This window comes from Lactuca saligna, chromosome 1 (assembly GCF_052625555.1).
Source record: "Lactuca saligna cultivar CGN05327 chromosome 1, ASM5262555v1, whole genome shotgun sequence".
Taxonomy (NCBI): domain Eukaryota; kingdom Viridiplantae; phylum Streptophyta; class Magnoliopsida; order Asterales; family Asteraceae; genus Lactuca; species Lactuca saligna.
The window spans coordinates 125540872-125612960 of record NC_136417.1 but is presented as its reverse complement, the minus strand read 5'-3'; the positions used below and the strand labels follow the sequence as shown (position 1 = coordinate 125612960).

General features: G+C 35.9%; 1 protein-coding gene, 1 long non-coding RNA gene and 1 pseudogene across 2 annotated transcripts; 2 read left to right on the top strand and 1 right to left on the bottom strand.

Moving 5' to 3' along the window:
* Window positions 1-18718: 18718 nt before the first annotated feature.
* Window positions 18719-21019, bottom strand: LOC145011147 (uncharacterized; annotated as a pseudogene).
* A 7030-nt stretch (window positions 21020-28049) lies between these two features.
* LOC145044159 (Tetratricopeptide repeat (TPR)-like superfamily protein) lies at window positions 28050-33339 on the top strand. The gene is made up of 5 exons (XM_078992997.1): window positions 28050-29695; window positions 30432-30616; window positions 31024-31194; window positions 31298-31753; window positions 32759-33339. The coding sequence occupies exons 1-5, from the start codon at window positions 28207-28209 to the stop codon at window positions 33215-33217; spliced, it is 2760 nt and encodes a 919-aa protein (XP_078849123.1). The 5' UTR covers window positions 28050-28206; the 3' UTR covers window positions 33218-33339.
* A 33837-nt stretch (window positions 33340-67176) lies between these two features.
* On the top strand, window positions 67177-69225 carry LOC145044153 (uncharacterized). Its single transcript, XR_013681233.1, has 2 exons — window positions 67177-67871; window positions 68930-69225. It is a non-coding gene; the product is annotated as an uncharacterized LOC145044153 (long non-coding RNA).
* The last annotated feature ends 2864 nt before the right edge of the window (window positions 69226-72089 follow it).

Below are 72089 nucleotides of genomic sequence, written 5' to 3'. Positions count from 1 at the left end.
TTCCCATAATTTTTGAGCCACCACAAGCCGCCGCCGGATTTTTCACACAAATCAAGTTGAAAATATCCCTTCAATGAACAAGTCTTGCATTTAGGCACCTACGAATAACCAAAGCTTGGGGTGCACGGTAGCGGATTCCGGGTTCAAGTTCAATTTTGGGATAATACGGGTATTCTCTTTCCTTGGTTTTTATTACATTGCATTGTTTCAATTCAGTAATTGCATCCAATTATGCTTTGGAAATTGGCTAAGATCGTTAGTTGTTGCCCGGTTTATTTGGAAACATTGATTTGAGAAAGGTTGAGATTGGTTAATTTGCTTGGAAATTTGTTCAAAAAATTGTTTAAACTTTGGTTGGGATTTTCTCATTTTGTCTCATATTGCTGCCGAATTTTTGTTGGGATTATCGAATTAACCGAGTGGTGTTGTTGAAACCATTTTACATTGTCAAAAGTTGGGTGTCATTATTTCTTGGATTTTTTTTGTGTTCGGTCTAAAGATAGTTGCATTGATTTGAGAGTAGTGAGGTGAGGGATTACGTTGGTGAAGTTGTTTTTGATATTGTAGGTTTCGAAAATGGGCAAAACCACGGCTCGGACACGCACCCATGGATCATCGATCGATCCTAACCCGCAAAAGGATACCGCCGGTCCATCACGCAAAGCAGCCGGTAAACGAAAAAAAAAGAGGAGAAGAGGGAAACGATCCTTCCCTTACAAATGCTGAGATCAAAACCTATCGCTCCAATCTTCGGGGTCGTGCAATCCGGCCGACAAAATTCTACCATAAAAAGTCCATGAAAAAGCTTGGGGTGCATGATGGTGTATACCATTTGTTCATAAAACTCGGTTGGCGTGGTTTTCTTCGATTTTGTGACAGAACTTACGAGGAACCCACAATGGAATTTCTTAGCACATATGCACGAGATGATGACACGGAAGTCCTCACATTCCAGTTGAAAGGGGAGCATCATAGACTCACATACGAAGAGCTTGATTTTATCATGGGTATAGACGATCCATTCCGCATCAGCCCCCAAAATCAAGAGTACCAAGATTTTCTGCGTTACCCTGATGCAAACTTTTGGATGCAAATTTCCGGTCTCCCAACCTTCAACCCAAGCCGACAGCGAGCCAAGCACATCGTTCACCCCTGTTGGCGAATTGCTCACCGAGTCCTTACGACAAGTATCTTCGGGCGTCTCGAGCCCGGTCAAATCAACAGATGTGAGCTATTTTTCCTCCGAAGCATGAGGCGTGCACTCCCCCTCAGTTTTTCAGGCTTCTTTTTAGACAAATGTGACTCCATACGCCAACGTTCCTCAGGGGAAATTTTCATCGGGGGACTTATCACGATCATAGGTCGAGCCGTCGGCCTAGACTTCCCGGATCCCGAGTACATACCTGTCGACACCCCACCGAACTTCCTGCTAGATTGTGACACTCTCATCCGGATGGAGATGTTGCTCGATCGGGGAACCCGCACGTACAGTTGGTTAGACTCTGACAAAGCCCCGGTTTACATCCTGCCAAGTTGGATCGATTCTTCATTCGATACAGGCGACCCCGACACTTGGCTTCCTCCAGATCAATTGACCCAAGCAGGTGTATTCCCAGAATTCGGTGATGATGAGGGTGACGACGCAGAGCAACAAGAGGAAGAAGATGATGAAGAGAACGACGAGATGCCCGAAGCTGAGGATCATTTTGACCAGCCCTCGATGCAGCAGCCGATGTTTCCGCATGATCAATTCCAGGCCCCTCCACATCATTTTGACCAGCCGCATCAGCAGGAGGGACACGAAGTCCCACCATATTTCCCCCCATGTTCTTTGACCAATTTGCCACAATGTTCTCCACGGTGCAACGCATCGACGCCCAAACGCAAGAGAATTCGAGAGCCATCCTAGATGTGGCAAGCCGTGTTGATCGATTGGAGCAGTCCTCCTCTCACACTTCCCGCCAGGTCCAGGATATGTGGGACTACCACTATCGCCACGGGCATTTCCCGCCGCCCGACCCCCCCGGTTTAGGTCCTTTCCGCCCTTTCCTCAAGCATTGAGGACAATGCTCGTTCTTAAGCTTGGGGTGGGGCATTTCATTTTCCTTTTATTTTTTTCATGCATTTTTAATTAGGTTGCATAACATTTTAGTTTTAAGCTAATTTTCATTCATTTTTTTAATTCCAAAAAGATTTTATTTTCTTCTTTTTCCACTTTTTATTTTTGCATAACATTTAGCTTAAGACATTAGCATTCATGCATTTTTGTTGTCTGTTTATTCTCACCTCTCTTGGATGCCATGGAACAGGTTCACAGTTATTGTATCATTATTGGTCCAGGATCTTGTTGCTATCTCACCCATCGAATCGGGACCACAAGCTGCAGTTTGGGATTTCATACCTGGGATCAAATGCTGGTAGCTTAAAGGGGTAAGTGATCATGGCCAGGTAGTTTCATGAAGAATTATGCATACAATACTAACAACTCTAGGATATACTATAGCAATGGGTGGTCTTAGCCTTGCGGTCACTACCGCGGAGAGGATCACACTTGATCATGTTTGAACTGTTAGGATGAAGCATTGGTGCTTGTCCCCGAGTAGAATCCATATCCGGTCTCTTTACATCACCATATCTTTTTGCGATTTTCTTAGAATTTAGAGAGTCTTTTAGTCCACATTTGGACATTTTCATTATCTTTGAAAAACCACAAGTTTGAAAAGAAGCTTACATTACATCTTTATGCTCCACACATGGTCATTTTCACACTTAGGCCATTCGGATTATATCATTACCCTTTCGGTTCCACCTACACACCTTTGGGAACCAAATTTTGAGTCAAAGGGTTTTCTCATCAAAAAAAAAACAAAAAAAAAACAAAAACAAAACAAAAACAAAAACAAAAAAAACAAAAAACAAAAAACAAAAAACAAAAACAAAAACAAAATGAAGCATGCAAATTTTCAGTTGGAACTATCTTAGATAGGTGGCCGGTTCAATTATTGAACAAATTTCCCAACATCTTGGTCACCCGGTGTTTGATATTCATTTATTTAGGTATGTTTTATTGTATATAGATCGAGTTGTGTTTCGCAAATTGGTGATGTTAGGGAGACTGTCGAGTCGGATACTACGGGAGGTTTGGGCCAACACCAAGTGAATCGATTCCTACAACGGTGCCCGAGCGATTAAACCTAGTTACACATGAGAGAAACCGGCAAATGTGAGATCAGAGTGTACACTTAAAAAAGAGCTCCACCCGAGCCCATCCAGTTGCTTTCTCCCTACTACAGATGTTCTTCATTGTATACATGTTCCATTGAGGCTGCGACTGCTCATCCCTCCTTACTCACCTAAAGGAGTTGTCCTGGCTGTGGTTTATGGTTCCATTGTCATCGGATGAAAAAGTTGTGAGATAGCAGCGAAATCAATTCTGACCATGTTGACTAACGTCGAACAGGTTCCATGGTTCTATCCATTCTTTTTATTTCTAGGGTAGTTCATCCCAAGTTCATTTAGTCTTGTCTTACTTGAGGACAAGTAAGGTTTAAGCTTGGGGTGATTTGATAGCTTCATTTTAATTACTTCTTTTTATAGTTTATTTTAGCATATTTCATTCATAATTTAGATAATTTCCATGCATATTTTCCTTTTTGTTATTTTATGACTATTTCGGGTACTCTCGAATCTTGTGAGCATAATTGCAGGTTTTCGGGTCTAGCGGAGCGGGAGTGTTCGGGACATATAGGAGGCGATGAGATTTGGTAGACAAAAATGATGTTGGGCTTGATGGGTAGTGGCGATGATGCATGGAGTGATCTTGATGATTATTTGAAGACTTGGAGAGAAATAAACTTTAAATTTGCAAGATGCGGGGGAATATTCAAGCGTACGTAAATTATTAATCGGGCGAATTCACGAGCTTTGGAGGATTTGGAGAGGTCAAATTGGGCTTAAAATGAAGAAAAACTTGAAGAAAATGGGCTAGGAGGTGATTGGATTCAATCTGGGCCAAATGGGCTAAGCTATGGAGGCCCAAAACCTAAAAGATGCTACATCCAGGGACCACCCGCGCAACCCACCCGCGCAAGAGCACGCGGGTCGCGCAACCTTCTGCAGGGGCAATTTCGGAAATTCTTCTTTTGAGCTATTTGAGGAAGGTTGGTGCCCATCTTTTGCATACTCTTGGACATCCGATTTTTGAAGATTCTCTCTGGAGTTTTGAAGACTTTTGAAGGCCAAGAACCCTTGAAGAACATCATATTTTTACCTCTTGATTCTTGCTTAATGTTTGGTACAAATTTCTCTAACTTTGTTTCTTTGGGTTTAGCCATGCTTGGCTAAGCTAATCTTGGTTGACTTTTGGTTAATCCTTTGAACTTTTGTTGAATGTTGAAGAATCCATGAACATGTTCTTGAATCTTTATGGAAATGTTTTGTGTTTTAACATCTTATCATTACTTGTATGTTTTAGTTCATGAGTTTAAATGTGTTTGTGGTGATTAGTTGGCTAATTTCTTGATTAAGTAAAGGATCCTCAAATTAGCAAACAACAAATGATTTTTGTGTTGTTTTTGCTTCACACAATCATAAAAACATTTCCTCCAACATGGTGGTGAAAGCATTTGACCCCTCTTGGATTTGGTGACTTTTTGGTTCTTAATGCTAGTTGACTTTCACTAATTACATGCTATTTGGAATTAGTGACTTTGACTAAGGAAATTGTTATGAGCTTCTCTAGCCATTTCAACAATTAAGAAAAGTCTAGGTAATCTCAAGCTCCTTGGATTACTATAGCCAAATTGAGGATTTAAAACAAGTATTGCACCATTGAATTCTAATGATATGTTCATCAAAAGTCAAAGTGAGAAAACTTTAAGTCAACCATCTTTCCCTTATTGATTTTACATCAAATTCTTATTTTTCTTGCAATTGTCTATTTAAATCATAGTTAATTCTAGTTTGTTTCAAGTATTTCAAAACATCAAAACCCCCATTTTTAATTTATTGTCATATTCCAAGTATTTTACAAAGAGATTTTTCATAGAGTTATCAAATTGAACCAGTCTCCGTGGATTCGATCCCTTTACCACTATACACTATTTTAGTGTGTAATAATTAGGGTTATTATATGTGTTGGTCTCGACAACCACCACTGATGCTAAGCCGAATTTGGAAAAATCTTAACTTCAATATACGAAGCCGGGTTTGGGCATTCTTTTTACGTACGATCCCGGTTTAATGATATAAAACATAGTAGGTAGTTAAATAGAAACTTTTTGGACATTTTATTATCAACGTTAATTTTTATTAACTCAAAAATGGTTACAATACTTGACCTATTAGGCCATTACAAAGAGTTGAAATATCGGGTTGTCACATCATCCCCCCGTTAGAGGGAATTTCGTCCCGAAATTCAAAGTAGTAAAGACACTAGTGAACATGAAAGAGATGACGGTATTTTTGTTTCATCTGATCTTCGTGTTCCCATGTGAATTCAGGTCCCCGTTTGGCATTCCAGCGAACCTTCACGATGGGTATGCAACTTTGTTTTGTTTGTTTGACCTCTCGGTCCATGATTTCTACTAGTTCTTCCACAAAGTTGAGGCTCTCGTTGATCTCAATTTCGTCGAGTGGAATAACAAGAGTCTCATCGGACAGACACTTTTTCAAGTTTGAGACGTGGATGGTTGGATGTATGTTACTAAGTTCACGCGGTAGGTTAAGCTTGTAAGCCACAGGGCCGGTTCTGGCAAGAATCTCGAAAGGCCCTACGTATCTTGGATTTAGTTTCCCACGCTTCCCAAAGTGTATTAAACCCTTCCACGGTGAGACCTTTAATAAAACGTGGTCTCCTACCTGGAATTCCAAAGGTTTCCTCCTTTGGTCAGCGTAGCTTTTCTGTCGGTCTCTAGAGGCTTTCAATTGTTCACGAATCTGAACGATCTTCCCTGTCGTTTCTCGTATGATTTCTGGACCGGTGAGAGTGCTTTCAGGAATTCTTCCTTTAGCTAACTGGGTATCGCCAACTTCAGTCCAGCACAGAGGGGATCTGCACTTTCCACCATAGAGGTCTTCGAACGGAGCAACCTTTATGCTTGTATGATAACTATTGTTGTATGAAAATTTGACAAGGGGTAAATGGATATCCCATGCCTTTCCAAAGTCAATTACGCAGGCTCTCAGCATATCTTCTAAAGTCTGTATCGTTCTCTCACTCTGCCCGTCTGTTTGTGGGTGGTAGGCTGTACTCATGTCTAGCTTAGTCCCCAGGGAACCTTGTAGTGATTGCCAGAATCTTGAAGTGAAGCTACTATCTCGGTCGGAGATAATGGATATTGGAACACCATGCAATCGCACTACTTCCCTTAAGTAAGTTCTTGTAAGCTTTTCCATTTTGTCAGTCTCCTTGATGGGTAGGAAATGCGCGGATTTGGTCAACCTGTCGACGATGACCCATATGGTATCGAGTCCACCCGTCGTCTTGGGCAACTTGGTTATGAAGTCCATAGTAATCCGTTCCCATTTCCATTCTGGTATCTCCGGTTGTTGTAGTAATCCTGAAGGTTTCTGATACTCGACCTTAACCTTAGCGCAAGTAAGGCATTTACTTACGAAGGTAGCAATTTCTGCTTTCATGTTAGGCCACCAGTACAAGTTCTTAAGATCCAGATACATCTTATCTGAACCCGGGTGAACGGAATACCTCGTGTTGTGTGCTTCGGTCATTACTACGTCTCTGAACCCACCATGTTTCAGCGTCCAGATTCGGTTCATAAGATAATATGCTCTGCCACCCTTGACTTCTAGATTCTTTTCCATTCCCCGCAGGGATTCACCCACCACATTTTCAGGTCGCAAAGCTTCCATTTGTGCCTCTTTAATTTGTGTGGATAAGTGGGAATGGATAGTCATAGTCAGAGATCTGACCCTCCGACCAGTGTATTCCTTTCGACTGAGGGCGTCAGCTACCACGTTGGCCTTGTCAGGATGATAACGAATTTCGCATTCGTAGTCATTTAGTAACTCACCCATCGTCGTTGTCGCATGTTGAGTTCCTTCTGATCGAAAATGTGTTGAAGGCTCTTGTGATCATTGAAAATAGTACTCTTTGTTCCGTATAAGTAGTGTCTCCAGATCTTCAGAGCAAATACCACTGCTCCTAACTCAAGATCGTGTGTCGTATAGTTCACTTCGTGTGTCTTAAGCTGTCGGGAGGCATAAGCAATAACTTTCCCTCTCTGCATAAGAACACAACCAAGTCCTTGATTTGATGCATCGCAATACACTACGAAGTCTTCTATCCCTTCGGGGAGGGATAGTATTGGTGCGGTGCACAAGGCCTGTTTCAGTGTTTGGAACGCCTTCTCTTGTTTTGCTTCCCAGTCGAAGGCCACACTTTTCCGGATTAATGTAGTAAGAGGTTTCACAATGCTAGAGAAGTTCTTTATAAATCTGCGATAGTAGCCAGCGAGACCTAGAAATTGACGAATTTCTGTAGGTGTCTTTGGTGCCGACCAGTTCTCGATGGCCTTGATTTTGGAGGGGTCCACGTGTATCCCTTTCTCACTAACCACGTGGCCCAAAAATTTGACTCTTCAAATCCAAAATTCACATTTAGAGAACTTCGCATAGAGTTTCTCCGATCGTAGTGTTTCTAAGACTTTTCATAGGTGTTGACTATGCTCTTCCTTACTTCGGGAGTAGATAAGTATATCATCGATAAAGACGATGACGAACTGATCTAAGTAGGGACGGCATACCCTATTCATTAGGTCCATAAATATTGCTAGTGCGTTGGTTAATCCAAATGGCATTACTACAAATTCGTAGTGCCCATAACGAGTTCGGAAAGCTGTCTTGGGAATATCCCCTTCAAGTACCCGTAGTTGGTGATATCCGGATCGTAGATCTATCTTCGAGAAGTAGTTTTCTCCTTGAAGTTGATCAAACAAATCGTCAATGCGGGGTAAAGGATAACGGTTCTTGACAGTAAGTTTGTTTAGCTCTCTGTAGTCAATGCACATACGGAACGATCCGTCCTTCTTCTTTACGAACAAGACCAGTGCTCCCCAAGGTGAGAAACTTGGTCTTATGAATCCTTTTTGCAGGAGTTCATTAAGTTGACTGGAAAGTTCTTGCATCTCTATTGGTGCTAGACGATAAGGCGATTTCGCTACTGGGGTCTGGGGTAGCCCCTGGAGCTAAGTCGATTCTGAATTCGACTTGGTGTTGTGGTGGTAATCCTGGTAGTTCTTCTGGAAAGATATCGGGAAAGTCGTGTACTTCTGGAATGTTCTTGATGTCCTTCAGTTCCTGGCTTGTATCGATGATGTGCGCTAGGAATGCTCGACAATCCTTCCGTAAACACTTTCGAGCTTGGATGCACGAAATGATACGAAGGTTCGTACTCGATTTGTCGCCGTAAATCACTAATGTCTCATTGTTAGGGAGATTAAGACGAACTGCTTTTTCAAAACACATGATGTCGGCGCGAAGAAGACTTAACCAATCCATGCCGACTATGACGTCGAAACTTTTAATAGGGACCGGCATGAGATTGATTGGGAAAGAATGACCGTCTAAAGTTAACGTACAGTCCTTGTATATGTAGTTAGTGTTTTCGGTTTTTCCGTTGGCCATCTCTACAGTGAATGATTTCTCTATCTTTCTAGGTTTAGGTTTAAGTAAGTGAATAAAGTTTTGACTCACGAAGCTTCTCTCCGCTCCACTATCGAATAATATGCATGCATATGAATTATCGAGGAGGAACGTACCAGCAACTACAGTTGGGTCAGCTATAGCTTCGTCGTGGCCTATAGTCAAAACTCGTCCCACACCGCCGGTGCCTGCTGCCTTAGGGCAGTTCCTCCTATAGTGGCCCACCTCGCCACAACCGTAGCAAGTCTGGCCTATACCTGCACTGGGAACTTGAGTGATCAGCCTTGCGGGCTCCTTGCAGAAACGGGTTGTGTGTCCCCTTCTGTTGCAGTTGGTGCACTGCATTTCCCGACAAGGTCCATGGTGGTGGTAAGTGCATTTGGTGCACTTTGGACGGTTACCTTCATAAGGTTTTGTTGGGTAGGTATTTGTAGGAGCTGTAGTAGGTACCGTGGCAACATTTACCGAAACCAGTTGTTTCTTTGCGGATTCTTGGGAAGACCCACCCTTCCCTTTATTCCATACTCTCTTCTTGTTGTTGTTGTTGTTATTGTTGTTGTTGTTGTTGTTTCCTCTCTGTGGTTCTGGTGCAGAAACGGTTGAGTTATGATGGCCTCCGTAGTCAATCAGAGATTGTGCCAGTTCCATAGCACTTTCAAAGGTGTCAGGTTTGGAGGCTAACACGCTTGACCGTATTTGGGTTGTCAGTCCCCATATGTACCTCTCTATTTTCTTGCTCTCAGGAGCAATCATATCTGGGCAAAGGATTGCCAGCTCGCAGAATCTGTTGGTATATGTTGCGATGTCGGTACCAACCATTCTGAGAGTCCAAAGTTCATGTTCGAGCCTTTGAATCTCTCCCCTTGGGCAGTATTCTCTCATCATCATGGCTTTGAGGCTCTCCCAGCTTATGGAGTTTGCCACTATTAGAGTAAGTATTTTAACGTGGCCGTTCCACCAAGTCAAAGCTCTATCAATGAGTGTGAAGGTTGCAAATTTGACCTTGTTGTGCTCGGGGCAGGAGCAGATTTCAAAGACTGATTCTGTCCTTTCAATCCACTGTCTCAGAACCATCACACCACCAGTTCCATAAAACATACGGGGTTTGGCATTGGTAAAGTCCTTATAAGTGCATTCTCAGGGTTGCCCATGACTCTCGCCATGGTTGGATAGGTGTGTGCCAGTTCTCGAGTCATTAGTACTCGAGTTATTGAGCTGTGACATGGCAGCTGCTACCGCTGCGGTGACTGCTGCTTGGAACATGACAGCATCAAATTGAGGAGGTGAAGGTGGTGGTGGTATCGGTGTTTCATTGATAGGGTTACGTCTGGTATTCCTGCGTGGCGGCATCTTTAACTATACGTTTAAAAGATGATGATATGGATAAGAATAAGTGACAAATGAATGTGTCTCATGAACCAAATTGCCATGGTTCAACAACAGATGATAGCATAGAAAAATGAATGTTGTTTGTAAGACTGAAAGTATGAAACAAGTATTTGGTTTCTCGATGACTTTTCAAGGTTTGAACGAAATACTCAACGTAGTAATAATAGTGTCACTTATATTAATATAAAAGTTGATACAAGGATCATGAAAATTTGACCCTTATTCCAATTACAAAGTTCGAGAAATTTAAAGACTTTTAGCCGAGGTCCTAAGTTATAACAAAATTTGAGGTTTTCACAAGTACTACTTGCGACGTGTGTTGTGCTTGGAGCTCGATTCTACATCTGATTGCTTCGCCTCCATAAGACGCCTATCAAGGGCGGCTTGTTGTTCCCTCAATTCTGCGAAGGCTGCATTCGCTTGTGCTTGGAATGCTTCGACGCAAACGTGGATGTCGTTCTGCAACATCTCTAGGCGGTTGATATCGGCCATGTGGATTTGTACTTCCACGTTAACCTCTCGGATTCGGTTTGTTTGAACCCCCGATTGGTAGGACTGGTTAGCGAGTTTTCCCACCATGACCGGGAGTGCCCGATCGGCTGAACCTCCACCTCGGACATCGTAGAAATCTTGGCACATGCCGTAAGGAGAGCGTATACTTTGTTGTTGGCTCCAGTAGACGAGGTGACTTCCCCAGATGGGAGTCGGTCCTTGAAAGTTCCTCCTAATGGGTGGAGGGTTGACTATTTCCGGTTCTGAGTCTGTCCCGGAGTCGTCCCCGCCATCCAACTCAATGGGCTCTTCGTCCTCCTTCGGATCCTCTTCAATCCATCCTCCGTTGCCTTGTTGTGGGTTGTAGGGGTCTCCATGCGGGTGGAATCCAGCCATTTGACTATACGAGAATAGGGTTATAAGATTTGAATAAAACTTGAGACATGTAATACTAATTAATCTAGCGTATGAACCAAATACTCCTATAGTATTTAAATTCTTGTGTTTGATCTTCGTGATGTTTTTGGTAAGTTTTGACTCGTTGCTCACTACGAGCGTTCCTCGATATACATTGGTCCGATTTTGGACAAATATAGTTGATCATGCTATATTTGTCCCAAATCTGATTACATATATCGAGTCTTAATCGTAGTGTCCAACTTGTCTAAATACTTGTTGTATAGTTAATAAACATGAAACTAATTTGTTATATGCATGTATTTGTACTTGAGTGAACTAACATTTTTAAGTTACACAAAACGCGGCTTAGGCGTAAATAAAAATCGTTTTGTCAGAGAGTATTAGTTCCTTAAGCATTTATAGTTTGTATATCTTATGTGGTTCGATATACTTAGTTCACTATAAACATTGCTCTGATACCAATCTGTCACACCCCCAAACCTGAACGACGGAAACGTTCGGGGGCGGATGACTTCATGTGGTAGCGTAACAAGTGAATACATAGTAAAGAAAGCAATACAACCATCATATATATAATTGAAAGTTTACATTTGTCAAAAGTTACATGTTCAAAACCAATTACAAATATGATGTCAAAATATGAGATTTAAACTGGTGTCGCAGCATCTCTTCATCAAAAGCATAATGATACATGTAGTTACTGAATCCCTGGGACATACAAGTAATTTTGAAAGAGTATATCAGCATTTAAGCTAGTGAGTTTCATAAGTATTTAATGACAATGTTTGTACGAAACGAAATATCTTGTCCTTGTTTGTTTGTGTTTAGAAAATCCTGTATTTTCTACTAGTATAAAAGTAGTCTTCCTTCCAGACCAAAGTTTGTTTCCAAAATGTATGTAAGTGTAAAAGTAACCTATATGTTTGAAAACCTCGTAAATCAATGTATTTTTAATACCTCCTGTGAGCTTTATAACCATACTATTGACTCGGAATGCCTATACACAACGTTCTTCAAGCGTTGGAATGTTATGACGTTTGTTACCCCAAACGGTGGACTGTAGCTAACAGTCAGGGCACGGGTTGTCAAGCCCGTATAGATCTATACACAAAAACCATGCTCCCCTTCCAAGGGATTCTGGTATATAATACAGGACTTGAAATGCGTACTCGAACGTACGTGAAGTAAATGTCTCACAGAACCGTAGTATAAAAACAGATTTACGTGTTGAAATGTTCATTTGTTATTGTACATGAAACTGATTTCTCGAAAATCGTGTTACTAATATGTAAAATTTAGCAATATCCTCATAAAACTATACCTATTATAGTTTTCTAAAAGTGTGACTCATTTGTTTTAGAATATCTAGAAAAGGAATCACTTGTTATGAAAGCATAGATTTTTGTAGCGTCTAAGATAGACACAACATACTTTAAATCTAAGAAAATGTTTAGTTTATACATGCATTACAACCATTTATAGTTTTAAAGATAGAATGCTATTGTAATATATTTTTGTATACGGGAGTTCCCTATAAAGTTTATAAATCACACATGATTCCACTTAATAAAAGTGTATAATAATCTTTATATATAACACCCGATAGTAGTCGTGTGTTTTACTTGTATTTCCCCCCCATAGAAAGCATATAAAAGCGTTTAGAATATTAAAAGGGTTAATTAAGGGGTATGAACTCACTTGAAAGTTTGAAGATAGCGAGATGGAAAACCGGGCAGAGCTTCGTCTTGGGAAACGGATTATTCTCAGGATTCTCGGGAATCTCGAGAGTAAAATCGACCTTCAGGACTTTGAGAAAAATGATCAGGGCTTCGGGGTAGTGCGGGCACGGAAAACGAGGCAAAACGCAAGAAAAGTGAGAGAGAATGAGCAAATTTTCCTGGAACCCTCGCATCCTATTTATAGGAGGCTGGAACCGCCTCGGTACGCGGGGCGTATGCGTATGTCACGCATGACCGAGTCCTCGACTGCCTCGGATTTCGGATGGGACAGGCTAGCTTCGCATAGACCGGGACGTGGACGATCCGAGGCCTTGGCCTTGAGTACGCGGGGCGTACGAGGGTACACGGCGCGTACTTCGGCCCTATCTGCTGACTCCTTCGGATAATACCAAGAGTTAATAATTAAATAAATATATAATTTATTTAATAAACTTCAAAAATTCATATCTTCTTCATACGAACTCCGTGTTCGACGTTCTTTATATCCCCGCGAAGGTGAGACTACGCTCTACAACTTTTGTTTAGACTCCGTCGGCAAATTCCGAATTTATTTTTATTATTTATTTATTAAAATGACGTGATTAAGGAATTTCTTTAAAAATTCATAACTTCTTTATCTGACGTCGGTTTTTGCCAGACTTTTTACCGCTGAAATACCATTGTCGAGACCTTCGATTCTCGTTTAGGTCATTCCGGCCAAAAGTCACTCGATCTCCGATTCGAGTTTTTAGTTGTTTGATGCTAAGCCGAATTTGGAAAAATCTTAACTTCAATATACGAAGCCGGGTTTTGGGCATTCTTTTTACGTACGATCCCGGTTTAATGATATAAAACATAGTAGGTAGTTAAATAGAAACTTTTTGGACATTTTATTATCAACGTTAATTTTTATTAACTAAAAAATGGTTACAATACTTGACCTATTAGGCCATTACAAAGAGTTGAAATATCGGGTTGTCACATCATCCCCCCGTTAGAGGGAATTTCGTCCCGAAATTCAAAGTAGTAAAGACACTAGTGAACATGAAAGAGATGAGGGTATTTTTGTTTCATCTGATCTTCGCGTTCCCATGTGAATTCAGGTCCCCGCTTGGCATTCCAGCGAACCTTCACGATGGGTATGCGACTTTGTTTTGTTTGTTTGACCTCTCGGTCCATGACTTGACCCGACCCGACATGGTCCATTTGGGTTGCATGGCATCATGCACTTGGATAGACTAAGTGAGAGAAATAAGACACTTATGGTTATTAATATATTATAAGTTCTAGTATATTAATAATAAGAATAATAATATTTAATTAGTATTGATCCAGAATTAATTATGTGATCAAAAGAAGACTAATTAAATATATGGGTTGATTGTGTAAATCATCCATACTTATATAGTGGGCTAATGCTCTATGGATTATCTAGTTGGGTTGAACCCATAGGATACTCCATGGATGCTCCATGGAGGTTACATAACCCATGGGTCATGGAAATGAAAGGTCATGACAATTAGGGCTTACATGGTGTAACCCTAATTGTAACACACTATATAAGCATCATATTATTCACCAAAATCGGCCACTAGTGTGAGGAAAAAGAAGGGCTAGCCGATTTCATAAGTTGTAGAATTCTCTCAAGTTATTCCAAGTGTATTTGGTGTTGTGTGAACCATTTGAGGTGTCACACTTGAGGCACTAGGCACTCAAGCTTCATGAAGACATTCTACATCAAAGAGGTATGTATTCTATCTTGTTATATTCATTATTTTGTATGCTAGATTAGAATAATACCTTGGATGTTCATAATTGCATGTATAATAGAGAAAACATAGATCCAAGGTATTTAGGGTTGCATTTACACTTAGGAGTATTAGAATGCTCAAAACCCAACAGTTAGACAGCGCTTGCAGACCGCTCAGAGTCGACAGAAGAGTTATGCCGACAAACGCCGGTCCAAGTTGGAATTTTAGGTGGGGGATATGGTACTCCTGAAGGTCTCACCCTGGAAGGGCGTGATCCGCTTCAGGAAGAGGGGAAAATTGGGTCTGCGATATATTAGGCCGTTCAGGATCATTGCCAAGGTTGGCAAGGTGGCTTACAGGCTAGAGCTACCGGAGGAGCTTAGTCGGATACACAACACTTTCCACATTTCACAGTTGCGAAAGTGTATCATGGATCAGGAGGCGGTGGTGTTGTTGGATGATATTCAGGTCGATGAGCGTCTGAATTATGTGGAGAGGCTCGTAGCCGTACTGGAGAGAAAGGTGAAGATACTAAGGAACAAGGAAATACCTTTGGTGAAGGTACAATGGGAGCACCGGAAGGGGTCCGAATGGATGTGGGAGGCGGAGGCAGAAATGCGAGAGCATTATCCGGGACTGTTCACCGCAGCAAACTTCGAGTACGAAGTCTAGTTCAAGTGAGGGAGAATTGTAGCGCCCCGATTCCAGGTATGAATTCAAATGAAGAATAATTGGCCTTATGACCTACTCGGCGAGTTGGTTGCTCTACTCGCCGAGTAGCAGCGGGAATAGAACGCTTGTTTAGTGACCTACTCGGCGAGTCCACTAAGGGACTCGGCGAGTAGGAGTTGGCAGATGAAACCCTAAATTCTGGGGGTTTTACACCCTATTTAAAGGATCATTGTCCTCCACCAGCATCCCCTTACTGCTTCTTGTCCCTCTCAAACCCTAAATCGTGTGTGTGTGTGTGTTCTTTGGTGTGTTCAAGCTTGGAGGAGTAACCTTGGAGAAGGAAACACTTGGGGTAGCAAGGAAAAGCAAGGCCAGGAACTCGTGGGAAGCTAAGGAATTCCTCAGTCATCACTCTTTGGAAGGTATTAGGTTGTTCCTTAAGCTCATTTCTCTTTTAACCTCTCTTGGATGGGTGTTCTGAAGGGCTCTCTATGTTTAAGCTAAGATTTGAAGTTGTAACTTTAGATTTGGACTTCCCTTGACCTCTAGATTCATAAAGTTCCCAGCTTGTTCATGGATGAGACTCTCCCAAGGTGTAAAACTCCATTAAGAGCTTAGGTTGATCATTTAGGGCCTTTAAAGCCTTGTATGTGCGTAAAGTTTGCAACTTTACGTGATAAACATGCCTTAGGAGCTTGGATCTGTAATCTGGGACCTTGCCATGGCTTAAAAAGCATCTGCATGGATTAAGAACTGCAAGGACTCGACGAGTTGAATGATAAACTCGGCGAATCCGATGAAGATGGCCATGAACTCGGCGAGTTCGTTGAAGATTGCCTTGAACTCGGTGAGTTGGCTAGGGTTTCTTCCAAATCTTGGCCACGTATGAGCTCGAAGAGTTAAAAAGGGAACCTCGAAGAGCCAATCAAGGATTTCATGACTTCTCGAATTCAGGAAGAACTCGACGAGTTAGTGATCTGCACTCGGCGAGTCGAGTCAACATAGACTGTTGACTCTGACTGTGGACTTTGACTTGGACCAAGGGTTGACCAGTTGGATCCTGTTGGTTTCTGGTAATTGGGAGATTTATGAAAAAGGTTGTATGGTACATATAGGTGGTGGAGTTCGTGTTGGACCCGGGAGTTGAGCTTTCTTATTTCCGACGACAGTTGCGAGGTGAGTTATCCTCACTATACTAAGGGGTCTAAGGCACCAAGGTCGGCCCATTGGATATGATATCCTAGTAGTTGTATTATGTTGAGTATGAGTTAGTTATGCATGCTAGTTGAAATGTTAGAGGGTAGGTCTGTAGGACTACCTGTGATACTGATTGATTGCCTGTATGTGCATTATCTGTTACATGTTGATATGTTATGTGGGATGGGTTGAGGTTGTACTGCTCCGTGTGGTAGCCAACAAACCCTAGAGTATTCCATATATGAGCTGAGGGCCCGGTAGGCATTCCAGACTCATACTGAGGACTTGGGAGCATTCCAGATACGAGATGAGTGCCCGGTCGGCTTTCCAGGCTCGTATTGAGGGCTCGGTGGCAATCCAGATGTGAGCTGAGGGCCCGGTAGGCATTCCAAACTCACACTGTGGGCCCAGGGGTATTCCAGTCTGTTAAGTTGTGGACCCGTTTTGTGTTGTTCTGCTCAGTTTGTTATGATATGTTATGGTGTGACATGGTTATGTGGACTGTATGTGTATCGGTATTTTGGGGGGTAACTCACTAAGCTCTCGGTGAAAAGAACACCAAAGCTGGTGTACTACTAACAATCATAAAGAAGAAAGCTATAAGTGAAAAGAAGAGAGAGTGAGAGAGTTGGATTTACCATACTCTGATTGATCGTTGCATCTCTTGGTGAAAAGAACGCAGGGTAACACTTATATCACCACGAAACCGTCTCGACTTTTCACCATTCTTAAGAACATTAGCGTGATGTTCCCAACTTTTTCCAAGAAAATCCAAAAACTTTAGAAGTGCCAAGGTGGCATGAAACCCTCTCGTGGTATGCATACCGAGATGCCTAAATTTAATGGTGGCCTCGTGAAGTATTGACTATTTTCAGACAATTAATAGTTTTACACTCCGTCCAGGGTCGGTCCGCTGATTTTGAGGGCCTGGTGCGCAAAATAATATTGGGCCTCTATGTATTTTATATATATATATATATATATATATATATATATATATATATATATATATATATATATATATATATATATATATATATATACAGGTTTAGGTTCATTTGAGACCATTCTAATTTTATGAGACCGTGAGACCAAATCTAAAAATAATTTTAAAATGCAAAATAAATGGAGAAATCCAAAAAAATCTTTTTTTTAATATTATTTTCGGAACTTGAATTAACTAAAAAAATAAAAATAAAATAAAATAAAATCCCGTTTTTTTTTTTTGAAAAATACGTGAAACATTCTAAATAGAATATTACACTGACATATTCTAAAAAATAATTTTAAAATGCAAAATAAATGGAAAAATCTAAAAATTCTTTTTTTAAATATTATTTTCGGAACCTGAATTAACTAAAATAAATAAATAAATCCTATTTTTTTGAAAAATACGTGAAATATTTTAAATAGAATATTACACTGTACATATTCTAAAAATAATTTTAAAATGCAAAATAAATGGAAAAATCAAAAAATTCTTTTTTAAAATATTATTTTCGGAACTTGAATTAACTAAAAACAATAAAAAAAAAATAAAAAAATACGTCTCACGGTCTCACAAAATTAGGCCGTCTCACATGAACCTATATATATATATATATATATATATATATATATATATATATATATATATATATATATATATATATATATTTAATATTAAATTGTCAAATATTATTATTAAAAAAAACGATGGTTCAATAGATTATCTTACATAGTTATACTAATATTCATAATGCGTGAATTGTTAATAGAAAGAAATAAATAATCGCTACAAATTTAATTAAACTAATAAACTCAAATCATTTAATTGCGAATTTTTTATGTAATAAAATACTTAGGTGATGTTGTCAATTAATTGTTGTGATAAGTTGGGGCCGACCTACTTGACTAATATGTTGATTCTAAATTTCTAATCTAAATACTAAGTAGGATGTCTTTTTTAAAATGTGTTTGGATTAACTTTTGAAGAGAAAAATCAAAAGTTAAAGTGTTTGGTTTAACTTTTATATGTAAAATGATAAAAAAAAGGACATGTTTACATACTTACATTGATTTACTACTTTACATATATTATTTTATACTTAATTTTTTTTTAAACACATATTATAATTTTATAAACATTTTATTAGAAAATATAAAATGTAAATTTCTTTTAAAATATTTCTAATTTTTTAGATTATACCATGAAAATATTAAAATTAGTACCTTCATACAAATTGTAATAATTCATAAAAGGACTTTTTGTATTAGAGCATGACAATATTAGAATTACGTTCATACAAATGTAAAATATAAATTACGTTCATACAAATTAAAATATTTCTAATTTTTTGGATTAGACCATGACAATATTAAAATTACGTTCATACAATTGTAAATAATTCATAAAAAATATCATAGATAATATCACATTCATCTACGTAATGTGATTATATCTTGTGCAATAATATCCCGTCTCGCTGCCATATATAGATCATCATTGCTCGTGCGACGTGTACTTGGACCTTCTTCATAAACATCACTGCCGGTATCACCTCGTACAGGATTGTAGGATTCTTGTTGTGCCTTATTAAACGCTTCATCAAACCTACCAACCTTTCTAATGTAGTTATGGATCGCCATCAATGCTATCACAATTTTCACTTGGTTCTTGTACTTGTAATTAACATGCATGTCTCTTAATAACACCCACCTAGCTTTCTACACTCCAAAAGTTCGTTCAATGATATTTCGCAATGATGAATGGAGATAGTTAAATTTCTCTTTCGGTCCACGAGGTTCACGAATAGCAGTCGTGTGTCCACGTCGAAAATTTGGTAAATGATAACGAATATTAGAGCCTTTGTATGGAGCAAGATACCCTCTCGTATTTGGATATCCAGCATCAACAACGTAATATTTATCTGTAAATAAAACAAACATTTATTATCTGTTTCAAACAAGTAGTAAAAACATAAAACTTGTATTCCAAAAAAAAGAAAAAATACTAACCACCCGTTGGATAGGGAAAATTAAGATCTGGTCTCTGTAAGGCTTCATTGAAAATTCTTGTATCGTGTGCAGTCCCCTCCCAACCGGCCCAAACAAATGTAAAGCACATGTTAAAATCACAAACATCCATTATATTTTGTGTTGCATATCCCTTTCGACCAATGTACTTCACTTCATCTTTTTGTGGAACCGATGCCCTAACGTGTGTCCCATCTATGGCACCAATGCAATCCTTCAAATTCAAAAATATATAATAAATAAATTATTTGTTAAAGTTTGACTACCAAGAAAATAAACATTGGATAATACCTTGAACATTGGATAATACCGAGGGTTATTTAATATATATTTGGGAACATGATCATTATAGTTTGCGTCTGGCTTGATGATGTCGTCACTCAGTTTTAGCATGGCTTCCAAAACTGTATGAAAATGCCTGTGAATCGTTTCCCCTGAATGATTAAAAAATTCTTGCACAAATCTATTGCTACACCCATGCGCCAAAGTCATCGAGAATATTCCTACAGACTCCTCTATAGATACTTTTCGGGTTTGTTATAACCCGTAATTTGTAGCAAGATCTAAGCATAACTGTCTAAAAACCGGTACGTTGAGTCTAAACATCTCATAACAACGTCTAGGATGGCCATTTAGTACTTCTGTAACAAACATGTGCCCTGTGTGATCTGAAGTGTGACATGGTGTACGTAAGTTACGAGCGAGTATTATCCCTTTCAAAGCTAATCCACATAACATTTCAAATTCTCTATCCTCTTCCATTACACATTCTTCATTATCATTCGATGAATTAGAATCATCACTATCCATCCTACATAATACAAATAAAATGATGTCAACCATTAACACATAACATAAAGTCAAACAATAACACATAATATAAAATGTCAAATACATAATGTCAAAGGACAACACATAATGTCAAAGCATATCACATATTGTCAAAGGATAACACATAAATGTCAAATCATAACACATATAGCTAAATCATTATTTCATAAGTAGCTTAAGAAACTCCATCTTGGCTTCGTCGGTTGTTGGGAACATAAAAGCTTCACGGTTTTGCTTTTTGGTGAAGACAAACAAGGCTTGTGAAAAATTGTTGGACCCTTTACGAAAATCGAGGAACTTGATGACAATGGCCATGCAATCTGCTATTGTTGGGGATGGATTATTTTGTGGATAAGTTTGTGTGCTTTTTGATGATATGGCATCCAATAAAGCATCAACTTTTTCTTCATAAATTGAATTTTTACTCTTGGTTGGACGGTTGTTGGAAACAGACTTAGCCTCTTCCTTTTACTTGAACTACTTTCATGGAGACTAGTAAAAAGAGGCTCATCATCATCCAAATTGATTTCATCATTATCTCCTTTGCCCTCCATATTTTCTTCGTTTTGATTGCTATTGTTTTGAAATTGTAATGGAGTCATAGTCTGATCTCCAACGGTAACAGAATCCTGAAACAAAATAGCATATTTCTCATCAAATATGCTCAAATCTCTGTTCCTAAATTTGGCATAATCTTTATTCTCCTACAAGACAAAAAGATATTGTAAATCAAATATGTTCAATCTATATGCAATCATAACTTAAAATAATTAAAAAAAAAAATAGTAATCATACCCTTATTTTCTCCTCCCACCACTCGGGGGACGCATCTACTAGGCTTCTCGTCCCACCGAGTCCGGTTTTAAGCCTCATTAAGCGGTCATAAAGCTTCCACTCTTTTTTTATGTTCTCCCATTTGTTTGTTAGTTGTTTTTTTCAAGGCTATAACCTGTTTTCTCCTTAATACGTCTTTGTATATTTTCCCACCCAATTTTATCAAAGGAGGAAGTGGGTTTACGACCTTTTTTTTTTCAATCAAGCACGAATCAACAAACACCATGAAGCTACGATTATCCCACCCAAATTTTGGTTTTTTCATTTTTAAAGATGTTTCACAATCAACAAGTGTAGTGTTGTTTTAATCCATTATCTGTGAATACATATAATATTAATATTTAAGCAACAAACCAATTTCATTAACCTTTCTAAATGATTTCATTATTTTATCAAAATTCTAATCAAAATAGAAAAAATAGATTATCACAACATATCAATTTCACAAAACAATCATCTGTTAACACAAATATAATCCATGAACAAAAAATTTCATCAGCTTCATATTTCATCAATTTCATTAATTGTTAATTCATTTTTCATCAAGTTCACAAAATAATCACTATTTCACAGCATATTTCAGAAATCAGGAAGAACAAATCACTATTTTAGATGCTATAGAGAAGAACAATTCAAGGAAAATTTGAAATCGGAAGGAGCAAATTTCACAGCAAATCAATTTCACAGCATATCAATTATTTCAGAGGCTAGAGAGAAGAACAAAAAAGCAATTTCACAGCAAATCAATTTCACAGCATATCAATTATTTTACAGCACATTATTTTCACAGCAAATCAATTACATAATATCAATTTCAGAAATCGGAAATCAAATGGAAATCAGAAATCAAATGGAAATCAGAAATTGGAAATCAAATGTAACATCATAGATCGGAAATCAAATGGAAATCGGAAATACATAGGAAGAGATTGCAAATCTGATATCGGAAATCACATCTGAGATCGGAAAATCAAAGTGAAAAGTAACAAACTTGATCGCTCGCAGGGTTGCAGTTTGCGCGGTGTTGCCGGTCGCCGGTGTTGCAGGTCGCCGGCGTCGCCGGTGTTTGTTGCAGGTCTCCAAGATGCGGTCGGCGAGAGGGAGTGCGTGAGCGGAGAGAACAAGAAGAAACTGTGATACGTGAATAAATGTGAATGACGTTAATTAGGGTAGGTAAGGGTATATTGGTAATTTCTAATTTTTAGCTGCTGAAAAGTTAGGAAAAGTCAGGTATACGTGACTTTTCAAAAAGTCTCAAAATTGTTGGGGTGCAAAGTTATTCATTCATGACTTTGTAAATGTTTGACTTTTGTAAAACCCACTTGCATGTGGTGCTTTAGCCTTTAGACCCATTTGTTAGTTAGAGTGAGAGAGAGACATGTAAACACCTCTATAAATAGTGGGTTCATACCACTTGTAGAGGTGTGCTTGAGAGATGTAAAAGTGAGTGTGTAAGTGTGTGTTATTTATGTAGTCTAGATCTAGATCCTTTTTGTGTAACACCATATACATTCCATATATCTCTTAAACACCCAAATCACCATGTTCAATTGTGCAAGCTTTAATTCCGCATGCCAAACAATGTTCTTATGTCACTACAATTGGTATCAAAGCTTGGTTTTCACGATTAACGTGACTTTTGAAGAACGATTCTCGGTTTGGTAATTTTTGTCACAATTTTGAGCAATTTTGGTGAGTCTCTCTCTATGATCTCTCGTAATATTTGAATCGTGCGTTATGTTTTTGATTTTTGATCATTTGACTCATTGGATCAAATTTTTCTTGAAAAACCCATTTGTTGTGATCCAATAATTTTTTTTTTGTTGATCAAAGCCATATCCAATTTTATATTCGTTTGTTCGATTCGAGTTTCAAATTGCATGTGTTCGTTTGAATCAATAACTAGTCCAAAATTCATTGTGATTCATTTCATATCTTGAGATCCCGATACTGTTCATCCGGTTTATCAATGAGCCCAAATCATGTCATTTACTGTTCATGAACTAAAATCAAAGCCCAGAAATTCCGATTGTCACTGTTCATAAATGATTTGAGCCCAAATTGCAATCCAATATGGTTTATAATCGGTTTATCTTATGCCGGCTTATATTTGTTTTGACTCGACATCATTTGTTCTCACTCTAAAAATCTGATGTTCATAAATTGACTTTTACGCATGCTTTATTCAGTTGTACTATGAGTTCCTTTAATCGATTACTCTTGAGTTCTTATTCTTGATTTCTCATTTCTTTTAATCGATTAGTGTTGGATGATAATTTGGAATTGTTAAATCGATTTCATATGAGATTTGTTGTATTACAAAATCGATTGTATTCATTTTCAAGTGTAGAAATCGTAAAATCGAGTTTTTGATTTTGATGAACTTGACCAAGAACACTTAAATATGGTGAAGAACAATGATAAAATCACTTTTTGATCTAAAAATCGCCACTAAAATTGTCGATTTTGTGTTTATGGTTTGTTGAATCTAAAAAGTCAAACTGTGAAAAAGTTGGAATTCAAGAGATGAATCAACGAATTGTTCGCTGAAATCAATAGTTACAAGTTATTTTGGAGTTGAAAGAATCAAAATCTAGCCTGATTTGAGTCTAATTTCGAAGTTGGTGTTGTCGATTGATGATTTGGAGTTGCGAATCGATAGTTAGGAACGAACTGGGAAAGATCGACTTGGTAAGAAATTATGTTTTGATGTGTCGATGTCTAAATTGGAGTTCGTTGTGGGATTTATTAGGGATGGCAAAAAAATCCGAACCCGACAAGAAAACCCGAACCCCGAAGATTTTGGGGCGGGTCGGGTCACTCTTATCGGGTTTCGGATCGGGTTTCGGGTCATTATCGGGTTTTTAGTTCGGGTTCGGGTCAGGGAGTGGGGTATGCATGCCCCGACCCGCCCCGACCCGAAAAATTATATATATATATATATATATATATATATATATATATATATATAAAATGAGATTTCATCCCTCTAACCCATTTCAGCCACCCGAAGACTCTAACCTTCAATCTCATCACGTATTCCCAATTTCTCACTATTGTGATGAATTTAGTTACGATATTAGACTTTAGTAATTTCTATTTGGTTCACTTATGTTAAGAACTTATTTGTATTTTAAGCATTTGTAAGGTTTTAATTTCTCAATTGTTTCATTGTAGTTTTCCTAATTTTTTCTGCCACCATTTTCGGGTCGGATTTCGGGTTTCAGGTCGGGTTCGGGGATATTTTTAGCCCCGACGGGGCGCCCCGATAAGAAACCCGTCGGGTTTCGGGTCGGGTTCGGGGACAAATATAAATATCGGGTTCGGGTATGGGATATGCCGCCCCGCCCCGAACCCACCCCGTTGCCATTCCTAGGATTTATGGAGTCGGCTTTCGCATCAATGGATGATAGTTCGCATTTATGATCTTGATGTGGAACGAAGATACAGAAAATGAAAGAAATGAACCGGTTTGAAAGTCAAGAAAAATGCAATTGTTTAATTTCCAAAGACGTGAATTGGATCTCAAAATGGTTCGCAGGTTGTGATATGGTTCGCAATTTGGAAGTTCGTTCGCAATCTGTGAAGATTTGAAGTTCTATTAAGTTCGCATTTGGGTCTCAATATTTTTCATTTGGTTAAAGAGCTAACTCTGGATTCGCATTTGGTGATTTAAAGATGCGAAACATTTGATGAAACATGCGAAGTATTAACAAGATGCGAAGTCTTTTACAGTAAAATGCGAATTGGGGAAGAAAGCTAAGAGTTTCACATTTGGCCCCTGCTCTTTTCAAGAAATAACACAAGTTGCCCAACTTCACAAGTTTGAAGAACATGCAGAAATTGTCAAAACGAGTACCTGTAGTTTCTCATTTTTGACAGTTTATACCCAACTTCGCAAATGGGGTCATAAAATGCTGAAATTGCAGAATTTTCAAATTTGGTCCTTGCAGTTTGTGCGAATTTACACATTTTACCCAGTTTCGCAAATGGGAGTGTGTTTCGCATATTTGACTGTTTTTGGCGCAACGAGTCACTGCAGAATTTTGAAATTGACAATATCTACCCATTTTTGAGAAATTTTGTCAAAGGCGATCCGTGAACGAAGCTAAAAATTCAATATTTTTTGGATTTTCCGGATTGAAGTACAAAGTTTATGCCACGTGTTAAGGGGGAGTTTTGACATGAAAAATTACGAATAGAGCACGTTCTTTTTCCATGGAGTTTTATAATCAAATTTCGATTATAAAAAGGGGGAGAAGTTTTATATGGAAATTCGAACTTGAATTTTTCATATTACGCGGATTTGAAGACCGAAGTGATCTTGAAGTTTTGAAGTCTACGAGATGATGCAATTGGAAGTTCGGAAGTGATGTATTCGAAATGGGTTTGGAATTATTGAAGATTTTTGGGGTGTGTTTTTATGCGCAACTTTGGGTGATTATTTGGAGTTTGGAATACTCTTGATCATTCGTTGCTGCTCGGATTGTATGATCTCACATCCTAGAGCCCAAATTGAAGAGTCATGGAAGAATTGAAGATTGAAGTTCGTTTCGACATGTGTCACCTTTGAGGCTCGAACCGCGTAGTGCTTGATTTTGGAAGATTTGAAGTGGGTCATTCATTCCTAACTTTGAGGGGGAGAATGTTGGGGTGCAAAGTTATTCATTCATGACTTTGTAAATGTTTGACTTTTGTAAAACCCACTTGCATGTGGTGCTTTAGCCTTTAGACCCATTTGTTAGTTAGAGTGAGAGAGAGACATGTAAACACCTCTATAAATAGTGGGTTCATACCACTTGTAGAGGTGTGCTTGAGAGATGTAAAAGTGAGTGTGTAAGTATGTGTTATTTATGTAGTCTAGATCTAGATCCTTTTTGTGTAACACCATATACATTCAGTATATCTCTTAAACACCCAAATCACCATGTTCAATTGTGCAAGCTTTAATTCCGCATGCCAAACCATGTTCTTATGTCACTACAAAAATACTCTATGGAAAAAGTCATTTATAAAAGTCATTTTTACCTTACCAAACATCTTTTTGGACTTTTTCCAAAAGATAAAGTAAAAGTCATTTTAAAAGGTAAGCCAAACACCCTCTTAAAGTAAGATATTGCTTCAAGAAATCAAAGACACTACTAACTTTAACAAATAGATTATAAAGGTGGAGCCTAGAATCGAACCCGAGTGGCTTTGATTGAAACAAGATACAACATTACTTCTTGCCAACTGAACCACAAGTTACTATTGTAGAATGTTGCGTAAATTAATATATATACACATATTAAGTATATAATTTAACCAAAAATCGGGCCCTATTTTTCCCGGGCCCTGTACTTAGGGCCGGCCCTGACTCCGTCCCGAGTTCACTAAAAGAAAAAAAAAGAAAAAAAAGAGAGAAAATAAGAAAATGAATTGATCTTCATTAGGGCCACCCTGAGTCCGTTCCGAGTTCACTAAAAGAAATAAAAGAAAAAAAAAAAAAGAGAAAAAAAGAAAATGAACATTTTCTTTCTCTTATGTTCGTTCCCATTTGAAAAGAGAGTTTGTATGAAAAATGGGGAAAATTTCATTTATATCCTTGCAAACTTTAAATATTACTTATATATCCTTATAAATTTTAAAATTACGTATATATCCTTCTCAAACTTTGGAATTCACATTTATATCCACGTTAATATTTAATTAGGTTCAAATCAATTTAATATTATAGAACATATTAAAAAAATCAATATTTCATACGATTGTACCGAAATACCCTTGCATTCTAAATTAAAGTTTATTTTAATTAGAATTATACCCAAATATGAAATACCCTTCGCTGATGAGTTCTCCCATCCCTTTCGTCTTCGTTAACCAGCAATGTCGGCAATTGTTGTGACCAAACCCAACCCTTTCCTCAGAAGGAACCAGATTCCAACCTGATTAAATCGAATCAACAACTAAATGGAACATCGGTCAAGAATAAGAAAAAAAAATATCGACCTCCACATTCATGTCGATACACTGACAGATGAGACTCAACATTTCTTCGATCTTTTTTTTCTTACTGAACTCATATAACACCTCCCGATTTCTACAAAACGGAGAATTAATCTCTAATACAACAAAAAAACTTATTATTTCTCAATTTTCCTCACCATTAAATTCAGATTTTACATCTATCAATTGTTCTTGGACGCGAAGAACCAGAGTTTCATCTCTGATACGAAATCCACAACTTGAAATCATTTTATGCGACATGGAAGTGAAAAAAAATCCAAGAATTACATGTCAAAATGAAGGGTGCAATATCAGGAATACAAAGAAAGAGGAAAAGCAAAAACAAGGGCTTGTGGGAGCTTGAATTGAAGTAGCTAAAAGGGTTGATGGATTTTGGTTATGTAATTTCTAAACCAGATAAAGTTTTAAGCTTGGTTTGGTTTTTATTATTATTAGGATTTATAGTTTAGGGAAACATGAAAAAGAAGAAGTTGATGTCTGCATTGTTGGTTTAAGGCCTTATCTCTTTTGAAGCATGTAACGGATTGAAGAACAAAAATGAAGAATTAATAATCATTGAAGCATGTAACAATTGAAGAACAAAAAGGAAGAATTAATAATCATTAGGAATGAATTAAAAACATATAAAACTCATTCAACTTGTTACTGAGATCGCATATCAAGTTCCACCACCATCATTGCCATCTGCAATATTTTAATCGAGTTTAAACCTTTAATAGAAGTTTTTCATCATGTAAATTACGATAACAGTTAAACTTAATTAAATATTAATCTTTATTTTGGAAAGGGTATTTTAGTATAATCATATGAAATTTTTAGTTTTTAATATTAAATTGATTTAAACCTAATTAAATTATGAGCTTGGATATAGATGTGAGTTTTATAATTTAAGGCGGACATATTCGTAATTTTAAAATTTATAAGGATATAGAGGTAATATTTAAAGTTTGTAAGGATATGTATGAAATTTTCCCATGATTTTTTTTTTTTTTTTAAACGAAACACGGAACAATAATTTTTATTTATTTATTAGGAAATTTCCTTTTATGTAAACGGATATATATATTTTTCTTTCGCTCGGGAGATCTCTCTCTTTAAGCTTCTAGGGTTTAGCAGTACGTATTTCTCTAATGGTAACAGTGTCGATCGATCTTTGAAGAGTCCATTGTATTTGAAATTTTAGATTTTGCTATTTTCACCAGATATACAAATTTTCATCAATGTCGATTCCAAGCGAATTGTATCCTAGCCAAGACGATCTTCTGTACGAGGAAGAGCTCCTCAGAAATCCCTTCAGTCTGAAGCTATGGTGGCGTTACTTGATTGCACGAACCGAATCCCCTTTCAAGAAAAGAGCAGTAATCTATGAACGAGCTCTCAAAGCCCTTCCCGGAAGCTACAAACTATGGCATGCTTACCTCCGCGAACGCCTCGAATTGGTACGCAATTTACCTATATCTCACGCCCAGTACCAAACTCTAAACAATACATTCGAACGAGCTTTAGTTACAATGCACAAAATGCCTCGAATTTGGATCATGTACTTGACTAGTTTAACTGAGCAGAAGCTGGTTACTCGAACTCGTAGGACCTTTGATAGAGCTCTCTGTGCATTGCCTGTGACACAACACGAAAGGATTTGGGAGCCATATTTGGTTTTCGTGAGCCAAAGGGGTGTTCCTATCGAGACGTCACTTAGGGTTTACAGAAGGTATCTGAAGTATGACCCTGGTCATATCGAGAATCTCATTGAGTTCTTGTTGAATTCAAAGCTATGGCAAGAAGCAGCTGAGAGATTAGCTGGCGTCTTAAACGACGATAGATTCTATTCGATTAAGGGGAAGACTAAACATAGGCTATGGTTAGAGCTATGTGATTTGCTTACCCAACATGCTACAGAGATCTCAGGTTTGAATGTGGATGCTATCATTAGAGGTGGTATCAGGAAGTTTACAGATGAAGTGGGTCGTCTATGGACTTCATTAGCAGATTATTATATCAGGAGGCAGTTGTTAGAGAAAGCCAGAGATATATTCGAAGAAGGGATGACTACTGTTGTGACAGTAAGAGATTTTAGTGTGATCTTTGATGCATACTCACAGTTTGAAGAAAGCGTGCTTGCTTTGAGGATGGAAACCATGACTGAGAGTGAAGATGAAGAGGAAGATGGTGAGACAGAGAACAGCATCGAAGATGAAGATGAAGAAGATGATAGGCTTGATGTGGGAAAGCTGGAGGAAAAACTTAAGAAATTTTGGGTCTCTGATTACAAGGATGTTAATTTGAGGATAGCAAGATTCGAGCATCTTATGGATAGAAGGCCAGAACTTGCTAACAGTGTTCTTCTTCGCCAAAACCCTCATAATGTGGAACAATGGCATAGAAGAGTGAAGATATTTGAAGGGAACCCCACAAAGCAGATATTGACATACACTGAGGCTGTAAGAACAATTGATCCAATGAAAGCTGTTGGGAAACCTCATACTTTATGGGTTGCATTTGCCAAATTGTATGAAAGTCACAAGGATATTGGTAATGCAAGGGTGATATTTGATAAGGCTGTGCAAGTGAACTATAAAGCTGTGGATAATTTGGCTAGTGTGTGGTGTGAATGGGCAGAAATGGAACTTAGACATAAAAATTTCAAGGGAGCTTTGGAATTAATGAGGAGGGCTACTGCTGAACCTTCTGTTGAGGTCAAACGCAGAGGTAAGATATGCTTTTTTGCTTTGCTTTTATTTTTTCATCATAAGAATCCATGTGAAAATATTTGCTACAGAATTATTAAGCTTCTGTTTCCTTTTCTTTTTATCCTCACTAAGGTGTTTTTGACTTTTTTCTTTGACTTGATGGTATTAATGGGAACATGACTTATCCTGGAGAGAGAATTATAGTAGTGCTTCTTTTTGACTTGATATAAACTAATGAGCTTAATGGTTTAAGTGACAGGAGGGTGTCTTTTTCCATTAAGAACTCATTATCTATGCTGCTATCCTTTAACCACTCTCCTTTTTTTTTTTCTTTTAAAACCTATTCAAACCTACTCATATTCTTCCCCCTAAAATTAGCCGATTCTCTCTCCTACCCTCCTCTTCTTCTCCTAGAACATGTAGGTATTGTTACATTTTATCAATTAGTTAGGTAGTTTCTTTTAAAAAAATTATTTTTTAACTTAGAATTACAACTTATACCGATTCTCAAATAAACAATCAATTATTAATCTGTATCCAGTGATCACTTCTACACAGAAGGGTAAAATGGACAATATTTCATAGTCAGTTGTTATATCTGTATTAAGTAGAGATTAAGTCCATTGAATTAAAAAGGAACAGCATGGTAGATATCTTGAAGCATACTATAAATTGTTTTTTTTTTTTTTACTGTACACTTTGAATTAAAAAGGAACAGCATGGTTTGGAGTCTTACATTTTTTTTTTTTAATCAGTGGCTGCTGATGGCAATGAACCAGTGCAAATAAAGTTGCACAAATCCTTGAGACTTTGGACTTTTTATGTGGATTTAGAGGAAAGTTTAGGCACTCTGGAATCCACTCGTGCTGTTTATGAGAGGATCTTGGATCTTCGTATTGCCACTCCACAAATTATTATAAACTATGCAATGCTATTAGAGGTATGAAACTTACTCTTCTTTTCTTTACAATGTACTTTCATTTATTTCTTTATTATAGGCTATATATTAAGGTATTGTACTTTCAAAATTTACCCAATTGTAGCATTTTGTATTTTTCTTTTTTTGCTATTACAACAGGTTACTTTGAAAATCTACATAACTAATTACACCAATAGATATTGCTTTGTATTTTGATGACATTGCTATAATTGGGTAGATTTCTCAAAGTACAAAATAGTAGAAAGTACATTGCTATATTTTATTATCTTGCATTTAACCTTTTTCCTTATAATCACAAGCAATGAAATTGAAAGTAGAATGCTATATATAACTCTGCATGTTACATTTGTACTTGTTAATGTGTGAAATCAAAAACTTATAATTTGACTGAGTTGCATGTTATCCAGGATAACAAGTACTTTGAAGATGCTTTTAAGGTGTATGAAAGAGGTGTGAAGATCTTCAAATACCCACATGTGAAGGATATTTGGGTTACTTATCTCTCTAAATTTGTCAAAAGATACGGAAAGTCCAAACTTGAAAGGGCTAGAGAACTATTTGAACATGCTGTTGAAATGGTAATCCAAAATTGAAGTCTAATTTCATCATTGAATGATGCTGAAAAATTATTTGAAAAAATCAAACTTATATAATATTATTGATGTGTGATTATTGGAACAGGCTCCTGCAGAAGTTGTAAAGCCATTATACATCCAATATGCAAAACTGGAAGAAGATTATGGTCTAGCTAAAAGAGCCATGAGGGTATATGATCAAGGCACAAAAGCTGTCCCATCAAATGAGAAGTTAAGTATGTATGAAATATACATCGCACGTGCAGCCGAAATATTTGGAGTTCCAAAAACTCGGGAGATTTATGAGCAGGCAATTGTGAGTGATGGACTTCCAGAAAAGGATGCAATGAAGATGTGTATAAAATATGCAGAGCTTGAAAAGAGTCTTGGAGAAATCGATAGGGCAAGAAAGATATATGTTTATGCATCATGGTTGGCTGATCCCAGATCTGATGGTGACTTTTGGAATAAATGGCATGAATTTGAAGTGCAACATGGGAATGAGGATACTTTTAGAGATATGCTCAGGATTAAGAGGAGTGTTTCTGCTAGACATAGCCAGGTATTTATCTCATCATGTCATGTGCTTACTTTTTTTTTTGGTTTGTGGGATTTGGCCGGAATCGGAATTCAATTCCAGTGTTTGGTTGGAAATCTGTTGGAACTAATGAATTCCCTTGACTGATGGATTTCAATAGTACATGGAGTTCAATTCCAAGAATTTTTCTTTTCTTAACAGAGTAATTTAAATATTTAGAGTGAATTGCAATTTTGGTCCCTGAGTTTAGCTGATGCTTGCATTTTTTGTCCCAAAAAAGTTTTCTCTTGCATTTTTGGTCCTCATTTAAGATTATTATTCCCTGTCCAAAAAATGACTATAATTTAGGACCAAAATCGCAAAAATCAGATATATTGAAGTACCAACTATAGTCATTTTACTTGGAACGGGACCAAAAATGTTACAAGAATTTCGGTTGAGGACCAAAATTGCAAGAAAAGACTTTTTGGGACCTAAAATGCAAAAATCTGCTATACTCAGACAAAAAAAAAACGTTACAAGAACCTCAGTTGAGCACCAAAATTGAAAAGGAAAATCTGCTATACCTGGGGATGAAAAATGTAGTATACTCTAATATTTATAATTAAAATTTCCTAAAAATATGTATATTAAACAAAATAAATAGCATTTTCATCCTAATATGTATAATAGCCAAAATGGTTTTTAAAAGATTGCATGAACAAGATATTGTTAGTAAAGGGTAATTTAAACTTTTTTTCAATTAGTTATAATTTATTTTCAAACATGTATCTATAGAAGCTACAAGAAATGAAGGGTGATTCTGTCATTTGTCATTATTTGTATTCTGCAGATTTAGAAAAGGAATTCCATTCCATTCCATTCCCTACCAATCAGATCTCAATTCGATTCTTATTCCTTCTCAAACTTACTATTTCATTTTTGGTTATCCACATGTTAAATATTAATGGCAGAGGGGTATAATCGTCATAAAAAATAGATGTACCATAATCATATTATTAACGCACTGATTCCCATTGTTTGTTACAGACACACGTGATGCTACCTGAGTACTTGATGCAAAAGCCTACAGTCGATGAAGCCATGGACGCATTAAAGAAAGCCGGTGTCCCTGAAGATGAAATGGCCGCCTTAGAAAGACAGCTGGCACCTGCCGTCCCCAAAACCACCACCACCACCACCATGGATTCCGGCAACCGGAAGCTTGGATTTGTGAGTGGCGGTGTACAGTCGTCGGAAACCGCCTCTGGAATCCAAAACCAGGAAGAGATTGAGCTTCCGGAGAGTGATGATGAAGAAGATGATGATGATGATGATGGGAAAGTTGAGATCTCACAGAAAGATGTTCCGGAAGCTGTTTTTGGAGGACTTGTGAGAAAAAGAGATGAAGAAGAAGAAGAACAAGTGAAAAAAGATAATGAAAATGGTGATGCTGGTAGTCGTCTTGGTGCACTTGAAAGAATTAAGCGAATGCGACAGGGAAACTAGTTATTTTTTCTTGAGTTTAAATTGTTTTGAATTTTTGAATGTTTTAGTTGGGAATCGTTTAAAAAACTGTATTGTAAAAAACTTGTTATTGTATTTCTACGAGTCTTTTTGGTGTTGGGATATCATTAGTTTTGAATTGTACCTAATCGATCCAAAGACCCACAATTTTGTTGCTTTACTTTTCAATTTGATTTTAGGGTAAGTGCAAAGTATAAAACTTATTTTCATATATTTATTTATTCGGCTAATGTAATATTTGTTTATAGGCATAGGTGTGAACACCGCTCCTTAGACCACTCACATCTGTCTTTCAAATGTATCAAATTTCATTTGCAATGCCAATTGAGACTTGAATTTCAAGTATAACAAGCATTTCAAAAAGAGCCATTACAAAAATAATTATCTTCTTTGTTTAGTATTCACCCGTTGTGTTATACAGATTGGATAAAATAAAAATATTAAATACGAAAGGTTAAATAAAAATTTATTTAGATTTGAAATTTAAAATTTAATAAAAAAAAACATATTAAATGTTATATGAGTAGTAATATCGTAATTTATTGGTTATTTTTAATTAAAACATTTATTAGTTGAAGTGTAAATATGATGTGTTAATTAAAAAAAGAAAAAAAATAAAAAAATAACAAATGAAAAAATATTTATTCAAAAATACCAAAAAAATGATATGTGTCCAAGTTAATGAGAAAGTGACATGTGATAAATTTATTTTCATTTATTCGGAAGGATTTTAATTTATTTAATTTTTACATTTACTTATTAAATTATTTTAGTTTTTTCATTAATATATATATATATATATATATATATATATATATATATATATATGGAAAAGTGAATATGTGGCTGTCATGTATCTAATATTAGGTATAAAACCATTACAATTGACTTCATTTTTATTAAAAAAACACAATTTTTTTATTGTTAGATTCTTCCTATTACTGTTGAGTTCATATTATTTCTGATTTCATAATTTAATCACAACATCTATATATTTCAAATGTGTTGTTTATATTAGACTGTTGGGTTTTAGCCATAAGAACTTTCCTATGTGCGCATGCAAAACCCTATTGCTTGGATCTAGGCTTTCTAATAAACATGCTTTTGAATCCAAGACTTCTAATGGCTAATTAGGTTAAACAACAACATTAAAACAGATCTAGAATCATACCTTTGAGTTCCTTGTTGATCTTCTTGTCTTGGAGCTTCTAGAGTCACAATTGTCACTCCTCTAATGGCTTACAAACACCAATAGCAAGCAAGATGATTTAGGAGAGAGGAGAGGGGATGGAATTCGGCCAGAGGTTCCTTGCTTTAGGTTCTGAAAGGTTGTACCCGAATTCCACACCCCAAGGGCCTATTTATACCTTTAGACTCCTTAAGGGTTTCACCCTAAACCCTAATTGGATAATCTTCACTTAAGGCTATCCAAATTCATTCATAGATATCCTTATGGACTATTTTGAGCTATCCTAAAGCTCTTAGAAACCGTCCAAAGTCCATCCTAATGGATTTATAGTCTAAAGTCTAACTATCAAACAATTGACAGTTTATACCCTCTTATTTAATTAATCTCTTTAAGTCACCAAATTAATACCAATTAATTTATGACTTATATTAATCAAATAGCTAAATATTATTCCTTATAATATTTACTCTCTCTTAACAAATCATCCTTCAAGTTGCTATGGTGAAGGCAACCCAAAAGGACCATGCACAACCGAATATAGTTATAGCCTTAGACACTATTCCAACAGTCTCCCACTTGGATAAGTCTAGTAACTATACAAGTATAATACGGTTTGCAATCGTAGCTCTCAAAGACGCTGTCAACTCTGATCTAATCAATCTTGTCCTTTAGATAAGGGATCGTACAGTCCTCTGTTAGATATCATGCTGACAATCCTATGGAATGGTTAGTCTAGCATTTAGATTTCTCGATCTTCGATTTATTTGACATAGAACTTAATCGAACACATCAATTCAGTTCTGACCGGGCCCGGCACATAAGTCAAATCAAATCATCGAGTGGCCAAGATATCTCTTCTACCCTCTTAGGATAAAATTTACAGATAAACTTCGACTTATATGCATTTACTTATTCATTAACCAACTATACACAACAATGCGTTTTATAACATCAAGTTACTGATGCGTTTTCGCATTATCAATGCACAATCAATTAACAAATAATAAACCATATATCTAGGTTTTAAGACCATATGATATTATCGTCTTGCGATCACCTTTTATATCGTATTCCATAAGGTGATTCCAGCAAGCGCGGGTTTATTCCAATGCTCAAAACCAGTTCGTAAGCACTCATGAACGTTGCAGCAACTCTTGCTATGTCTAACACCATTTAGACACTCTACACACCAATTCACGACAATCTTCATTCATATATACTCCCAACATATGAACGATTGTGGACCATTTGAATAATTTGATTATTCCTAATAAACTCAATTATTCTGGAAGTCAAAACATGCAAAGTGAAACAATAGTTAAACAACTAACATGTGATAGTAACTTTACTCATAAATAAAACTTCTTTATTTAATCATCAAATGTTAATTATATTTATCTATTATACTTTTCTAATACAATCTAATCTATGCTAATATCATCCTTCAGCCCAATACTCCTAGCATGCTGTAAGTGCTTAACCCTACTCAGTCCCTTCGTAAGCGGATCTGCTGGGGTGATGATATCCTCTTCACTACGAGTTGTCCTTCTTCTACACGATGTCTAATGAAGTGATATTTTCTGTCGATATGTCGAGATCTACCATGATCCCTCGGTTCCTTGGTCAAGGCAACCGCACCTTCGTTATCACAGAAAATCTCCATGGGCTCCTTTATGGCCGGTACAACTCCAAGATCACCGATGAAGTTCTTCAGCCATATTGCCTCCTTCGACGCTTCGCTTGCTACGATGTACTCTGATTCGCACGTTGAATCAGCTACGGTTTCTTGCTTGGAACTTTTCCATGTCACTGCTCCTCCATTTAGAGTAAAGACCCAGCCCGACTGCGAACGATAGTTGTCCCTGTCGGTTTGAAAGCTGGCGTCACTATACCCTCGCACCTTCAAGTCATCACTCCCTCCAAGGACTAAGAACCATTCTTTCGTCCTCCGAAGGTACTTAAGGATGTTCTTCACCGCAATTCAATGTGCTTTGCCAGGGTTCCCTTGATATCTGCTAACCATGCTCAAAGCGAAGGCTACATCAGGGCGAGTACAAGTCATAGCGTACATGATTGAGCCAACTGCGGAAGCGTATGGTACTCGGCTCATTTCTGCTATCTCGGCTTCGGTACTCGGACTTTGAGTCTTACTCAACTTGGCATTTCCTTGTATCGGTAGTTCTCCCTTCTTTGAGTTTTCCATACTAAAACGTTTTAGTACCTTCTCCAAGTAAGTATTCTGACTAAGTCCAATTAGTCTCTTACTTCTTTCTCTTACTATCCTTATTCCCAAAATGTAAGAAGCCTCTCCGAGGTCCTTCATAGCGAAGCACTTCCCGAGCCAGGACTTAACCTCCTGCAGAGTCGGGATGTCGTTTCCTATGAGTAATATGTCATCGACATATAGAACGAGGAAGCTTACTACACTCCCACTGGCTTTGACATATACACAAGATTCGTCTTCGCTTCGTACAAATCCAAACTCTTTGACTTTCTCATCGAAGCAAAGATTCCATCTGCGAGACGCTTGCTTAAGTCCATAAATGGACTTCTCAAGCTTACACACTCTATTCGGATGCTTCGGATCCACAAACCCCTCTGGCTGAGCCATGTAAACATCCTCAGCCAACTTTCCGTTAAGGAAAGCGGTCTTGACATCCATTTGCCAAATCTCATAATCATGAAATGCGGCAATTGCTAGCATCACTCTAATAGATTTAATCTTCGCAACTGGCGAGAAGGTCTCATCATAGTCAACTCCGGGAGTTTGAGTAAAGCCCTTCGCAACCAATCGCGCTTTGTATGTGTGTACGTTCCCATCCACGTCGGTCTTCTTCTTGAAGATCCACTTGCACCCTACGGTCTTACGTTCGGGCACGTAATCAACCAAATTCCAAACTTGGTTATCGTACATGGATTGGATCTCGCTATCCATCGCCTCTTTCCATTTCGCAGACTCCGGGCCTGCCATGGCTTCCTTATAGCTATTAGGTTCATCAAGATTTACTAGTGTACCATCACTAACATACGTGTCCCCTTCGGTAGTAATATGAAAACCATAAAACTGGGGTTGAACTCTAACTCTATCGGAACGTCTAAGAGGTAAGGATTCGTCAATTGGTTCAACCGGAGTTTCCTCCTCGGGTTGAACGCCAGCGGTAGAGGTTCCTTCATCTATCGATTCTTGAATCTCTTCAAGTTCGATTTGCCTCCCACTGTCTCCTTGGCTTATGAGTTCTCGCTCTCGAAAAACTCCTCTCCTCGCAACAAAGATAACATTATCTTTCGGTCTATAGAAGAGATATCCAAAGGAAGTTTGCGGGTAGCCGATGAAAATACATCGCTCACTTCGAGGTTCAAGCTTGTCGTGAGTATCTCGTCTTACGAAAGCCTCGCAACCCCAAACCTTGATATGTGCCAACGAGGGAGCTTTCCCCGTCCACATCTCGTGAGGTGTTTTGGCAACCTTCTTGGTAGGGACTCGGTTAAGGATATGGGCGGCAGTCTCTAAGGCATACCCCCAAAAGAAGATAGGTAGTGAAGCACGACTCATCATAGAGCGAACCATATCCAATAAGGTTCGATTACGCCTTTCTGCTACACCATTCAATTGCGGTGTCCTAGGAGGCGTCAATTGCGAAACTATTCCACACTCCTTGAGATAATCGTGGAATTCAAGACTTAGGTACTCTCCTCCTCGATCGGATCGAAGCATCTTGATTTTCCTGCCCAATTGATTCTCCACTTCATTCTTGAACTCTTTGAACTTTTCAAAGGTTTCTGACTTTTGCTTGATTAAATAGATATACCCATATCTACTATAATCATCGGTAAAGGTCACATAGAAGCGGTTCCCATCCTTCGTGGTTGATCTAAAAGGTCCACATACATCGGTATGTATTAGGTCTAATAGTCCCTCACCCCTTTCACAAGTACTCGTGAAGGGCGACTTAGTCATCTTTCCAAGTAAACAAGACTCGCATGTGTCATCTTCCCTAAGGTCGAATGACTCCAACACTCCATCCTTTTGGAGTTGGGCTATGCGTTTCTTGTTGACATGTCCAAGACGACAATGCCACAAGGATGCTTTATCCATACTAGTGGAAGAATCAATATTCAAAACATCATTTCCTAAGTTATCAACAATCATAACAGTTTCATATATTCCATTACATGGTATAGCTTCAAAATAAAAGACACCATTTAGATAAGCCAAAATAGAACCATTCTCATTATTAAAAGAAAATCTAAAACCTTGTCTATATAAACCATGAAATGAAATGATGTTTCTAGCCATTTCTGGCGAATAGCAACAATTGTTCAAATCTAAAACTAAACTATTCTTAAGCACCAAAGAATACACTCCAATCTTGGTCACAGGCGACGATCTTCTGTTCCCCATGATTAGATTGATCCTTCCTTGCTCCACATCCCTACTTCCTTTTAGTCCCTGCACATTAGAACAAATGTGATAACCACAACCGGTGTCAAGAACCCAAGAAATAGCATGATTAGAATCGTTAGATTTTATTGCATATATACCTGCGAAAGATGGCTTGATCTTTCCTTCCTTGATGGCTTGTAGGTAATCCGGGCAGCTTCTCTTCCAATGTCCTATCTTGTGGCAGTGGTGGCACTCTGCCTCCTTCGGGTTAGAGCAGGGCTTAGAGGGATCAACTTTTGTCCCACTAGAAGAGGAACCATCTCGGGCTTTCACCTTTCGATAGTTATTTGAAGAAGCTTTCCTCTTCTTTCCCTTTCCTTGACCAATTGCCAAGACAGGAGCAGCAGACGGATTGGGAGTTGGTGCAACAGACTTGTCCTTGAAATTGCTCTCAGCAACCCTCAAGAGACCTTGGAGCTTACTTAGAGTGACCTCCTCTTTGTTCATGTGGTAGGTCATCCTAAATTGATTATACATCGGAGGCAAAGAGTGAAGCACCATGTCGATCGCCAAGTCTTCGCCGAAGTCAACGTTCAACTTGCAAAGGCGGTCGACATACCTTTGCATCTTTTGCAAGTGCACGGTAAGAGATTCTCCATGACCCATCTTAGCGGAAATCATGTTGGTGAAGATCTCGTAACGCTCTTATCTCGCGTTTTGGTGGTACCTCTCCAACAAGTCTTGATGCATCTCGTATGGATACATGTCCTCGTAGGACTTTTGGAACTCAGAGTTCATGGTGGCGATCATGATGCAATGTACTTTCGTCGCATCTCGCTCATGGGTTTCAAAGGCGGTGATTTCAGCGGGAGTAGCAATTTCGGGGTTGATTTTCTCGAGCTTCTCGTCGAGGACATACTCTTTATCCTCATAGCGAGCAATGGTGCGAATGTATCTTATCCATTTGCCAAAGTTCGTTCCATCGAAGGTGACCTTTTGGCAAAGGCTCATCAACGTGAAAGAACTAGCAGCAGCGTTGTTTGCGTTTGACATCTATAGAAAGGACAAAGATAGATTAGAACAAGAATCCCTAATTATCACCCAATAAGAAAATTAGGGCTAGGATCCAACAATAACATTTACATACTAGAAAAGGGATGCCGTAATCCAACATGCAAATAAATTGAAGGTAAGTGAATGACGATTCACTAATTCTCCAAAACTTAAACTTTTAGTCCTAAGTGTTTTTGAGAATTCCTAGGTTCGGATGAGATTCATTGAACTATTCAATGGCATGTTTAAATCTCGATATGCCCCTCTTGTTTGTGACTGGGATGCCGAGGATCACAAAGCGGGTGTGAATTACCATGCAAATTTACATGGTGCCTTCATTGTTACGATCACCTATTCGATGTGCCGGTAAACCACACACGCTCCATCGAACTATGATAAACAATGAATCACCCTTTGCCACCTTCGCTTAGAACCAATTAGTGTGCCGGTAAACCACACACGCTCCACTAACGTCTTAGCAAGGTGCAAAGTGTAATTTCATGGGATTGCATCAATTCACTTTTCCTAAAGTAACTAAGATTGGGAAATTTTTAAAAAAATTTAGTTACTTCGTATTTCTTATTATACTTTTAATGAGAGGATGAGGTTGCCCTATCCTACCCGTTCGGCTAACGACCCTCCACCAATCAAGCAAGCGGTGGGTGTGAGTGTACACCCATTAAGCACCATTTTATAGGCCGCAACCTTATACCCACCTTGTAGATCGGCTTCGTGAATGAGGCCTACTAGCGGTAAGACTAGCATTTAGTTATACATATATATATTATTCTAATAATATTATATAAGTGTAGGGTTGTATTTTAAACCTTTTAAAATCTAGGGTTTGAAATTTAAGTTGTCTAAATTAAAGCTTTTAATCACAAATATAAATTTCAAAACTAAAGGGTAGGTTTTAAACATTTAAAAACATGGAGGATCAAATAACAAATAATTTCAATTAACAATTAATATCTTAATTATCTTTATTTGATTTATCTTTGATTTCTTTGAGGATAATTACCAAAAAATAATTAATTATTATCATATAAGTAAATTAAATATTTTATTAGTTGATAATTACCTTTAACTAGATCAAGATAACACTTATATTTATCAAGAAATCGGATTCATATTGATCTAATTAGTTTATGGAAAGTTTGGATAAGATAAACACAAAGAAATCCCGAATCTGGCCCTTCCTGACGCTTGGACTCGCCGAGTGCACAAGGGGACTCGCCGAGTCAGGCCTACTCGCCGAGTCCACCATGGAACTCGACGAGTCAGTGACTCAAAACCCAAAAAATCGAATTTTGCAGGTTTGTTTCAGTTATTCAAGCAACAATTTGTAGAAAACCAATCTAGGCTCTGATACCATTGTTGGGTTTTAGCCATAAGAACTTTCCTATGTGCGCATGCAAAACCCTATTGCTTGGATCTAGGCTTTCTAATAAACATGCTTTTGAATCCAAGACTTCTAATGGCTAATTAGGTTAAACAACAACATTAAAACAGATCTAGAATCATACCTTTGAGTTCCTTGTTGATCTTCTTGTCTTGGAGCTTCTAGAGTCACAATTGTCACTCCTCTAATGGCTTACAAACACCAATAGCAAGCAAGATGATTTAGGAGAGAGGAGAGGGGATGGAATTCGGCCAGAGGTTCCTTGCTTTAGGTTCTAAAAGGTTGTACCCGAATTCCACACCCCAAGGGCCTATTTATACCTTTAGACTCCTTAAGGGTTTCACCCTAAACCCTAATTGGATAATCTTCACTTAAGGCTATCCAAATCCATTCATAGATATCCTTATGGACTATTTTGAGCTATCCTAAAGCTCTTAGAAACCGTCCAAAGTCCATCCTAATGGATTTATAGTCTAAAGTCTAACTATCAAACAATTGACAGTTTATACCCTCTTATTTAATTAATCTCTTTAAGTCACCAAATTAATACCAATTAATTTATGACTTATATTAATCAAATAGCTAAATATTATTCCTTATAATATTTACTCTCTCTTAACAAATCATCCTTCAAGTTGCTATGGTGAAGGCAACCCAAAAGGACCATGCACAACCGAATATAGTTATAGCCTTAGACACTATTCCAACATAGACCTCTAGTAGGCTTCATAACTTTCTTTGATACCTACCATATGTATACTTGCATGGTTCTTTTTGATGTGTTATGAAAAGAAATTTATTGAGTTTTTAATGAACAATTTCAGTTTTTCACTATAGTTTTTTATATTAAATTTGAATATGAAGGCTCATAAGTACTCGATAATATATTCTTATACATGGTTTGTGGTGCAAAATTAAATATTTTAAACTCCATAAAAATATGTACAAACCCTATAATCTTATATAATATAGGATAGAAGAAAGACGGTAGAGAGATTTGATTGCATTTTGTTAAAACGATGTGGTTTTTTTATGGTTCTATACCTAATATTAGATACATAACAGCCACTTATTCCCTAAGCCCATATATATATATATATATATATATATATATATATATATATATATATATATATATATATATATATATATATATATATATATATATATATATATATATATATATATATGATCATTTGAGAACTCAAAGTTTCCCGAGAACCCGAGAACTAGAGGTGGAACGTTGGATCAAAAAAAGGAAGGGTCGAGATGCAAGGTGACGTTTTTGTAAATAAATAGACAAAAAAAAGGAGGAGGGGTATCTTAACTGATTCAACCAGGGGTATTATAAGAATAAAAGTATAATTAAATGATTTCTTAAATCTAATATCTGATAAAATAAATTTTCATCTTTCTCTCTCTCTCTCTCTCTCTCTCTCCTACTTGTTTTCCTCTCTCGCTCAAACCTACGATCCATCCTCCGATGACTCACCTCCGTCGAATAGCCTCGAACCTCCTCCATCATCTGCGTCGATCGCCTCCTTCCTCCCTTTACCGACCACCTCTACCTCTATCGATCGCCACACTCATTGCTCTCACGTTCTTCATAGAAAAAACTCCATTGAAGATGCTTTGATTTTGAATCAGTTTGTCCGCCATTATTGTACATCCATTCTCCTTTGTTTCTCTATCATCATCGAACTACTCCATTACGATCGAGATATTTCTTCTCCTCTGTCGCTACGCCTTCATCACCAGATATGTTTCTCTTACACATTGATCTGATTTGGTAAACGCCTTCATATCTATATCGATTTCTGACTTTTTGATTCAATCATGTTGGCTTCGATCTGACCTACTGCCTTTACTTTCTGCGTATTGGAAGTCTACTAGATGAAACCAACACCTTTGTAAAATGAGAAATAAAAGAATTAGGGAATTTTTTGATGAGCGATAGAATATCAGATTGTTCTTCCTCTTAAGAACTCTATTATGTGCAACTACTGATTAGATAACAGAAGGAGAAAAGGATAAGTGTTCTTCATTTATTCTACCATTGCTTGTTTCCTATTTTCTTTCTCTAATCTTGAATATTGTATTAGTTTCCTTCACCTTGATGGATTTTCAACCGTTCACAGTTGGAAAATATCTTTTGTTTGTTTTTAGCACACAACATGTTTGTTGAAATGCTTCAAAGAATGTTTTCACCCTTTACATTTGTTAATTGTGCTTCTATATTGGTAATTTCATCCCATTGACTATGGTTCTTGTGACCTGCCACCTAAGGATATTTCCAAATTAAATGATTGACAAGATTTTGTTGACCAGCTAATCACTAAAGATGATGCTACAATGCCAAATTAGGGAAATATTTGTTAACTATTAGAAATTAACTTGGAAATCCACATTTACTTTTTCTATTAAGTCGTGCTTTATGTCATAAGTAAAGAAGAAGTGGTTTGTAAGATAATTTTGATCTGTTCTTATCTTAATTGTAGTTACATGCCTATTTTTGGATTTGGTGGAGGCTCTTTTAGAGTTTTTCACATTGGTAGCAACACTCATATTATATTGAAAAAAACCAATAGATTTCTTACTTATATTCATCTTGATTTCCAGGTGTGTATCAAAATGGACACAGAACATGAGTTTGAATGGAATGTAGCACAAAGTATCTTTATTAGTGAAGATCTTTTGACTACTGATAAGCTTTAGCTGCAATTTCTTGCAGTTGTAGATAGAAACCATTGGCTTTATCAAGGCCAGACATTGCAATGGGCAATCTATAGGTAATTTAATTGATTATTACTTTTTTAGTAACAAAAACTTATAATTGAATGAAAAAAAAAACTTATTTCAGGTACAATGCATGTTGGCTTCCATTACTTGCTAAACATTCAGAGTCTAAAATCACTGAAGGGCCTTTATTTGTTCCTCTTGATTGTGAATGGATTTGGCATTGTCATAGTCTTAATCCGGTATATGATTATGAAACAAATACTTATTTTTCCAATGATAATTTCTGTAAAAAACTTTATGTTCTTGACATATATTTTTTACATAATAGATACAAATCAGATTGTGAAGAATGTATGTGTGGTGTGTCACAAATATCATTCAAAAGTATCTATTCAGATTCATATCAAGCTATAGTTGTGAGAGCTTTCTACACATGCAGATTTCTAAGATTTCAGGTTATTCTCACATAATATCAAAAAGTTTATATAGAAAAATGATGATGAATAAAGAGATTTACATGTGATTCACATGTGAATCGCTTGTAACACATGTGAATCATTTGTGATTTACAAGTGAATTACATGTAATTCACATGTAAATCATGTTAATTATTTATTTTTTCTAACCATATAGTTTATTTTAATTGCTTCTATATTAAGCTTTATAAATCACTTGTGATTTACATGTGAATCACTTATGATTCACATAGAATCACTTGTGATTTACATGTGAATCACATGTAATTCACATGTAAATCATATTAATTATTTATTTTTTCTAACCATATAGTTTATTTTAATTTGTTTTATTTTAGCAATATATCACAAGTAAATCACATATGAATTACATGTGATTCACATGTAAATCACATGTAATTCACAAGTAAATCACAAATGATTCACATATGAATTACATGCGATTCACATGTGAATCACATGTAATTTACATATGAATCACATATGAGTTACGTGTGATACATATGTAATTTACATATAAATCACATATAATTCACAAATGATTCACATATGAATTACATGTGATTCACATGTAAATCACAGGTAATTCACATATGAATCACATGTAAATCTTATATGTCACACCCCCAAACCAAGGATGGCGGAAACATCCGAGGGTGGAGGACTTCATGTACAGTATCACAACAACGTGTATAATAGTGCTCAAAGTAAATACAACCATCATAAATATAATTGAAAAAGTTACACCAAAGTATATGTTTACATGTTTCAAAATCAATTACATTATGATAACAAAAATAAATTGTTGACGGTTTAACGTCCCATCCTCAAAGCGCTGAAGTTTTCCTGTTTCACTGATTTCCTGAGAATACATGTAGTTTTGAAAAAAAAAAGTGTCAACAATTAAGTTGGTGAGTTCATAAGAGTTTTGTTTGAAGTAGAAAAACGTTTCCTTGTAAAATCGATAGAGTTTGATTTCCAGAAAATCCAATATTTTCTTAGTTAGGTTTGAACAGAATATTCCTATATGATGTATTAATGACCCTAGAATGACCCATAGCATTCTCCTATAATCGTCCAGCGTATATAAGTTATATAAGGTTTAAATTAGATAAAACGTTGAATATAGTGGGTCTGCCCTAGGTCCACAACCCAACGAGGAACAGGAGATGAGGCGGGCCCCACCAATTCTAAGCCAATCGAGGCTAAATTCTTATATGACTCAAACTTATACGCTCAGCGATTATAGTTGAAGTCTAACAATTCTAGATGAAATATAGTTTTAATATCATAATAACTATTTTAAGTGAACTTGGTACTTTGTATCGGTACCCCCTTTTTGTATAAAGACCCGGCACTTTGTATTTGTACCCCTTTTTGTATAAAAACGCGGTACCTTGTATTGGTACCCCTTTTTGTGTATAAACCCGACACTTTGTATTTGTACCCCTTTTTGTATAAAAACCGGCACTTTGTATTTGTACCCATTTTTGTATATAAACCCGACACTTTGTATTTGTACCCCTTTTTGTATAAAAACCCGATACTTTGTATTTGTACCCCCTTTTTGTATATAAATCCGACACTTTGTATTTGTACCCTTTCTTTTTGTACGAGTGTGTTATGTAAATGATCATAAACTATACCTATTATAGTTTATTAAAATGTTTGAAATGTATATGCAACCTAACTATACTCATTATAGTTTAGTATGTTTATTTGTGGTGTACAAGAACCCTTTCCATGTAAGTCAAATGTATTGTACAATATAGCTATGTTTAACTTGCTTTGTTTTGTACTAATGATTATGATGGAGGATTCTTATAAATTCAGTAAGTAATTTCCTATTATATAAATATATCATAACAAGAAATACATGTAATATATGAAGTCATCAAAGACTTAACACTTTGCTCAACATGTTACAAAGTGTTTTGATAGTTAGAAGCTGTTAACTAATTTCTTAACCTTTCTGCACTGTTTTAGAAAAATCATAGAAAAATCATACGAAGTTGAAAACTAGATCCGTAAATTCTGAGAGCTCCTAAAATGAGTCTCGTTTACTCATAACTTTTATCATGATTTTTGGAAGCCTTTAACTTGTATTAATATACTCATATTCATAGACTGGTCCGGATTTGTGTTTGAAAAGACAGGCTGTTTTGTAAAAACCACCATAAATTGTATAAAATTCGTGTGGAGATGTGCAAGTAGTCATTTTAAATCTAAGAAGTGGAACTACTTGCACCTAAAACAGTTTTGAAAACTAAAATGCTTAAGTTGTCCAAAACAGTCCGTGAATGGAGTTGAACTTTTCTGATGAAGGCTATTAGAAATGTTTAGTTATGTTCTTGGTGTTTAAACTTGTATTCTCCCCCTAAAAACTTGAGAAAACATGAAAATGTAGGGGTATGAACTCACCTTGAGTGATTTCAGTAGATAAGTGTTCAACCCAAGAACACTTGAAGAATCACTTGAAGATTCGAAGATCTAACACAATTATGATGGAGTTTGTGTAAGATATCCATGATTTGAGTAGAAGAAGTGAAATAATCATAAGAAGAATGGATCATGCTTACCAAATGTGGAGGAAAAACCTAAGATCAGCCCTTGAATCTCGAATTTCTAGAGAGAGGAAGTGAGAAAGGAAAGAGTTTGATCTTCTTGGTGAAATGAGAGAAAATGGGAGAAGTGAGGATAGAGGATGAATGTCCAGCTCTCAAAAACATGGGGAAAGGGTGATAATTGAGTGGAAAGGACATTGATGTGACCTAGGTAAGGTGGGGAGGTGTGGCTGGTCATAGAGTGGGTGTGAGAGTGGTTGCTTGTGTCATAAGGTAAAGCAAAGTTAACACTCCACCTCTTTGTACTTTACCCACTAGCTTTTATTATTTAAATAAATATTTTCATGAACATATGATTAAATTGTGAATATTTAGGGTTCATTATGTTAAAATATGATTTTGGGTGAAAATCCCGCGTTAAAATAATTAAAAACGGGCTTAAAACGCAAAACTAGTCGAAAACCGGGAAGAAAAGCATTCCCAGCGAGACCTCTCGGTCCTAGGCCGAGATTCGGTCCTTGCTGGTGCCGAGCCGGAAGTGAAATGGGTGAATCAGAAGAAGCGAAGGCGAAAGGCTCGATCCGAAGTCATGGAAGCGAAATAGACCGAAGGTGGTCAGACCCGAAATGGACCGAAATGAACAGTACCTTCGGGTTCGGGTGGTGCGCGAGGTTTGGTCCTGAGAGGACCTTTTGGGTTCGGTTCTTCCTGGGCGAGGTTCGGCCCTGAGAGGACCTTCGGCTCAGGAGGGTTCGGGTCTTCTTGGTTTCGGTCCCTAAGAGGACTTTCGGGTCCTAAAGCCTATTTTACTCGTTTTTACCTTGTTTTAAGCCGTTTTTGACCCGGTTAAGGGTCGGGATGGCCCAAAAGACTGTAAAAAGTTTAAGGAACTTTTGAGAGAGATTTGGGAGATATTTCACATTCTTGGAGAGATTTGGGAGAGATTTGACATACTTAGAGGGGTTTCTCATACAAAGAGAGATTTGGGAGAGATTTCACATTCTTGGAGAGATTTCTCATACAAAGAGAGATTTGGGAGAGATTTCACATTCTTGGAGAGATTTCTCATACAAAGAGAGATTTGACATGCTTGGAGAGATTTGGGAGAGATTCTCGATTAAAGTGAGATAGAGTGAAAACGATTGAGTGAGGTTTCGTGTGTGACAAATGTGAGTGTCCGACTTCATAATGCAAGGTCCGTAAACCCTATTACACCTTGTTTAAGGATCTTACACACTCCTGATGAGTATGCAACATTGTTTTATCGGTTTGGTTTGTTACTTACCACGGTTTTAGGTTAAGGAAGTCTAGATGTACGTACTTTTCGATTTATGATCTCTCATCAGAATAGCGAGTTGTTTAGTAAATACATAACGTAAGCCCTAGTACACAAGGGTTAGTTGAGTTGACCGGTTTGACTTGTTGACTTTATTTGACTTTGAATTGACCAGAATTTGACGGTTGTCACATTATATGATATATGCATGTGCATTTTTGTGAGTGTTCTTGCATTAATCATTTTTTTTTAAATTTTCTTGTAGATTTTGAAGAATTTGTGGAAAATATTGAAGAGGTGAAAAGTGATAAATTGAAGAAAATATGAAAATCTTCATATGACGAAATGATAACATTGTGAATCTTCGTAACATTTTTTTTATTTTTTATATTTTATTTTATATCGAATAAAATACATGTACTTTAATGTTTATAGATTGCTTAATAAAAATGAGATATTTTATTAACAAACAGCCGGTGTAAAAATCAGATGCCATTTTAGTCTGAAGCTAAATGCTAGTTTAGGGAACAAGAAAATCAAAGTTTTATGTTAATCCGGTCATTTAAAAAGAAAACTTAGAAAAGTCGACTTTTGGGGCTGTAACGGAATAAGACTTCGCCTTTTAAGAAACATTAATAATCCTTAAACTAACTGGGAAAGGAACAGACCTGTTGAATTAATCAACTTATGCTGGTCGATGCTCAATATCGATTACAAATCCTTCTTGATGATCTTGATATATATATATATATATATATATATATATATATATATATATATATATATATATTCATATGCACACAAATACGCCTATATACCTCGTCTTTGGTTCTTCGTGCCTTCATACTTGCATCGATTTAAAGAAGAGGGGTAGGTTCCTGCGAGGTTACTAGTGTTTGCAACAATCTCCTTGTTCACTGGACAGAAAATTGAACATGATGGAGGTGAGTGATGGCAACGACTAGTGGAGGACTGGCGGTAAAGATTGCCACTGAGGTTTTGTGGCCGACAATTGAAGGATTTAGAGTTGTGGTCGAAGGCAGCGTTTTTTTGGTAATGGTAATGAAAGAGACATCAAATTTAACAAACAAATTCACCCAGTTCAAAGGATATGAAATGTTTTAAATATTTACCATAATTAAGTGTAGTCAAGATTACAATTAGAAAAAACATTATAAATGGTCCTTGTGGTTTCCTAAAATCCAAAGTTTAGTACCCGTGATTTAGAAACATCATAGTTGGTCCCTGTGCTTTCAAAACTTTTGACGATTGGTCCTTATTACTAACTCTGCTAAGTTTTGTCCGTTAACTGAAGGGCATTTTTGTCATTTCATTACCACATGGACCATTTATGATGTTGGATCTTATTTCTTTTTAAAAAAAGGAAAAATTAAATATAATTATTTAACCACCCAGTAGCACAACCCCTGTTCAACATCACTTTCAAACCACCATTCTCCACTTCCCTGTTTTGCTCGCCACCGTGGCAGCAATTAGAACCCTCAAGTCAGCAAACCCAAATACCCACTGCTAACCCTCACCCACCGACCGCATTCCCTTGAAATCCATCACCCTCAAGTCTCATTGCCCCGTAAACACCACTCTACCTCCCTCTTTTTATCAAATTTACTAATTCTTCTCCTAATTTGACTGCTAATGCTGATGCAGTTTTTCCCATGATTGTGATTTGGTAATGCTTCATTTGGAATATTTTGTGGCGAATTTGATTTGGTATTATTATTGGACTCTTCCTAATGGTAATTGTATTGATCTCTTAGAGAAGTTGGAGTTTATAGTAATCATGAAGATCCCACAGACAACACAAATCTCTTCTTGGGTTGAGAAATGAACCATGAATCCAGTTGGAAGATGGGTTATATAGGGCTTTTATTGATTGCATCTGGAAAACAAAGGTGTTGATCACCTCTCTTCTGCTCCAATTTCAGAATTAGTTCACAGTCGTCATGAAGAACCTCATTCCTGTTCCTTCTTTTCTTTTCCTCCGCTCCCTAACCATTTCCCAGCCAACTACTCGTTTCCTCCTTGATAGACTCTCCCTTTTTACTCACCTCCTGAGTTTCTTACACTATCTCCATCAACCAGTGATGGTGTGATGGTGACAGATACGAATTTTAGTGATAAAGCATGGATGTAAGTGTGCATCGATGGTCGTGTTTAGGGTTGTAGTTATCGACAGTTTTACTTGAGATTATCTTTCTTAACCTCGATCTGTTGACCATTTTTCTTCATCATCCATGGCGATCTTCAAGTTCTTAAACCTAATTCGAAGAAAACCCTCTTTGAATCTTTCAGTTGTAATAGATAAGAAAAGGAGCAACGACTAGCGCCTGGTAGCAGACCTTGATGGAGAAGAAGAAGAAGGCGGGTTTCATTTTTGTAGGATTAGGTGGTAGATGAAGCTTCAAAGGTTAGGGATCATGATTGGGTAGAGATTGTTTCATGCAAGAAGAAAGAAAGTGGATACGCGCGCGCGCGCGAGAGAGAGAGAGAGAGAGAGAGAGAGAGAGAGAGAGAGAAAGAAAGAGAGAGAGAACCTTTTATATATATAAAATAATATTTATTTTTTCTTTTTAAAAAAATAAGAGAAAACATCATAAGGGGTCCATGTGGTAGTGAAATGACGAAAATGCCCTTCAGTTAACAGACAAAATTTAACGGAGTTAGCAATAATGACCAATCGTCAAAAGTTTTGAAAACACAAGGACCATCTATGATGTTTTTAAACCACATGGACTAAACTTTAGATTTTAGGAAACCATAGGGGCCATTTATGATGTTTTTTCTTACAATCATACCCTTTTATGATTTATTATTGAATTTATTTTTGTTTTATTCTGATTGGTTGTTAAAGGCACACAATAGTTATTGAAACCATTTGAACACACACACACACACACACACACATATATATATATATATATATATATCATACATACATACTTATAAAGCTAGCATTTTTTTTCTTGAATCTCATGCATTTGAAACCCCCTTTTTTAACTTCCTCAAACCACATTCATTTGAAACTCCCTTTTTTAACTAATGCAACTCAGAAGTTTTCTTAATTATGATTTAACACTCAAAAGTTTTATAACTTATAGTTTACTATAAAAAGACCAAGCTTTTGTGTCTTTTGTGTTATATAAAATCTTACATGTATGAAGGATTTGAAGATATTGTGATTCAAATGTTTTCATATAATTGAAGCATTCATGATCTAAATATGATGATTTGAAGAAATGAGTTATGTCGCATCAATGGTAATTGTGATATGATTTTTTCTTTCAACCAAAACAAATGAATCTTTTATATTCTTTCTTTATATTCAGTTTCTCATTTAATCTTTATATGTCATTAATGTGTACTACTCAATCCTAAATGTTTTGCTTGGAATATCTTTTCGATTCATCTTTTTCAAGGAAAATATTTTGATTGTAGGTTAGTGAAGAATTGTCATCAAGTTTCTATGGTTGAATGGTGTTAAATGAAGAAAGAAGATTCATAAAATGTATATAAGTTTTTTTTTTGTTTGAGCAAAGTTGACGAACGTTAATTTTTTCTTTTGATTTAAATGTATGCATATGTAACATCTTTATATTTAACCACCCAATGCTTTTATTTATTTGATTGTAGTTTTTCTATTTTGATTATGTTTATTTTCTATTTTTTTTGTTGGGTTATCATACACAACATATTTAAAAGACAATATTTAAAAGATAACATAATATTTGATATGTAATTATGATAGACTTATCATGATATGTTCTTTATATAAAAGTAACTTATCCATATTACTACAACAGGAATTACATATGACATTTGCGAATATATATATATATATATATATATATATATATATATATATATATATATATATATTATGTGATCTGTTTAACATGTATATGTACCTATGTATGTTATAAATTTATAATTAAATACCTTTATGTTTAATAATTGAAGAGATTAAAATGATGCATCAAAACCAATTATTTAGACGAATATAATAATAATAATAATAATAATAATAATAATAACAACAATAATAATAATAATAATAATAATAATAATAAACATACATTTCCAAGTACCGCATTTGTTTGAAACTCACGCTACAACTCAAGAGTTTTCTAATTTATGTATATTTATTAGTTACAACTCAAGAGTTTTTAACTTATGATTATTCATTAGTAATCATTAATAACTTTTTATTTTCCTTTCTTTTATAAGGTTGTGAAGTTTTGCTCTCTAAAAACATTAATGTAACTGAAGAGATTTGTGATATAAATATGAAGACTTAATATAAATTTAATAGATGTTTTAGTGTTTTTATGTTATTAAAAGTTATAGTGTTTATTTTCATATTTTTTATTATTCGTTGCATATATATCTTTTTTAATACAAATGTTATAATAAATGTTTTTCTATTTTTATGTTACTAAAAGTTGCAGTTCATATTTTTGTTCATACATTTTGTTGTCCGTTATATTATCATTCATTTGATATATAATTTACATAATTTTAAACGGTTTATAAAATTATCAAATAATTGTATATATCACAACGACTTAAAAATAAAACTATAATGTTTAATAAAACTAATATGTTAACTATATGTTTACTTTACTACTAACTTTTTATTTCAAAGTAGAAATATTAAATAATAAATTGCTACAAATTATTATTTTAACTATATAATTTTATTCTCGCGCAACGCGCGGGAATTCGCCTAGTGTGTGTGTGTGTGTGTATATATATATATATATATATATATATATATATATTGTGACAACCCGATATTTCAACTACATGTAAACGACCTAAAAAGTCAAGTATTGTAACTACGTTAATTGTAATAAAATTAACTTCGAAAATAAAATATCCAAAAATCACTAATTAAATTACCTATTATGTTAGATGTCATTAAACCGTGATCGTACATAAAAAGAACGCCCAAATCCGACTTCGTATAAGAAAGTTAGGAATTTTTCAAGTTTGGCTTAACGGCAGACAGCTAAAAACTCGAATCAGAGATCGAGCGACTGTTGGCTGGAATGACCTAAACGAGAATCGAAGGTCTCAACAATGGTATTTCAGCGGTAAAAAGTCTGGAAAAAACCGACGTCAGATAAAGAAGTTATGAATTTCTAAGGAAATTTTCTTGCCGCGACCTTTTAAAAAATAAATAATAAAAATAATTTAAGAATTTGCCGACGGGATCTAAACGAAAGTTGTAGAGTATGGTCTCACCTTCGCGTGGATATAAAGAACGTCGAAAACGGAGTTCGTATGAAGAAGATATGAATTTTTGAAGTTTATTAAATAATTAAAATATAAATTTAATTAAAAACCCTTGGTATTATCCGAAGGGGAGTCACCAGATAGGGCCGAGTTACGCTCAGCGTAACCCCATATGCCCAGTGTACGTGAGGCCTTGGCCTTGGATCGTCCACGTCGTGTCTGTGCGAGACTATGCCCCGTCCCATCCGAGCTCCAAGGCAGTCGAGGACTCGGTCACGCATGATGCACGCGTACGCCCAAGCGTACGAGGTCGGTTCCCAGCCAATATAAAAGGGATGCGAGGGTTCCGGAGAAATGACACCATTTCTCTAATTTCTCTTACGTTCTTGCCTCGTTTTCCGTGTCCGTGCTACCCCGAAGCCCCGATCACTTTGCTCAAGTCCCGAAGGTCGTTTGTGCTCCCGAGAATCCCGAGGAAATCCACTTTCTCGAGCCGAAATTCTGTCCGGTTTTCATCCCGCAACCTCCGATCTTACAAGTGAGTTCATAACCCTATAATTCACACTTTTAAATGTTTTATGAGTACTTTTACATGCTTTTAAGAGGGGGGGGGGGAATACAAGTAAAACACTCGATTATTATCGTGTGTTATATAAACTTTCACTAGACGCGTTTTATCAAAGGAATCATATGTGATTTAAAACTATTATAAGGAAACTTTCATATGCAAATTATACCACGACAACATTTTATCTTTTGAAATGAGAAACGATTTACGTATTTATATAAATCAGATACTTTGCTTATACTACATTTCTGTGTGTCGGTTTTGGCACTACAAAAAATACGCTTTTCATAACAAGTGAACATTTTCACTAAGGGTTTATTATACGAACGAAACACACTTTTAGAAAACTATAATAGGCATAGTTTTACGAGAATACTACGAAATTTTACATACATGGAAATACTATTTCAAGAAGCTACTTTCATATACAATAACGAACGAACGTCTGCACACGTAAATCTGTTTTATACTAAGTTTTGTGAGACATTAACTTCAACTACGTTCGAGTACACATTTCAAGTCCTGTATTATATACCAGAATCCCTTGGAGGGGGAGCATGGTGTTTGTGTATAGATCTATACGGGCTTGACAACCCGCGCCCTGACTGTTAGCTACAGTCCACGATTTGGGGTAACAAACGTCAGAACATTCCAACGCCTGAAGAACGTTGTGTATAGGCATTCCTTGTCAATAGTATGGTTATAAAACTGACATAGAGTATTAAAAACACAATGATTTACGGGGTTTTTCAGACGTATTGGACATTTTATACGTACATACATTGACTAGAAACAAACATTGGTCTTGAAAGAAGGCTACATTTATACTAGTAGAAAATATAGGATTTTCTAGGAACAAACAAACAAGAACAAAAACATTTCATTTCATACAAACATTGTCATTAAATACTTATGAAACTCGCCAGCTTAAATGCTGATCTACTCTTTCAAAACTACTTGTATGTCCCAGGGATTCAGTAATTACAGGTAACAAACAGGTTTTGGAGAAGGGAAGCTGCGGCGCCAGTTTAATTTCATATTTTGACATCATATTGTAATTGGTTTTGAACATGTGCTCTTTTAAACAATGTAAACTTTCAATTATATATATGATGGTTGTATTGCTTTCTTTACTATGTATTCATTTGTTACGTTACCACATGAAGTCATCCGCCCCCGAACGTTTTCGTCGTTCCGATTTGGAGGTGTGACAGATTGGTATCAGAGCAATGTTTATAGTGAACTAAGTATATCGAACCTCATAAGATATACAAACTATAAATTCTTAGGGACTCAAGGTCTCTGACAAAAGTTTTCGTACCTGAAATCCTTATTTCATATAAATAGATTATTTTAGGTTATGAAAATCCAAAATACATGCATACAACGACATATTTTCATGATGAGAACTATACAAAAGTATTAAGACAAGTTGGACACTATGATTAGTTCTCGAGATATGTAATCAAATTTGGGACGAATATAGCCTGATCAACTATGTTTATCAGAAATTAGACTAACGTATATCGAGGAATGATTGTAGTGAGCAACAAGTCAAAACATACCAAAATTAGACACTAGTATCAAACGTACAATTTAAATACTATACGAGTATTTGGTGCATACAATAGATTAATTAGTATTACATGTCTCAAGTTTTGTTCAGATCTTATAACCCTATTCTCGTATAGTCAAATTGTTGGATTTCACCCGTATGGGGACCCCTACTTCCCAAATCAAGGCAACACTGGATGGCTAGAGGAAGAACCAGAAAATGATCACCCAATCCCTTTGGATGACCACCATGCTGAGGGTTTTTCCGATATTTCATACTCGGAGCCTGAAGTCAACAACCTACCCTTAGCTGCTCAAAACCCAAACCTGAATCCCCGTCCCGCATTTCAAGGACCCACACCTCTGTGGGCCACGAACTTGAATACGTGGAGCTAGGAACAAGGTTAACCCATTCCCTACAATGGAGTCTGAAGTTTCTATAACCTCACTGAAGGAGGTTTTGCTGACAGTCCTACCAATCATGGTTCGTAGAATTTCTCGAAACACAATAATGGCTCAAGCAACTATCAACCAAGTCTTGGAGGTTAACACCAACTTTGGCATTGACACTGTCCGCATTCGCCAACTGGAGTCTGCTTATGAAAGAACTCTAGCCCGCATTATAGCCCTGCAGAGGGAACTTACTGAAACACGAGCTGAAGTTAGGGAACTTCGAGCTCAGTAAGCAAGAATTGCCAGGCTTGTGAGGGACATAGAACGTCTACTATCATAATCAAGGACTCATGCTAGCAGCTCTCGTCGCCGATAGAATCTCATCGACTCATCTTTTGGATATAAGCTAGTTTATCTAAAAACTTTGGTCTAATTTCCTATCCTTGTAAATCTTAGACCTGTTAGGTCTTGATCTAGTCATAGTTGTTTTAAATTTTTTCCTATCTTGGTTGATGTAAGGTCTACTCGTAGGCCATTTTCCTAAACTTGTTACATCTGTAATCCGAGTATTATTGACAGATATCTAATCATATGGAAATTATTATCCAAATGTTGTCATCTTCATTTAGTCATACTATTCATTTGTTGTTGGACTATGGGGAGTTAGTCCGTGAGACACATTCATTATTTATTTATTCTTATCCATATCGTCATCTTTTAAACGTATAGTTAAAGATGCCGCCACGCAGGAATCCCAAGCGTAACCCTAACAATGAAACACCGACACCACCACCTCCACCTCCTCAATTTGATGTTGTCATGTTCCAGGCAGCAGTCACTGCAGCTGTGGCAGCTGCCATGTCACAGATCAATACCCCTATTACTACTGGTTCAGGAATTGGCATACATACTTCCAACCATGGCGATAGTCATGGGCAACCCCGGGAGTGCACCTATAAAGACTTTACGAATGCTAAGCCCCGGATGTTTAATGGAACGGGTGGTGTGATGGTTTTAAGGCAGTGGATTGAAAGAACGGAATCAGTATTTGAAATATGCACCTGCCCCGAGCATAGCAAAGTCAAGTTAGCAACTTACACATTTACTGATAGGTCTCTAACTTGGTGGAATAGCCACGTTAAGGTACTTACCCTGATAGTGGCAAACTCGATAAGCTGGGAGAGCTTGAAGATCATGTTGATGAGAGAGTACTGTCCACGAAGAGAGATTCAAAAACTCGAGCACGAACTCTGGACTCTGGGAATGATTGGTACCGACATAGCAACCTATACCAATAGATTCTGCGAGCTGGCAATCCTTTGCTCAGATATGATTGCTCCCGAGAGCAAGAAAATAGAGCGATACATTTTGGGACTATCGCCCCAAATTCAATCAAGCATGTTAGCTTCAAAACCTGACACTTTTGAAAGTACCAAGGAGCTGGCACAATCGCTTATTGATTACGGAAATCATCAAAACTCAACAACTTCTGCACCAGAACCACACAAGGGAAACAACAAGAAGAGAGGGTGGAATAAAGGGAAGGGTGGGTCTTCCCAAGAATCCTCGAAGAAACAACAACTAGTTGTCGTAAACGTTGCAACGGTACCTACTACCGTTCCTACAAATCTCTACCCAACAAAGCCTTATGTGGGAAACCTCCCAAAGTGCACCAAGTGCAATTACCACCACCACGGACCGTGTCGGGAAATGCAGTGCTCCAACTGCAACAGAAAGGGGCACACTGTCCGTTTCTGCAAGGCCCTCACAAAACCGATCACTCAAATTCCCGGTGCTGGTGTAGGCCAAGCATGCTACGGTTGCGGCGAGGTGGGCCACTACAAAAGAAACTGCCCAAGGGCAGCAAATACCGGCGGAGTGGGACGAGTATTAGCTATTGGTCACGAGGAAGCCGTAGCTGATCCTACAGTAGTTGCTGGTACGTTTCTTCTCGATAATTCATATGCATGCATCCTATTCGATAGCGGAGCAACGAGAAGCTTTGTGAGCCAAAACTTTATTCACTTACTTAAACATAAACCTAGCATGTTAGAAGAATCATTCAATGTAGAAATGGCAAATGGGAAAATGGAAAACACTAATTGCATATACATGGGTTGTACATTAACCTTAGACGGTCACTCTTTCCCAATCAAACTTATGCCAGTCCAAGTAAAAAGTTTCGACGTTATGGTTGGCATGGATTGGTTAAGTCCTCTTCGCGCCGACATCATGTGCTTTGAAAAAGCCGTTCGTTGAAATCTCCCTAACCATGAAACATTAGTGATCTACGACAACAAATCAAGTACAAACTTTCGCATCATTTCGTGCATCCAAGCTCGAAAGTGTTTGCGGAAGGATTATCAGGCATTTCTTGCACACATCGTCGATACGAGTCGGGAGGTAAAGGATATACACAGCATCCTATAGGTACGGGATTTCCCCAATATCTGCCCAGAAGAATTACCGGGATTACCACCACAACACCAAGTCGAGTTCAGAATCGACTTAATTCCAGGGGCTACCCCTGTAGCAAAATCGCCTTATCGTCTGGCACCAACAGAGATGCAAGAACTTTCCAGTCATCTTAACGAACTTCACCAAAAAGGATTCATTAGACCAAGTTTCTCACCTTGGGGAGCACCGGTCTTGTTTGTAAAGAAGAAAGACGGATCGTTCCGGATGTGGATCGACTACTGAGAGCTGAACAAACTCACTGTCAAGAATCGTTACCCTCTACCCCACATTGAAGACCTACTTGATCAACTTCAAGGAGCGAGCTACTTCTCGAAGATAGATCTACGATCCGGATATCACCAATTACGAGTACTAGAGGAAGACGTTCCCAAGACAGCCTTCCGAACCCGTTATGGACACTACGAATTTGTAGTGATGCCGTTCGGATTAACCAACGCACCAGAAATATTCACGGACCTAATGAATAGAGTGTGCCGTCCTTACTTGGATCAATTCGTCATCGTATTCATTGATGATATACTTATCTACTCCCGAAGTAAGGAAGAACATAGTCAACACCTACGGAGGGTCTTAGAAACACTACGATCAGAGAAGCTCTATGCGAAGTTCTCTAAATGTGAATTTTGGATTCGAAGAGTCGAATTTTTGGGCCACGTTGTTAGCGAAAAAGGGATACACGTGGACCCCTCCAAAATTAAGGCCATTAAGAATTGGTCGGCACCAAAGACACCTACTGAGATTCATCAATTTCTAGGTCTAGCTGGCTACTATCGCAGATTCATAAAGAACTTCTCTAGCATCGCGAAACCTCTTACTACATTAACCCAGAAAGGCGTGGTCTTTGACTGGGAAGCAAAACAAGAGAAGGCGTTCCAAACTCTGAAACAAGCCTTATGCACCGCACCAATACTATCCCTCCCCGAAGGGATAGAAGATTTTGTAGTATATTGCGATGCATCGAATCAAGGGCTTGGTTGTGTTCTTATGCAACGAGGGAAGGTTATTGCTTATGTCTCCCGTTAGCTTAAGACACACGAAGTAAACTATACAACACACGATCTCGAGTTAGGAGTAGTGGTATTTGCTTTAAAGATCTGGAGACACTACCTGTACGGAACAAAGAGTACTATTTACACCGACCACAAGAGCCTTCAACACATTTTCGATCAGAAGGAGCTCAACATGCGACAACGACAATGGGTCGAGTTACTCAATGATTACAAATGCGAGATTCGTTATCATCCTGGCAAGGCCAATGTAGTAGCTGACGCCCTCAGTCGAAAAGAATACACTGGTCGGAGAGTCAAATATCTGAATATGACCATCCATTCCCACTTATCCACGCAAATTAAAGAGGCTCAACTAGAAGCTTTACAACCCGAGCATGTGACGGGTGAATCCCTGAGAGGAATGGAAAAGAATCTAGAAATCAAGGGAGTCGGAGCCTATTATCTCATGGACCGTATCTGGACACCAAGACATGGTGGTTTCAGGGATGTGGTCATGACTGAAGCGCACAACACGAGGTATTCCGTTCACCCAGGTTCAGATAAAATGTATTTGGATCTTAAGAAACTGTACTGGTGTCCTAACATGAAAGCAGAGATTGCTACCTTTGTATGTAAATGTCCTACTTGCACTAAGGTTAAGGTCAAGTACCAGAAACCTTCAGGATTACTACAACAACCAGAGATACCGTAATGGAAATGGGAACGGATCACTATGGATTTCATAACCAAGTTGCCCAAGACAACGGGTGGACTTGATACCATATGGGTTATCGTCGACAAATTGACCAAATTGACGCATTTTCTACCAATCAAGGAGACTGACAAGATGGAAAGGCTTACAAGAACTTACATAAGGTAAATAGTACGATTGCATGGGGTTCCGATGTCCATTATCTCCGATACAGATAGTAGATTTACATCAAGGTTCTGGCAGTCACTACAAAGTTCCCCAGGGACTAGATTAGACATGAATACAGCCTACCATCCACAAACAGACGGGCAAAGTGAGAGAACGATACAAACTTTGGAAGATATGCTGAGAGCCTGTGTGATTGACTTTGGAAAGGCATGGGATATCCATTTACCCCTTGTCGAATTTTCATACAACAATAGTTATCATACGAGCATAAAGGCTGCTCCATTTGAAGCCCTCTATGGCCGCAAGTGCAGATCCCCTCCGTGCTGGACCGAAGTTGGCGACACACAACTAGCTAAAGGACGAGATACTGAAAATACTCTCACCGGTTCGGAAATCATACGAGAAACGACAGAGAAGATCGTTCAGATTCGTGAACGGTTGAAAGCATCTAAAGACCGACAGAAAAGCTATGCTGACCAACGGAGAAAACCTTTGGAATTCCAAGTAGGAGACCCTGTTCTATTGAAAGTCTCGCCATGGAAAGACTTAATACGTTTTGGAAAGCGTGGAAAGCTAAATCCAAGGTACATAGGGCCTTTCGAGATTCTCGCCAGAATCGGCCCTGTAGCTTACAAACTTAATCTACTACATGAACTTAGTAACATACACCCAACCTTCCACGTATCGAATTTGAAAAAGTGTCTATCCGATGAGACTCTTGTTATCCCACTCGACGAGATCGAGATTAACGAGAGCCTCAACTTCATGGAAGAACCAGTAGAGATCATGGACCGAGAGGTCAAACAAAGGAAACAAAGTCGCATACCCATCGTGAAAGTCCGCTGGAACGCCAAGCGAGGACCTGAATTCACATGGGAATGCGAAGATCAGATGAAACAAAAGTACCCGCATCTTTTTCTTTGATTCACTTGTATCTTTCTTGCTTTAAATTTCGGGACGAAATTTCCTCTAACAGGGGGATGATGTGACAACCCAATATTTCAACTACATGTAAACGACCTAAAAAGTCAAGTATTGTAACCACGTTAGTTGTAATAAAATTAACTTCGAAAATAAAATATCAAAAAATCACTAATTAAATTACATATTATGTTAGATGTCATTAAACCGCGATCGTACGTAAAAAGAACGCCTAAATCTGACTTCGTATAAGAAAGTTATGAATTTTTCAAGTTTGGCTTAACGGCAGACGGCGAAAAACTCGAATCAGAGATCGAGCGACTTTTGGCCGGAATGACCTAAACGAGAATCGAAGGTCTCAACAATGGTATTTCAGCGGTAAAAAGTCTGGCAAAAACCGACGTCAGATAAAGAAGTTATGAATTTCTAAAGAAATTTTCTTACCACGACCTTTTAAAAAATAAATAATAAAAATAATTTCAGAATTTGCCAACGGGATCTATACGAAAGTTGTAGAGTATGGTCTCACCTTCGCGTGGATATAAAGAACGTCGAAAAGGGAGTTTGTATGAAGAAGATATGAATTTTTGAAGTTTATTAAATAATTAAAATATAAATTTAATTAAAAACCCTTGGTATTATCCGAAGGGGAGTCACCAGATAGGGCCAAGTTACGCCTAGCGTACGTGAGGCCTTGGCCTCGGATCGTCCACGTCGCGCCTGTGCGAGGCTATGCCCCGTCCCATCCGAGCTCCAAGGCAGTCGAGGACTCGGTCACGCATGATGCACGCGTACGCCCAACGTACACGCGTACGCCCAGCGTACGAGGTCGGTTCCCAGCCCCTATAAAAGGGATGCGAGGGTTCCGGAGAAATGACACCATTTCTCTCATTTCTCTTATGTTCTTGCCTCGTTTTCCGTGCCCGTGATACCCCGTATCCCCGATCACTTTGCTCAAGTCCCGAAGGTCGTTTGTGCTCCTGAGATTCCCGAGAATCCCGAGGAAATCCACTTTCTCGAGCTGGAATTTTGTCCGGTTTTCTTCCTGCAACCTCCGATCTTACAAGTGAGTTCATACCCCTATAATTCACACTTTTAAATGTTTTATGAGTACTTTTACATGCTTTTAAGGGGGGAATACAAGTAAAACAGTCGATTATTATCGTGTATTATATAAACTTTCACTATACGCGTTTTATCAAAGGAATCATATGTGATTTAAAACTATTATAAGGAAACTTTCATATGCAAATTATACCACGACAACATTTTATCTTTTGAAATGAGAAACGATTTACGTATTTATATAAATCAGATACTTTGCTTATACTACATTTCTGTGTGTCGGTTTTGGCACTACAAAAAATACGCTTTTCATAACAAGTGAACATTTTCACTAAGAGTTTATTATACGAACGAAACACACTTTTAGAAAACTATAATAGGCATAGTTTTACGAGAATACTACGAACTTTTACATACATGGAAATACTATTTCAAGAAGCTACTTTCATATACAATAACGAACGAACGTCTGCACACGTAAATCTGTTTTATACTAAGTTTTGTGAGACATTAACTTCAACTACGTTCGAGTACACATTTCAAGTCCTGTATTATATACCAGAATCCCTTGGAGGGGGAGCATGGTGTTTGTGTATAGATCTATACGGGCTTGACAACCCGCGCCCTGACTGTTAGCTACAGTCCACGATTTGGGGTAACAAACGTCAGAACATTCCAACGCCTGAAGAACGTTGTGTATAGGCATTCCTTGTCAATAGTATGGTTATAAAACTGACATAGAGTATTAAAAACACAATGATTTACGGGGTTTTTCAGACGTATTGGACATTTTATACGTACATACATTGACTAGAAACAAACATTGGTCTTGAAAGAAGGCTACATTTATACTAGTAGAAAATATAGGATTTTCTAGGAACAAACAAACAAAAACAAAAACATTTCATTTCATACAAACATTGTCATTAAATACTTATGAAACTCACTAGCTTAAATGCTGATCTACTCTTTCAAAACTACTTGTATGTCCTAGGGATTCAATAATTACAAGTAACAAACAGGTTTTGGAGAAGGGACGCTGCGACGCCAGTTTAATTTCATATTTTGACATCATATTGTAATTGGTTTTGAACATGTGCTCTTTTAAACAATGTAAACTTTCAATTATATACATGATGGTTGTATTGCTTTCTTTACTATGTATTTGTTTATTACGTTACCACATGAAATCATCCGCCCCCGAATGTTTCCGCCGTTCTGGTTTGGGGGTGTGACATATATATATATATATATATATATATATATATATATATATATATATATATATATATATATATATATATATGGTCTGTTAGGTGTTCAATATAAAAATATTCTGTAACATGAAGATAATAGTAAAATTTTGAAAATTTTAAACTAAATCATGTTTGAGTTTTATGTTTAACGACATTACAATGCATATATGATACAAAACGACGTATTATAATGAGTTTGTTCCGTAACCCTATATACCTTTAAGGGTATATATATATATATATATATATATATATATATATATATATATATATATATATATATATATATATATGGTTCATTTGAGAAAAAATCTAAAAATATTTTTAAAATGTAAAATTAAAGTTAAAGTTCGAAAATTCTTTTTTTAATTATTATTTTCGTCACTTTAGTTACCTAAAAAAATAAAAAAATAAAAATAAAATTACCGTTTTTATGAAAAATACGTGAAATATTCTAATGTGATTTTTAGAATGTTAGAATATTCTACTAGATTTGTTAGATATGTAAAATATTATAACATTCTACTAGAGTATGTAAAAAATGTATTTTTCATTTTAATATTTTTTTGGAAAATATAAATGACGAAAATAGTAACTGAAAGTTTTTTTTTTCGAAAATTATCAATTATTTTGCATTTTAAAAATGTTTTTTATATACAAAATGAGTGGTTAAGATTGTGTCTCACGGTCTCACAAAATTAAACCGTTTCATATGAACATATATATATATATATATATATATATATATATATTGAACAATTTCAATTCGTTGAATAAATCATCACCATCGATGTCTGATATGTGGTTATTTTGTAACATTTTTTTTCAAGATTTTTGCAAATTGGACTTTATTTTATCAGTATTTAATAATTTCAACTATTTTGTTGTGAATTAGATCTAAAAATATCTTAAGGATGCTTGTATTGCTCAAACTATGCACACAAAATTATCAATCCATAATACTTTTTAACGTGAAATTACATATACTAGTTCCGATGAACCAACAACATTCTCATCAAAATTTCTTTTTTAAAATTTCCTTTTTTTCTCAACAAACACTAGAGAAATTCCTAAATCAGAAGCTATAGCTATGACACAATTTAAAACCTTCTAAAAACTATGGTGCATGCACTCTTTTAAAAACTCCATAAATGTTTACACACTATTCATTGCGATACATATACTTTCATATTGTATTTGCATGTTCATGTTGTTTACTTTATGCAATATATAATGTCATATTATGATACCATTGATAAAGTCAAATATGTCTAGTTCATACTCTGACTAAACAAATAACACTACTTTTTATCTTTATACATGTCTCTTCATCAATAAATTTATACAAAACTTCTACAATTTCAAAAGCTCGATTAGTTTTGTTTTCTTAATTTATGGTGTGATTCATTTTTTTTTTTTTTTTTTTTTAAATTGTTGATAAACTCAATGGTTTAGGATTTGTATTTTATAATAATATTTTAATTATTTTGTTGGTTCTTTTATTTTTTTTAGTTAAGATGGGTTCAAAGATCAAATGTTACACTGTGCAAGACTAATTGCCATGACTAATTATTTTAATATAATAACACATAAAAATACTTCTATTAAAAAAATTATACGATAGTTATAGTATGTTTCTAAATTTGGAGGTCCCTTACAATCACATCAATCATCACAATCATGGATTCTAGCAACCGGAAGCTTGGATTTGTTAGTGGCGGTGTACAGTCATCGGGAACCGCCTCTGGAATCCAAAACCAGGAAGAGATTGAGCTTCCGGAGAGTGATGATGAAGAAGAAGATGATGGGAAAGTTGAGATCTCATAGAAAGATGTTCCGGAAGCTGTTTTTGGAGGACTTGTGAGAAAAAGAGATGAAGAATAAGAACAAGTGAAAAAAGATAATGAAAATGGTGATGCTGCACTTGAAAGAATTAAGCGAATTCGACAGGGAAACTAGTTTTTTTTTTTTTGAATTTTTGAATTTTTGAATGTTTTAGTTGGGAATCGTTTAAAAAACTGTATTGTAAAAAACTTGTTATTGTATTTCTACGAGTCTTTTTGGTGTTGGGATATCATTAGTTTTGAATTGTACCTAATCGATCCAAAGACCCACAATTTTGTTGCTTTACTTTTCAATTTGATTTTAGGGTAAGTGCAAAGTATAAAACTTATTTTCATATATTTATTTATTGGGCTAATGTAATATTTGTTTATAGGCATTCACACCGCTCCGTAGACCACTCTCATCTGTCTTTCAAATGTATCAATATTCATTTGCAATGCCACGTGAGACTTGAATTTCAAGTATCACAAGCATTTCAAAAGAGCCATTACAAAAATAATTATCTTCTTTTTGTTTAGTATTCATTTTAATTTATTTAATTTTTACATTTACTTATAAAAATCTTTGAATGATATCAAGTTAGAAGTTGAATTATAAGAACATTAGACAATTACAATGTATATATATAATACAAAACGACGTTATATGATGAGTTTGGGTACCTAAGATTATATACCCTTAAGGGTATATTCACTTTTCCCATATATATATATATATATATATATATATATATATATATATATATATATATATATATATATATATATATATATATATATATATATATATATATATATATATATATATATATATATATGGAAAACTGCAATAAAATCTCTACATATTAGCCTCATAATCGATTTAATCCCTATATAATTTTTTTATTCAATTAAATCCAAATACCAGTAATCGTATTCAATTTAACCCTTTGATCCGGTCAACAGGTCATCTAACTTTCAAAAATTACATTTTTGGCCCAAATTTCAAAATTTATTACACAGTTGGTCCAAAATTTACACTTTTGGCCCATATTTTAATTTTTGTTACAAATTTGGTTAAAAATTTTCTCTTTTTGCCCAAATTTTAGAATTTTATTACGAATTCATCCTCACCTTAATTTTTTTTCTCAAAACATTGTTTCAAATATGTTTTTCTTTATAAAATCATATTTATACAAAAAAAGGTATTTTCAAATAAAAATCTTATAAATTCTATATACAAAACTTTTTTTTAAAATTTTTTGTATATGAAATATCTAGTTCTAAAACTATATATTTATTAAGTATATAAATATATACAAATCCGTTTTTATAAAAAAATGTATATTACAAAAAAAAAATGTAAACAAACGCCTATCACCTCTATATATATATATATATACCATTTTATAAAGCATACATAATCAAAGTCTTAAAGACAAGTTATCAAGCACAATGTACAACAAATAAAGCATATGATCTTAAAACAAAGAGGTACAAATATGCAAAGTTTGACTAATTTAGACTAAAATCCGGAGTTTCAGAAAATATTCCCGCTCAAGTATATAGAAAATAAAATTTCAAATTTTTTTGAAAAAAAGCTTACTAAGTTGATCGTCATGTGATTCATATTCCCGCTCAAGATAGCCCTTTCACGTGGATTGCCACATGTGTTTCACACAGATCGGCATGTGTGAGTTGGGGGTCGTTGATCCACTACTATAATCAACGGTTATTCATCCTTCTACTTTGCTTAATTAAATTGGTATACAGAACACCTCCACCCAACTCTCAGAACTCTCTCTCACCGAAAATCGGTATCTCAAAAAGAATCCATAGCCCTCCTCCTTCTCTCATACGTTACCGACAACCTTTACCACCACTATAACCTTTACTACTTACCATGGTAGACCAATACCACGATCAGTTGCACGACACCGACCACCTTCAGACCCGTCAATGTCCTCCAATCACCCCACTTCAAAAAAACTTTGTAAACCCCCTCTGTCTTTGGGTCTCATCATCAACATCTCTTTCTGCCTTCAACAATACACACACGCCTACAAGTTTTCATTCTACAGCCAGGAAAATAGATTTGTGTTGTTGATAGTGTTGATTTGGAAAATTAAAAGATCCCGACGGCTTGAAACCCAAAGGCCACTAATCACCACCACCGAACATCCCACCAGCAGTAACCTCTTTCAGATACGAGAAAAGTTCATTTTCTACAAATACATTATAATTTTTATGTGTTAACAAGTTTCTTGTTATTCATGTTTATCTTAGCATGATTGTGCATTAATATTTATTTCTAGGGTTTTGGCGGTTGCTGGATAAAGGCAAACTAATAGTGGTTTAACGAATTGTCAGGTTTATCTTCCCCTTATTCTCTTTCTCTGCTTATTTGTCGCTCATATAAGTATTTGTATCTTAAATTAGTATACATTAATTTTCTTAAAGTGAGTAGCTTCATTCTTTCTCACAGCTCTTATATGTTGCATCTCTTTAAAAAATTTGGTTTTGTACTTATTGGATTCTTCATGTGAAAAGGAGGTGAGAACGAGATGCATTTTTACCAATCTACCTTTTATATCAAGTCTAATATTCTTTATTTGGGCCGGGGTTCAATGTTTGTACAGATACAACTCATACCTGTATAAAATTTGTTGCAAAGTGTTCAAGATTAATCAAAATCCTAATTTTATTGAGGGTGTTATGGAGCCTTACACTATTTGATATTTCTATGCTTCTGAAGTTTTTGAATAAATTATAGGATCACATTTAGCACCATTCTTTATTTAAATTGCAATTATTACTGGTTGGTTATTATGTTACCAACATCTCAGGGGAGTATGTATAATCTGTTCATACAATCAATCTTATAGTAAGGTTTGGCCGTGTCTCAAACTTTGGTGGCTTTTACACTTCTTGGCCGAAAGCTCTCACCTTTTGTGCATAAAGTTAACAAATTTTCAGTTAAACTATGATTTTTTTCTTAAAATAACAAACATGGTAAGACTTTATTAAAATATTAGTTGGGTTTTAAGTACAAACTTATATGGCTTGCATACTATTTGTTTTCATCATACATCTTGATTTATACTAAATTTGATGATGTCAAGGTTTTACATTGGAGTAATGTATGGAAACACATGTTATTTCTACAAGGTTTTACATACTGAATTACTAATATGCACAAGGTACAACCCTTTGTTGCATGCTTATGCTTTGGCTTTATAAGACTGAACAATCTACACAAAGTATTACCTTACAATCCATGAAATCAACATGAATTACAAGATAACACTTCTTACTTCTTACTTTTTACTTTTATATGTAATTATAACCAATAAGCTGAAAAGCTTAATAAGTCTAACATCCTTATATTTGTTGGTTTTGAATTTGATGGTTTCTTTCGACGTCTACAGATTTACTTGATGATTTGAAGTAGGAATCAACTGAAATCTACATCTTCATTGTTTGAATTGTATGTCTTTCTCATGTTGTAACTTTATTTCCCCAAGTGTATTTCATTTTTTGTTGTATGACGGGTTTAACAAATACACGGTGAAGGTTTGTAGATGGTAAATGTATGGTTTGTATGGTATATTTGAATATTCCCAATTTTGTTTTATATGTAAATTTTGTAATTAATTCACAATGATGTATTGTGTTTGTCAATATTGATATGTGTGTGAATTGTCAAAATATATGTATTACAAGATCTTTTAGTGTTGGAATATATTCATATTTCAAGTATTATTTATAAATAATAACTACATTAACAAACATGGAAGCCAATGAACCATAATCTACTAAGTTTGTAATTTTTGGTAAACCATAATGATTATTTATATGATTTTATCTTTTTTTTTTATTACATATAACATAATTTTTTATTATTAAATACAAAAGAAAGATATATATTTCAAAAATGAATTATTGTGCGAATAATGCTTATAATTAAAAAAGTATATTCTCACGTTGATGTTAAAGCAAGAACATACAATAGTTTATTTGTAATCTTGATGTTGTTAAAGCCGGCAACATACAATACGCTTTTAATTTTAACAAAAGAAAACATGAATTTATTGTATCAGATATAATTAATGGCACTATTTGTCGATATATTCTTTTGTTTTTGAAGTAATATTTACATTATGGGAATTGACTTTCATTTAAAAAAAAAACCAATACTATTTTGGTACAAAATATGGCGGTTCAAAACACCTATAGTTACACTCTCTCTAAAAAACTCCAAAATAGATCGTTAGAAGAAAATTAATCGTTGCTCATAAACTATTAGTAGAAAAAACATATGCAATGCAACATACCACTGACTTTGATCGACAAGTGTTTTGCCAAAATTTCAACATATTTTTCTTTTTATTCTAATTTGATTACATATTTTTCTTTTTAACTTGAAAAACCATGTCTAAAGAAAAAATGAAAAATATTCTTAGAAATAAAATAATTAGCTTGCAAAACCTATTCTCCGGATAACGCATTGCACATCTACACATCAACCTAGAATATAAAAGGGATTATCTCTCACAAAAGAGTTCGCACAAAAGACCAAAAGGGACTATCCGGTACGAAAAGGGAACTAATAGCCACATGGAAACTATCCGGCGAAAAAAACCATCCGACATCGCCGCAACGCGCGGGTACCCTACTAGTATATATATATATATATATATATATATATATATATATATATATATATATATATATATATATATATATATATATGAACACAAATAGGTGTGTATCTATATTTGTTTTAGAAAATCTTGTTTGTTTATATTTTTTTTTTATAAAAACGTGTTTGAATAATTTTTTATATAATACATGTTTATATACATTTTATCAGATCATGTTTGTATACATCTTATAAAAACGTGTTTGAATAATTTTTTATATAATACGTGTATGCATATATTTTATAAAATTGTGTTTGTATACATTTTATATAATGTATACAAACATGTATTATATAAAAGTTATTCAAACATGATTTTATAAAAAAAATATAAACAAAAACGATTTTATAAAAAAATATAGATAAAATAGGATTGTATACATTTTAAATAAAACCGATTTGTGTATATTTATATACTTAATAAATATTTATTTTTATAACTATATATTTCATATATAAAAAAAAATTTTAAAAAAGTTTTTATATAGAAAATATAAGATTTGTAAGTGAAAATATGTTTTTCTTGTATAAATATGATTTTATAAAGAAAAAACATATTAGAAACAATTCTTTGAGAAAAAAAAAATTGTAAATAAAACTAAAGTTAGGATGAATTCATAATAAAATTCTAAAATTTGGGCAAAAAGGTTTAAGTTTGGACCAAATTTGTAACAAAATTTAAAATATGGGCCAAAAGTGTAAATTTTGGACCAGATTTGTAATAAATTTTGAAATCTGGGCCAAAAATGTAATTTTTGAAAGTTGGATGACCTGTTGACCGGGTCAAAGGGTTAAATTGAATACGATTACCGGTATTTGGGACTTAATTGAATAAAAAATATATATATGGGGACTAAATCGATTATGAGGCCAATATATAGGGACTTTATTGTAGTTTTCCCATATATATATATATATATATATATATATATATATATATATATATATATATATATATATATATATATATATATATATATATATATATAAATACATGTTTATATACATTTTATCAGATCATGTTTGTATACATCTTATAAAAACGTGTTTGAATAATTTTTTATATAATACGTGTATGCATATATTTTATAAAATTGTGTTTGTATACATTTTATATAATGTATACAAACATGTATTATATAAAAGTTATTCAAACATGTTTTTATAAAAAAAATATAAACAAAAACGATTTTATAAAAAAATATAGATAAAATAGGATTGTATACATTTTAAATAAAACCGATTTGTGTATATTTATATACTTAATAAATATTTATTTTTATAACTATATATTTCATATACAAAAAAAAATTTTAAAAAAAGTTTTTATATAGAAAATATAAGATTTGTAAGTGAAAATATGTTTTTCTTGTATAAATATGATTTTATAAAGAAAAAACATATTAGAAACAATTCTTTGAGAAAAAAAAATTGTAAATAAAACTAAAGTTAGGATGAATTCATAATAAAATTCTAAAATTTGGGCAAAAAGGTTTAAGTTTGGACCAAATTTGTAACAAAATTTAAAATATGGGCCAAAAGTGTAAATTTTGGACCAGATTTGTAATAAATTTTGAAATCTGGGCCAAAAATGTAATTTTTGAAAGTTGGATGACCTGTTGACCGGGTCAAAGGGTTAAATTGAATACGATTACCTGTATTTGGGACTTAATTGAATAAAAAATATATATATGGGGACTAAATCGATTATGAGGCCAATATATAGGGACTTTATTGTAGTTTTCCCATATATATATATATATATATATATATATATATATATATATATATATACACACACACACACACACACACAAAAGGTGGTAGGGATGAGCGTGGGACGGAATCGGTACCGACCCGTCCCGTTACCGAATTTGATCGAAAGT

Bases quoted from the DNA above. Each gene is read 5' to 3' on its own strand.
- LOC145044159 (XM_078992997.1), top strand. From the start codon at position 28,207: ATGTCGATTCCAAGCGAATTGTATCCTAGCCAAGACGATCTTCTGTAC. The intron at 29,696-30,431 runs GTAAGATATGCT...TTTTTTAATCAG, and splicing joins TGTTGAGGTCAAACGCAGAG to TGGCTGCTGATGGCAATGAA. The intron at 31,195-31,297 runs GTAATCCAAAAT...TTATTGGAACAG, and splicing joins TTGAACATGCTGTTGAAATG to GCTCCTGCAGAAGTTGTAAA.